The 72,089-nt window shown below is 35.8% G+C and overlaps 1 long non-coding RNA gene across 1 annotated transcript; it reads right to left on the reverse strand.

Moving 5' to 3' along the window:
- Positions 1-2,587: 2,587 nt before the first annotated feature.
- On the reverse strand, positions 2,588-44,551 carry LOC130146843 (uncharacterized). The gene is made up of 9 exons (XR_008821032.1): positions 44,462-44,551; positions 32,230-32,329; positions 23,990-24,028; positions 23,013-23,189; positions 21,918-22,001; positions 21,471-21,616; positions 5,936-7,511; positions 4,330-4,467; positions 2,588-2,964 (listed from the first exon to the last, which is right to left on the reverse strand). It is a non-coding gene; the product is annotated as an uncharacterized LOC130146843 (long non-coding RNA).
- Positions 44,552-72,089: the final 27,538 nt, after the last annotated feature.

Consider the following 72,089-nt stretch of genomic DNA (forward strand, 5'->3'; position numbering starts at 1 on the left):
CTCTCATCACTAAGAATCATTCTTACAAATATCCATAGTCTCTGACAGTACAGATTCAGGTTTTGAATTTTCACTGAGACAGAGATGTGTCAACAGAATCCATGTTTTCCTCAGAGACTGAAAAGAAAGAAATTACTGGGAAAAAAAAAACTAGTCATACAAAGACCATGCAGAAGCTTGAACTGCCAATGAACCCATCAGAAATAACAACACTGAGGTGATCTTCTCTTTATGTAAAATATACGCCACCTGGAAATTTCAAATTACAGACTGCACTGTCTTGAAGAAGTCTGGAAAGCTGCCATCGCACTTGACAATCACATACAAAAGCTCATTTTAAAGTCCAGAACAACCAGTCAGCTTCTTTTTCTAAAATTCAAAAAAAAAAAAAGAAAAAAAAACCCCACAATAAACGCAGCACTGAGAGAAGTGTTCTATCTTAGAGAAACCTGTATTCCACATTGTATATCTCTTTGTTGACCAAGAGCAAGGAATTAGCACGTCCTTTATAGATTCTTTAGGTCGAGACAAAAGTCCTACAAGCTCATGTGACAGGGCATATTTCTGCCCATACCTCAATTGCACAGGCAGTGCGTAAGCTCCAGATACCGGATGGATCCACACTGTATATATGTACATATATGTATGTATTTTCCACTAATTGACTTTCATCCTGATCAGCCAGAGAGGGAAACAGGATTAAGGCATTTGATGCTACCTGTATTTCTATGAGTGCTGTGTTTTCTGTCTGCATTGATCTGTGTGGCTGGCCACTTATATACGTGCATTGTGTGTATGCATACTTTGCTTGTAGTAAATATGTGTTCAGCTTGCTGCTGGCTGGGCCTGGGGAAAACAGCTGCAGCAGCTTCACCACTATTGAGTGAATCACCATATCCAAAGTTTCTTTGCCTACAAAACAAAAAAAACAAACCCCAAGAGGTTTACACAAAGCATACACTCATCAATCAGAATAAACTTCTTCAAGGGATTATTAACTATTTAAGTACATCTGAGGAGAGCTAATTAAAATCTCTAGAAATGAAAATCATTTTTGTAAGAAGTACAATAGTCCAAATCAATGTAGAACTGAGAAAAATCAACTGTGATCTGCTGTATAACTTTGTAAGAAAAAAAAAAGACTGTGGGATGCCACAATGAGGCAATCTCCATTCTGTTGTGTTGCATCTTTTTTCAAGGACTCCACAATTAGTTACAAAAAGGGAAAGAAACCTATATCTCAAATCCACAAGGAGTGTTTCCAGAATCTTGGTGTCAAGAGATTACATCTGCCATTGAGGCAATTTTGTTGCTGTCCTGCCGCTAAGTAAAAGAAGTGTGAAAGAAAAGATGTGAAAGAAAAAGCAAAACTAGAAATAGGCTCCTTGCTCATCCTATTTACTAACTTAGCTGGCTGAAACCAAGCCAGACCTCCAGCACTCTGATCCTCCTTCTAAAGCAAACTGCCCAAAATGAGTAAATTGAAAAGTCCAGCAGTAGGCATAGCATTAGAGATATGGGCATTTCTGACATATTTCTTCACATTCATCCATTTTGTCTGCAATACATAATAGCTATGACATTTATGATGAAAGGTTTTAAATGGGTATATGAGCAAGGATGAAAAAAAAGGAGGAGAAAGACTATATAAAAGCTAGGAATTATAGCTGTTATCTGCTTCTTGATGAGGAGACAAAAAAGCAAAAATATTTATATTCGTATTTGGACCTTCTCTGACAATCTGTCAGGTCCATCACGTTGAGCAAAAGAAGTTGGTAACATGCTTTGCAGCCCTAATTCCCTCAACAATCGAAATTATTTGCCTTGCTTTTTTCTCACAGAAGGGCAAAGGTCTGCAATTTTGTCCTGGCAGGGAGATGGGACACTGCTGAGAAATACATATAGACATAGACATGTGACTACACTTGCATTAATATTGTCACATACAGCTTGTCACCCTCTCAGCTCCATTGCAGAGATGTGGTCATTTTTTTCCCCACAAATATGTAGGAGACATTTGTCCTGTATACAGATCCCTACAGCCACTGTATCTTTGCTGCCCCATTTTTAACAAGGGTAGGTAAAAAGAATTAAAACCCAAAAACTAAGGACAGAATCAAAGTTTCCTGTTTTAAGACAAGAACAGAAAAGGTTCATTTGACTGACTATATCACAAGATATTAATTCCTTTACCAACAAATTCATATTTCATAGCCAAATTACAAAGTTCTGCAATACTAGAGGAAAACCATAAAAATGATCATTTAGATGGAGAAAATAATAATCCATGTTATACACCATTCAGATTCTTGTATTCTTACACATCATAATGTATCTTGAATTGTTGCATATATATTACATGTACATTCCATACAGCAACCAAATGTACAAAATATTTGAGAATTCTTGCATCACATTTTGAAAAGATTCTTTTCTAGCATTCTCCTCAGCTGCCACTACTCAGACCATACAAAAAAATGGCCAGAGGAATGAACACCACTTAGTAAGTGGCAGGATATTGAAAGGAAGAACAATCCATGACACTAAGATCTCATTTATAAGATAGACAGTTGACTCACTTGCTCTCTCAAGTGTATCATTTTTTATTTTTAGTCAATCTATCATATGCCTAACAATGGAAAACAAAGTTTTTGGTGCCACTTAAATATTTTGGATGACCATAATATGAAAAAGTTGCCTGACAAAAGCAAAACAGTGGGTGCTCCTCACATACCCAAGAGGTATTATCACTTCTTGTTAATACAGCAGCACATAGGAGAAACTTAAAATAAATGACTGCTATCAGTTCCAAATGAAAACATAAGTAGGCCATACTGTTGAAAGTACCGCCATTCACAGCTGTAGCTTGTACCATGATTCAGTCAAGCCATTTAATTTCTGCAAACGTGTATTGAGAGTCCATCCAGAAGAAAAGAAGTGCTTGTTCCAAGAAATGTTCCAAGTCTGTTTAAAAAAAACAAAGCAAAACTGAAAGGTTTCACGAGCTATAAAAAGGTTTAAGTTTTGAAGTGACACTTATACCAGCTGAAAACTAAAGTTAATGAATTTACACCTTTCACAACTGTCATTCTTTAGAGCAAGTGAAAATTTGGAGACATTATTATCTAGGCTATACTGCATACACATCATGTGTACACAAAACCAACTCAGGCTGAGAAATTGCCCTGAAGATGTGTGTGCACTCAGGTAAACTCCTTTTCCCTGTTTTCTCAGTAAAGCACTTACCCAGAGGCTGACAACCTTGGATGGTGCAGTCTATGCATACTACTACATGTACTGGAGTAAATTTTCACAAATTTAATAATCCTAGTCGCTGTAGATTTTATTTATGAAAATAGTATTTTTCCTAATTTTCTGGTTCCTGTTAGTATTGTTATCTAATTAAAAATTATTAGGTATTTTCAATAGTGTTTAGAACATTTATTCCATCTATCCAGTTGCCAGACTGTAACAAGTAGATTTTTTCATTTCTATGAAATAAAACAAAATTGCTATCTTGCACTGAGGCCTCTATGCCTTAACCAAGTGCATCATGGGCAGCAGTAGTGCAAATTATTGCTCATTATTTAGACAATCTGCCACTAGCTTATCGTGATATGGTAGAGGTCCTGCGGGGTGAGATTGACAAAGATTGCCAAGAGCACTGTATATAATTCCAGTGACACATCACTAGTCCATTACTTACAGCAAAGGCATTATCAACTCATTTCACAGAGGGAAAGTAAGCTATACCAACTATTCTGTAAAATAATCCCAGCTTCACAGTTTTAATTATATTTTTAATTTTATTTTGGTATACATAAATGGATCTAAAAACTCTGAAATAAAATCCCAGTCCTTAAACTAATAACTTTGTAGACCTATTTTTAAAAAATGATTGAATTTAAATAGAGAGAAACATGCCATTCTCATATACCGCCACATTTTCTGGTCTTCAAGAGTAAACAAAGTCTACATCCATGTCTATTAATTTTACTTAGTATAAACATGAGCTACACAATGGCATATGTTCCTTTATAATAATTCTAGGTGTTAGGTCATAAAAATCATATGATCTTTTTACAGTGAACTAATCAAGAAAAAAGCAGTGAGTGGTTTTACTTAGAATTTTTCTTCCACCATGTATAAATATACTTCAGTGTAATTAATGCAGTTTCCACAGTAAAAAATAAATACAATAAATGCTTATTTAGGGTTCATACACAGTATCATTTTCAAAATACTTTGCATGTTGCATTTGATAGTTTTGTTATGAGATCTTTTGTCACTCCGACTTTGTGGCTGAGCTGTATTAAAGGTTTTACGTACCTTCTTTTCAAGTTCTTTGAAATCAGATTTAAAAGTGACAAAGGCATCATGCCAGTGAGCTTCCTCAGCTGTAAGCACATTCTGATTGTCCACTGAAGGCTGCCTGTGCTGCTGAACAAATGTCTTTTGGTCTTCCAGCTGTGTATTTAAATCAACAGAAAAGACATAGATAAGAATAAGTAAAGATCTATACATGCTACAAAGAAGTTAACCTTTCTGTCATTCTGTATTGTTCCTTACCACTTAATACATATTTGCTTCTACCAAGGTGTCTTATTGTTCCATTAACTCACACATTTATGCACCAGAGAAATCTTTTTGTAGTGAGCTTTTTACTAAATCTTTACCAAGCATTTCTTGATGTATTACAAAAGTATATTAGACTTATTATCATCATTTTGCAGTATTCCTACCTATAGTGTGTCAAAAAAGCATTGCCAAAATATGTGTATCATCTACCATATTTTGATTTTCCATCACTGAAAGACAGACTTTCTAGAATGTGTTTTCCCATCAGGAAACAATTTTGAATTTTCTCTGAGAATATTTTTCACTTTAGTATTTCCAACTTCTATGTCTTCATATTTGTTCTTTCAAATTCCTTTCTACTATGTAGGAAAAGAAACTATTCTATGTGGCAATCTCCAGTCTGCAAAGGTCATTTATTATGAAGCTTACTGTATACGCCTAATTTTATATTGCATAATAAATCTTCAGCTACCCCTATATGTGACAACTCTGAAGGTTCAATCAGAGGTTGGATGTATCAATGTTTAATGTATCTCTTAATAAAAAATTAGCACAAGCCTTCAATGAAAATAAATGTTCTTGGTTTATGTGGTCTGCTTCACAGGGCTATTAAAATGATTTTTATTACTGTGTTAGTATTCATATAGGCATAATAACAAAGTTAACTATTAGGTTTAACACAGCAACACAGGCACTGAAACATGTTTGCCATCACAACGAAAATGTCCTCAGTCAAACACTGGCAAGCTAAAAAGTACACCCGTACACCAAAATTCATTTCAAAGAAGAAAGAAATGTCTATTTATACAAAACAATCACTCACTTTAATATAACTCAGAAAAAATGTCATATTTTATTCTATATTATGGTGAAAAATGTGTGGTCAGCATGTTTTAAATAAGATAGTGACCAAAAAAGGACAATTATATAACTTAAATGTTGTATTTGACAAATTACTAAACCTTTGCTGAATACACAAGTGTGTTTCATTTTTGTGGAACAGAATCTGTTGTAAGGGTCTCTGATTTAATAAGCAACATTCTATTTTCAAAATAAATGGAATCAAGAAAAGAAAAAACAAGTAATTTTAGAATTCCTAGAACAAAATCTTTATTTTTCTGTAGGTCAGTACACTAGTCAACATATATTGCTCAAGAAAGGATTTAAAGCCAAATATTTTAAAAGTACTCAGCTGCTTAAATTTGATTAAAAATATTTCTGCTCTTATTTGGATAATTAAAAATTGATTTATATTAATGTGAGTATTCTAACAGAATCTACTATGCAATGTTTACAAATTAACTTTCTTCTTTTGTACATAAATTCATGATAGTATTTTGATGAAGAGATTACTTACATTCAGCTATTTAAGACAACAAAATTTCTCATGGTTTCACTTGTGCTGCAGTGAATTTACTGTAAATTCCACCAGTCTGACAGATTCAATCAGTCCGTTTGTTGAAATGGCAGGTCGTATTTGAAGCACCAAATATTTCAAGAACCACTAAAGATATTAAAAGTGACAAAGAATGCAAAGAGCAAAAAGAAGCACATTCTGGTTGTAAAATAAAATTTCACAACCCCCAGCCCAGTCTGTGCATGTTGGAGTAAATATGTTCAGATGACATTATGATGAAATTCGCTAAATGAAAAAATCAACAAGATATTTTAAAGTTTACCATCAGCCTGATTAACCAAGCCTTTATATTTGCCGATCTTTTATGAACTCCAGAAATTATTCCTTGATTTAGTGTTAATCCAATAAATCAATTTATTCATTATTTTTTTGCAATAATTTATGTTTGCTATTTGGAATGTAAATTTTGCTCTCACTTTCAGAGAATGAGTAGTGTCTGTGGAACTCTTATCTGGGGCAGAATATGCACTGTGGACTGGTTGTAGCTATAATTGTATTTGTCTCAGGAGTCTGTCATGGGAAGATGCTGACATCCCAAGTAATCTAGCATAGCATCTAAACATCCATTTAGCTACTAGCTTCAAAAGGGTAATTTATCTTCAAAAATAATTGATGCACAATCTTAAGCATTAAGCAGTGTTTTTCATAATCAAGCTGTATGTAGCTAACATACACTTGAGAACCTATTTTGCGCATCCAAGTTTAAGAAATGCTGACATTTTTCAAATTAAATCTGAAAACAAATTCTAGCAAAATATTACATTATGGTTATCATTAACAAACAGTTCTGAAACTTAATCTTTAAACTGTATCACATTTTGTGGATTAAAAAGTACATTTCTCAGCTATGTTCACATTGTTCAAATTAAATAAGAATGCAGTGCTTCAATAAAATTTTCCCATGAAGAGAGTTTATTCTCAATGGAGTTGTCTAACAAAGGCTAATTTTACAGCTTTGATTGTTTTTTCTCTAAGACATTAAGCATTCTAAAAACCACAACTGAGCAAAAAGGAGATTGCAAATATTGTGACCATTTCTAAAAAAGAATTACAAGTCTGGTAAATGGCATGTCAATTAGTAATATTTTGCAACAGGCTTTACTGGAAAAATTATGTTAACTTATTCTAAATAAGCATTCAAAACGCCCTGTAAAATCTAGAACACAGATACTGACTTCTGATCAGTAGAAGTTCAAGGATGGTAGCAAGATCTATCTTGCTAAAAAGTTCCAAGGTAAGTATAGTTTTAAACTTAGCTGAAGCATAGGTACTGATTTATCTAAATTTATAGATGGGGGGGGAAGTAAATAATAAAAAACACTGGAATACTTAAATAATAAAAATCCATTTATTGATGCCTGGATATTGTCTCCATTACTTGAACTCAAGATCTCCAAATACAATAAAGGCAAGAGAAAGAGAAATGCTGCACTCAACCCAAAGTTCCTTTGATTCTATTAAAACTCCTGAGATACGAGTAAAATACTTTGTATTGTCCAGACATGACATTATCCTCCTGGTTTAAAAAAAAAAAAAAAAATAGAAAAAAACTCAAACCAAAAAAAAAACCAGTCAGAATAATCATATGAACTGTTGGTTTCACAAGCAGACAAAGTAATGAAGCTTAACTTACTATAAAGTTTTATCATTCGTTACGTACTTCATCTCTTTGACTCCACTGAGGTGGGAAGACTACAGCAAGGTCCAGCCTGCCACTGCCCTGTGTTGGTGGGTGAGCCAGACAGTGCCCACGACACAGACTATGCAACACTGCAGTTAGGGGTAGATGGATCTGATGGACTTCAGAACTTCTTTTGTCCCATCCCCACAGAGACAAGGCTCCTGCAGCTCCATGTCCCTACATCCAGGCAGTAGCAAGGTAGAGCATGTATTTCCAATAGGTGCGCACATGCACACACGATGCAAAGCATACATACATGGCCAACCACACGGATTGCACAGTGAGAAGGGCCCATACTGCTACCCACATCAACACAGCTTTTGTGTTAAGTATGAACAGCACAGACAGTCCTGCCTTCTCTCTCTTCTCCATCTGACCAACTGAAGTTCAATGTACAGACATCACACAGGATTGTCCCATAGGTGACCCCTAGAAACCTGGTCTCCTCCAGTTGCTCAGCCCCTAGGCTCTCAGCTCCCTACTTGTGGTTCCACTCTGGAGGCTGGCACTCCGACCTTTCTTCCTACTCAACAGCTAGTCTGACTTAAGCTTGACAGCTGTCTTGCATGCACACACACACATTACGGACTCTGCAGCATCAGGCTTTAGACACTCAGTGTCTTGTCCACTTAGCAGCAGCCAGACCCATGGGTCCCTCAGACCATGGTCTCTCTCACTCTCTCCGTAGTGGCTGGCACTCACACCTCTTATCCTATTCATCTGCTCGTCCAGTTTGCAGTTTGCTACTATTCCCATGTACAGGCTTATGACAGAGAGCACGCCCACATACAAGGTAGTTAGAAAGAGGATTTAATATAAATGCAGAATAAGCCGAGGTGATAAAGTACAGGGCTGTCAGAAAAGAAAAGGAAAAGCTGCTTTATCCTCTTTTCTCTCTACTGTCCCACAATTATTCCTACCCAGTCTACCTTGTTCCCTTCCTTTCCCCACTGTCATTCGTTCTCAACACATCCAATCATACAACCTACACAATCTCAAAACTCACTTTGTTGCCCTGGCGTCTCACAATAAAACCCGCATGTCTTAGCTGTGTGGCACTACAGGGGAGAGGATCTTTGCCGAGTCATATTGGTGGATGTCACATCAAGGACAACAGGTTAATTGTTCTCCTCTGGTGATCTAAGGAGCAGCTGGTTCAGTGTATTCCACCAGGTTACAAAGGCTTCTCTACCTTTCACATTGCTCCTCCGAGCACCACCAGGTCCCTGTGTCTAATGTGCTCAGCTTTCAGTCAGACAACCTCTCTTTCAAAGAGTCATATTCTGAGTTTCTACTATGTGGCTGCTAGTTTTCACAAAACTTATAAAATTAATTTTGAGATTTGTCCTTCAGTTTTGAATTTGAAACCACTAGAGGATGGATTAAAAGTGTGATCACATACACCTAATTTTCCAAGGAAATTAGGAACAAAATATTAGCTATCTTCCTTCTCCCTTTACTACTCCACTGTTTTCCTTACTGCTCATTAACTAATTAATTTCTCCCATGGCCAGTACACGGAAGGGTGATTGATTATTTTCTATCTAGTCAAGAAATTCCTTTCAACTCTATATCATTTACCTTTATTACCATCAGCCTTTGTCCTGCTGTTTGTATTTTCCACGTCTTCCCTTATTCTCTCTCAGTTTGTTACTTCAGTAGTACATATGCACTACAAACTGGATTCTTCACATTCAATCTCACGGAACACAAATCCAGAATTGCTACCTGAATTCTCTTTTGCAGCTCTAGCCTAGATTTTTGTCAAACTTAAACCTTGAAAATACACTGAAACTAGTCAGTGTCTACTTGCCTTTTTAAGAACAGTATTTCATCCCATCATTCTTAATTTGTTAGCTGTTCCTGCAAAGCTGGGAAACAGGTTCTGTTTTTCTTCTTCCATTTTCCCCAAGTGAAAACAGATCATGGCTTGTTGCTACCTAGTGGTGGTGATATATAAGGTAAACCAACCTTGTCAAGCCCCTTATTCTCAAACTGCTAAATGTCTAGAATACTTCTGTGGAAACATATTTCAAAACAGATCATTCAGGAGAAAGAATTCTAAAACAAAGACAAGTGTCTTGCAACTGAAGAGATTGGGATCTTTTGTGGGGCAAACAGTGATCTTGCTATCCTGAGTACCCAAAATAATTAGATCTTGACAACATTAAATTTCATGAGGACAAATGAAATAAAAGCTATGTCTGCAAAGTTTTAAGATCCTTGAGGTCTTTCTCTGACATGCATCTGCATCTTGTGCAACAGACTTCCCTTGGCTAAACATAAGCTGCCACAGATGTTCACCTGTGTTAGCTGCTCGCTTTTTTATGATCTCTACTGAAAAAATACAATCTACATTTGCAACGTCCTCAATCACATTAAAAAAACTATTGTGTTAAAAATAGAGGCAAGCAGTATTTTGATGAGTTTTAGAATATCTCAATTTCATTTTGTAAAATTTCTGAACAATGTTACGTATGAGATCCAAACTCAAGTCATATGCCGATTGCTTTAAATTTAATATGAAGAAATTAATATGACAAACATTTAGCATGATTCGATTTTTCTGGAACTCATCTAGTTAAAATAATGCTAAAAGACTGGGTTTTTTTCTAATGCACCATCTGTATTGACTAATAGTAAACACTTTAAAAGTTTGCTGCAATCATTGTGTTCAAAGTTACTCTGATCTCCATTAAATGTCTTATAACTACCATGATTTTTTTTACCTGTTTTGTCATTGCTGTTGGAAACAATTAATAAATATAGTATTACTGAGATACTGTAAATATAAATATTACTGAGATACCTTAAACTCAGAGTGGGTGTGAATAGTTCGGGGGGAGGACCTCTAACAGAAAGAAGGGGGAAAGTGTGGAAAAGAAAGCTGTGCCACTGATCTTTTAAGTCTGAATGTAATTTAAAAGAATTCAGAATCTCTCCACTGGGACTTTAAAAGCCCTTGACAAACTCTACAGATTTTTCACACAGACCATCACTGTCCTTACCAAAGTATTGAAGTACTAATTTTTTACTGTTTTTAAATGAGTAGAGAAAAAGCACTTAGAAGATGGTAGGTCATTGTGACAAATCGGAACATGGTATTAAAATAACTCCAAACAAAAAAATGATGCAATCATCACAAAAAAGTTACAATACTAGCATATCTTATTGAAAACATAAAAAGTTAAGGACATTTATAATAAATACATGCTGTCATTCATTAGTCAATTTAACTCATTAATTTTGTGAAAAGCGCTACCTAGAATCATAGGAAAACCTCAGTCGGGAGGGACCCTGAGCAGCCATCTGTTCAAACTTCCTGTTGAAAACAGGTCTCTAGATCAGGTTATCGAGGGCCTCCTTAAGCCAAGTCTTTAACATTTCTGATGAGGAATATTCCATCATTTTTCTGGGCCACCTATTCCAAATTTTACTTGTTCCTAAGGTGAATAAATATTCTTTTAGAACAGTTTGCATTTCCCTGGAAGTCATCTGTGCCCTTTGACTCTTGCCCTGTCACCATTCACCCTTGTGAAAAGAGAACCTCTGTCTTCTCTATACTCAACCTTTGAGGTATTGGAAAACTGTGATTAGGTTACAGTAGCCTTTCTGTTCCACAGACTGAAAAAAACCCAAATACTTCGATGTTTCTTTATATACCAAGTTCTCCAATACTGTAAACACCTTGGCAGGCCCCCCATGGAGTCCTCTCCAAATTTTTTATTTTTCTCTGGAATTGAAGGAAACCAAAACTGAACATAATTTTACAGGTATAGCCTAACAAGCAGCAAGCTCAGTGAATTAATCACTTCTGTTGATCCTGGCCAAAATCCTGCTCATGCAGCCCAGGACACATTTGCCTTCATTGCTGCAAGGCACACCACTGGTTCACGTTCAGCTTGCTCTCCACCAGGATTCCCACATGTGATTCTTGCTGGCCCAGTCTTTGAACCTGTTGAGGTCTCTGAATGGTGGCTTTTCCTCCTGGCATACCTACCTCTCCCCCCAGTTTGATGTCATTTGCAAACTTGGTGATGGTGTATTCAATGCATTTAATATATTCAACATTTGTTTAATGTATTATTTTTTAAAACATTATTGGGTTTTAGAACTTACTAAGTACAAATGTAAGAAAGTAAATTTTAAAGTTAAGGAAGTACTGATAAATACTTTAAATAAATAAATATGAACAAATAAATAAAAATCTGCTATGCATTGTGGGTTCCCCATTTTGCCCCCTCTATATATTGAAATTTGATTAACACATTCCCCTCCCAGACATTCATGTTTTCAGTATCATCTGAGAAGAGGGATTAATATAATTTCAGCATATTATTTCTCAAAATACTTCTAAATCCTTAAGCGAGATTATGGTATCTCATGGTGAAAAACACTTTCAATGCTCTTCTGTTCCATTCTTTCAATTCCTTTTCCAAAAGGACTTACATACTGTGAAGACATCCCAAAACAGCTTGCAGCTCTCACTGACCCCTCTCCCAAGCCTTCCTTCCCATTCATTACTTGCAAAACCCTGTGTTGCATAAGGTTTTCTTTGCTTAGTTTTAAGATTCTTGAGTTTCCTGTGTCACTTGTATTTCTAAGATGTTATCATGCTTCTCCCCTCTGTCAAGTTGACTATGTCAATTCAGGAACTCTGAAGAGTGTCAATATATTGTATGAGAACTGATTTCAGGATATAATTTCAACATAAGAGAATCCAAACCAAACATAAATAGACGGTATGGTATGGTACAATACGGTATGGTATGGATAGTCTATCACTCAACCCACATGGTGCTAAAATGTCTTTAAAAAAGACATTATTTTGTTATTCCGTTCCTTATTTTATCTTTAAAACATCTTATTTCTTCCTCCTTCAGATTTTTGGTAGCCTTAGTGCAATCTCATTGGTCTTAGCAGATGTCAATTCATTATAGAGAAGTAGTGCAAGTCAATTTTTTAGCAGATTTTTTATTCATAGAACAATCCAGTTTGGACATACCTGCAGTGATTCATAAACTGAATTGAAATGCATTGGTATCAGCAAGAAATGTGAAAGGTTCTGAAATCCAGTAGCTATTTATTTTGGTATAACTTCAGGACAAATTTCAAGAAAGAACTGAAGTCTTTGTCATGGTTTAACCCCAGCCAACAACTAAGTACCATGCAGCTGCTCACCCAGTCCCCCATCCCCAGTGGGATGGAGAGGAGAATCAGAAAAAGATAAAACCCACGGGTTGAGATAAGACAGTTTAATAATTGAAATAAAATAATAATAATAACAACATCAACAATAACAACTGTATTGAAGAGCGGGGGGAAAGAGAGAGAGGAATAAAACCCAAGGGAAAACAAACCCACAAGTGATGCACAACACAATTGCTCACCACCCGCTGACCGATGACCAGCCAGTCCCCCAGCAGTGACTGGCAGCTCTCAGACAGCTCCGGCCCATTTATACATTGAGCATGACGCTCTATGATATGGAATATCCCTTTGGTTAGTTCAGGTCAGCTGTCCTGGCCCTGGTCCCTCCCAGCTTCTTGTGCACCTCCTCACTGGCAGAGCATGGGAAACTTAGAAAGTCCTTGATTTCGAACAAGCACTACTTGGCAACAACTAAAACAGTGTGTTCTCAACACTATTCTCATGCTAAATATAAAACACAGCACTGCACCAGCTACTAAGAAAATTAACCCTACCCCAGCTGAAACCAGGACAGGTTTTTATTCAGTCGGATGTAAGGGAGGGATGATACTTTCTCCTTTTTTTGTTCAATGCTGGTAAAAGTACTTGCCTGTGCAGCAAGAGTGTTGGATGCAAATCTTCACTTGTTTCAGATGGGGGATTAGAAAGCTAGTGTGATGGTAGATTGGAAAACTAACATATTTTTCCCTTCCTCTTTCTACCATATAATAACAGTTCATTTCAAAAGCAGGCTGTGCAGCATGTGAGGTGCCCTAATCATGCTATCATGGCTGCTGCCTGCTCTAAGTGGGACTTTTGGGAGAAGTGAAGAAAGAGGAAGGAGAAATGCAGGAGACACAAAGGGTTTGCATCTTCCCTGAGAGGACATATATGTGGTTCATAGGAGAACTCTGGCAATTCTAAAAGCAACTGAAATCTTGTGGATTGAAACCCACCCTAGATGAAAAAAAAAATATATATATTCTGCAAAGAAACAGCAGGTGGGGTTTCATATACATTAAGCATTTTCCTTGTTGAAACAATTATCTCTTTCTAGTCAATTAGTATGGGAGGCAAAAAAAACCTAAACCCATAGTTCTAAATACTAGAATACTTATGATATCTTCTGTGTATTTAATTTAAAGCAAAGGTGGAGCATTTCTACTTCAAGTCTCTGTTCATGTTGAGTCACATCTCATCTCCTAGTTCCCAGTAATTGCTACAACCACTGCAATGTATGCACAGGAGGAAAAAATATAATCAGTATCTGTCTTCAATTTTGTGAAGCTATCCCTTTATTTTGTGTGTCTGAAAAATGAACAGAATTGTAAAACCTTACAGGAAAAACAAGTTTCCTTTCCTGATGCAGTGGGCTGACCCCAGCCAGCAGCTAGGCACCACACAGCCACTCGCTCACTCACACACCATCACTCCACTCCCCCAGCAGGACAGGGTAGAATAAAAAGAGCAAAAGCTAGAAAAGTTGTGGGTTGAGATTAAGACAGTTTAATAAGTGAAGGAAAGAGGAAGAAAAAAATAAAACAAGTCATCGCATATCAAAAGCACTCACTCACCACCTCCCTCAAGCAGACCAATGCCTATCCAGTCTCCAAGCAATAGCTACCTCTCCCAGACGCCTCTTTCCTCAGTTTTTTATTGATGAGCATGATGTTATATAGCATAGAATACTTTTACAGTCAGCTGAGGTCAGCTGACCTGCCTGTGTTCCCTCCCAGCCTCTTACCCTCCCCAAGCCCACTCCCCGGGGAGCCAGCATGAGAAACACAGAATGCCCTGATGCTGTGGAAAGCACTCACTATTCAGCAACAGCTAAAACATCACTGTGTTATCAGCACTATTTTGGTCACCAATATAAAACAAAGCAGCATACAAGCTGCTACGAAGACATCCCACCCAGACCCAGTAGCAGTATTTTTTCATTTTTGTCAAGCAGCTCAAAATGTTTTCTTTACATTTTGATTCAAATATTGCTTAAGATGCCCATCTTACCTTCTATTCAACTGATGACTGCACTGTCATTTTATCTGTAAAAGTATGTTAGGTGTAACTCAAGTACATCAGTGAAGAATAGTAATGAATACCCAAGGCAATACTTTTGTCTGGGGAAAGACTCAAAATTCAGATACTTACATGCACAGAGCTTCGGCATTTTTGCAGTATATTAATTTTCATGTAGTTGCACTGTGCGACATTCTTTGTAAGATGATATTTCGTCAGTACGTGATATCATCTGACAAAGTAAGAATTTTATATCTGATTCTTCTGAATGCTTGTAAAAAAGGAATCCAAACAGTTGCAGAAATGTGAGCTTCATGGCTATATGTACACCTTTTATACAGCAACATATAAAACATTAATACTCATTTTAAAAATTGATGCAACTGTCAATAAACTATCCTGATATGTAACAACATATTAGTACATTGAAAAACATATATTATAGAAAGCTTATACTGAAAAATTAAAGTAATTCTTCTTCTCTCCCATAACTTCTCCTTATTATGGAATAGTTGGGGTTGGGAACATATATGATGCTGAAATTATTAGTAAGTTAGCCCAGACTAATATTTGCTCAATTATGATTATGAAAAATAGTTTGTAAAAAATGTGTAACTATATAACATTTCTCTACTATACTATCAGTGCCATTACCTATGGTTTCAGAAGTCCTCTGGAACATTTTTTATATAAATGTTGATAAATCATACCATATTTTTAGTACAGGTCTTTCATAGTGATCACAGAAAAAAAAATTGCCAAACTAGTCCTTCATTCATTATAACTGCAAATAAATAAAAGTACTAATTCCAATGATCATATGGGAGAAATCAGATCTTTCAAAGTAAAAGAACTAAAAAACTGAAAAAAATATCCTAGATTTCTATAATCAAATGAAGACAAGGAAAGCTGAGATACTAGGGGTATGCTTTTAAGCATTCTAAAATAATGCATAAACTTAACCTCCCAGTGGAAGACACTGGGCAAGAATACAGGAAAAATTCTGAGGTCTGACTTAAATCACTATTAGGTACAAAACCTGTATATTGTAACAGAATTCTAGATAGATTTTAATGTAGTTCTGGAACATAGAGTCGTGTTATTATTTATCTGTTATGTAACAAGAAAAATTACCAGCGTTTCTTCAAGAAGTGTTTTTGTATAGCGTTATACCATTATAACCGGTTTTTTTGCCAAACTCATATTTTAGGTCACAAGATATATTGTACTTCGTCTAATGCTTTCTCATTTCCTCTTAAGAGTAGGGGTTTATAATTTTCTCTATGAAGTTACTTATAGCTGTTAAATCACCTTTTAGAAATTATTTGTTGTTTAGTTCTTTCCTCACTCTATTGTCTTGCATTTTTTTGATCATCCAATTGGGTTTTTCTTGTTTGATATGTCACACTTCAGTACTACCTGTCATACAGCCTCAATCTGCTCTTCATTATACTTGTGGATCAGCCTTTGGACCACTGACCACTTACTGATCAACTGGCTATGGACACATCTTTGTACCTTTCACTTCTGTATTCTTCCCTAAATACTGAAGATAGCTGAAGTTCTGGATCAATTTTATAGGAATTCAGTTTTAATCAAGAAAGTAGTTTACCATTTACCTTTTTGTTCTCTAGTTCTGATGCCTGGAAGGCCAAAGTAACTTTGTATCCCTTGGACAGTCATATCTTTGTTTCTGTTTTCCATTAAGAGAGTTCAAAGGACATGGACATTTCCAGGTAGGTATTGTCCAACTGCACAGCAAAAAACATGATGATTTGCTGTAAGAGAAATGTGCCAGAACACTAACCTTAGTAGCAGATTCATTGAAGGCTGCCAGTATTACTGAGACTGGCGGAGTGGCACCTTGGAACTGCATATTCAGTTCCACCAATTACTTTGCTAAGATAGGACGTTCAAAGGATGCATTTGCTAGAGCTGTCCTATGGTTCTGCTCTTCTAAGAAGATTTCAAGATCAATTTCCAAGTAACTTTCACTACAAAGGAAATGTACTGCTAAGAATAATCCACTGTGTGAACATGCCTGTGAAGAGGCTGCACTTGAAAGAGAAGGAAACTTTTCAGTTATTATAGCTCTTCAGTTCTGTTGTTTTCTTATAAATTCACTACCTACATTTCTCTCCCTCTCCTTTTCAAAACATATCTCTTAGATACTTCTGAATTGCTAAGAATAAAATCTGTGTCCTAGTCATTAATTTTAATTATTTTATATAGTTTGAAAAATTAGACAGAACCACTGGGTACTTCTAACTCAATGTGCCTGCAATGCAAATTCACAGAGTGTGAATATATAGATGGACAAGCATTCAAAGGATGCTACTCATGTAAAATTATGGTATAAGATAGTATTCAACAGTTAGTCAGTAGAAAAAAAAAATCACTGAAATACAAACTGAGCGTTCCAATGATGGTATGAAATCTTGTTCAGCTCTTCACAAAGTAGAGGTATTTAAGCTTTTCTCAGCTGGTTTCTTGCTGGAGAATTATAGGTAAACATTTGCAGCATATCTCTGGGCAAACCTCCCAGGCAAACTGTTCACTTCTCTGGGAAGAGATCATACATACCTATTAGGACTAAGATCCAACTATACCTGCATTATCTCATTTAAAAAAAAAAAAAAATGCTTGGAAAAGACATTAAATAAAAAAGAACAATGTAAAGAAAACAGCCATAGAGCAGTAGAGTTTGCAGTGTAGAAGCATATAAACTGATACCTTAGGCATCTCATATTAGAGACGAAGCAACGGTTCCAAAGGGAGATTAGGAAGATCATAAAGCCCTGTGTGTGTTGACCTAGGATGCAGTGTGATGCAGCTCTAAGAGTTTTGTCAGAATGAGGGAATTATATATTTGTTGTTCAGTATGTTTGTCTACGCCCACCACTGCCTGTAATGCTGACATACCCTTAAAGGACAACTATAGAATTCTGATGACCTTAGCTTATGTGACAAAACTGTGCTAGAAAAGGGATTTTAGCAGCAGTTCTCTATTTCTGACAGGCATACAAATATCTAGGCAGAAGTAATTATGTACTGTTCTATGAGAAACATACACTACATGTTGTGCTACACAGATAGGAACTTGTTAATCATTTAAGATGACTTATGGTCAGACCTATTCTCAGTTTATGAAAATAATATTACAAATTCCATTTCAACTTCTCTCAGCCTAATCTGTTGCAATTAGTGGAACTACTATTTTTTTGTGCAAAGGCAGAGATCAAAAAGTCCATCAGGATCAAGACAGACTACACCCATGCCAGTAAATTAAATGTGCCAAGAGCTACTCTTTGTCACTGAGGCCAATGATCATGGATCAGCCCAGCCAGCATCCACTATATTAAACAGGTCAACTGTCTACTGGAAATGAGCCTATACCTATACAACATACTCCTGAACCATTCCCAAGATTTATTTGGGGGAGCGCAGGCATCATAAGAATCCCTACAGCCAGCACGCCCTACTACTGTTACATTTATAAATAAAAGTGCAGCCTCTTCTGCTGGACCTAATAAAAAAGATCACAAATGTAGGTGTGATTCCTGACCTAACTAAGCTGTAATTCAATTTGAAGTTAATAGTAAGTTAATGCGATAAATAGGAAGAAGAGAGACCTGAACGCTGTAATTAAAATTGACAACATGAATATGCAAGCTGTAAAACTTGATGGTCACACACTGTGCAAAGGTCTGGATATTTGTCAGGAAGACAAGAGGGAGAGGAAAGGGTGATTCATCACTTTCTTCCACTGATGCAAAATTCGGTGATTACTGCCTGGTCAATTTATTTAAAGATCACCATAAGGTTGACTAGCAGGAAAAAGTTTACAAAAAAGATGAATCCAGGAAGAATACAGCATGCTTCAGGTTTGTAATGGAAGAAAGTATAAAGACAGCCAGTGAAGGAGCAGACAAATTGCAATTTCACTCTGACATCACTGGAAAAAAAAGAGGAATTTGAAATATGTGACATAAAAAGTGACATAGCAAATGACAAGTGTCAAAAATGAGAAAAAAACCATGAAGATTAAGGAACAATAAATTAATTTATTGGGATGTAAAACGAGAAGAATTAAAAATGGCACAGTCAAATGATGGAGCAGGAAAACAATCTTACCACTTCAGCTGGAAACATTTGCAAAATGACATTATGATAGCAAAGGAGAAAAGAAAAGAGGTAAGAGTCATGAGCATTTGGAGAGATTTCTTGGGTAACTGGGAAAAGAAGTTAAGTTTTACTTACTTACAGTGTGGATAACTTAAGGCTGTGAGTGGGTGGATAAGAGTTTGTGATGCCAAAGAAACAAGATGGGTGAGGTGAATGAACTCCTTCAAATCAATGGAAAGAGAAAAGGGAGAGAAAAATAACATAGCATAAAAGTGTCATTTCTGACCATCCGCTATATGAAGAATTCACAGTGTAAGATCTCCTACAGAAACAGAACTAAGTGGTAGATATGAGGCTTAAAAAATGAGTCAGGTAATTGGAAATGGCAGTGAGAAATACAAGAGAGAAAAGCAGGCAAAGACCTGGGCAAATGCTAATGTGGGAGGATAAAGAGAGAGAGGTGGGCTAAGAGGGGAAGGTATGAGGTACAAGAAGTGAATATAAATTAACTGGTTGAGAATGCAGATAAAATACTGAGAGACAAACAGGTGGTAGGTGAGTGGTAGAACTCATAAGCCACTTACCAATAACACAATAAATGATTCAGTAAACAAGTCAACAAAACAATTATGGAAGTGATCATATAGGAGAATAACAAGTTGCACGTGTTAACGCACGTGTCAATAAGGGGAACAAAAGAGAGACTGGGCTTGGTCAGTCAGTGAATATTCAAAGCAGCTGGACAGCAGCTGAGCGCCAGATGTTGGGGCTGCCACTACAGTCCTACTGTAGTGAAGTCAAGGACCTATATCAATTTACCACAATGCATTTTGTGTTCCATGTGTGACAGTCCATACCAAAGGCTTATGGACCACATTTGAAGGAAAACTAAGTGCTGCATTTGTAGACAATGTAGTCATCTCCAATATAGACTGGGAAAACATCAGGAAATATTTTAATAAAGCGATCACTGAATTACAAAGTGTAGGTTTAACCATAAATCCTCAGACAAATGCTATGGCATAAGGTAACTGAATATCACAGGCATGCACCAAGATAAAAACCTCAAATCTAAGAATCATAGCCATTTTAAAAACTGAAAATTAATCTTTAAAAAAATATAGTTACATATTATAATCTATGTACTTAAATTTTCTTAATTTTCTAAAAGATTAGAGAGAACTACATGAATAAAGACAGCAACCTAGTCCCAGGGGATGGTAAGACTGTACATATCCTTCCATTTAGTGTACCATTTTTTAAAAAACGCAGCTTTTACACTAATTTTGGTCACAGAAATGTATCCTGGACAACCAAATCCTGTAAAGCAGGTACATTACTCCCTAAAATCTATACTTAAGAATGAGCTAAATAAAACTGTTCAGGGACTCAAACATGAATATTCAGGGTCTTTTTTACTAAGCATACATGATGTTTTATTTTCCTTGGTATATTAAATAAACAGTCTTATCTATAGGATATTTTATTATTCTCTTTGTGTTAAAAATCTCTTTTAAAATAGAAACATTACAGAAGATTCATCAACATGATGTAACTGTTCTACTATTACATGCTAACATTTTTAAGCTTATTACTTTTCTCCAAAATTTGCAGCAGTATTACTAATTAACAGCTAAATTTTTTTCCTGTCTTTGGTTTCTAACTGCATGATTGTTTCTAAGCATGTCTACAGTGGACATCAATTTGTAACCAAATACTAACTGTATAATAATAACCACAGTTCTGCATAATAAAAATCCCTGCCTGAGACAAATTCACATTTTCCTTTGAACAAAATCTGTAAATATATTACTGAGATTATTTAATACATTTAGTAAATCTTTATCACGTAATGTATGTAAGACTAAAAACTTCTTTTTCAAATAGGGCTTAACTAAAATAGCAGCCAATGGACTTTTTTTTTTGAAAGAAAAGATGTAAATAATTTTGTATTAAAATTATCAGATTTCTGTGGAATTTTTCCTTGCATTTCTTTAAAATACTATTTGAACGACTGATCTGATTAGATAATTTCTAAAACTATTATGACTAAAATTTGGAGATGAATAAACAAGACTTACAACAAGTCATAACAGCAGTTTAAAAAAACAAATATTGTATACGTGTTATTCAGACATGAGGTAAAAACTATAGATTTAGATGAATAAACAATTTTCACTGGATCATTTTTCACATAATCCAAGAACATACAAACAGACTGTTTTCAAATAATTTACTAATTTAAAAACCTGCTACAAAACATAAAAGTAAACTCCTTTTCTAAGTAGTCTGAGTCAATAGTAGGACTAATTGAAAACCTATAAATTCAGTACAGTGCAGCATGTAGTCTCTAACTTGCTCTGCCTATACATCAATAGGTCATTCTCAGTTAATTAAGTGAAGGCATAATCAGCTTAATTTATGTAGTTCTTGGCAGTTAATGATATCTTAGTACAGTACCTGAACATTTGGCCTGCCCATATAACTAGCTGGATATACCAGGTTCATTCTGTACCTCTTCAACTTCAGCTCTCCATTTTTTATCTCATATTCCATTTCACACAGGTTAGTCTGGAGCCACTAAGTCTAATTTCTTGAGGCTAGAGCTGAAACAAAACCAGAACAAATTAACAGGTTAACAAAGCAATATGATTGGACTGCAGCCTGTGATAGTATTTTATGTAGAAAAATCAAAAAAGACGGTGATATTTCCAAATTAACTACTTGTATCATTTAAGTATATAATATTTTTAAATAGTGTAGTAACAACACACAAAGGAATAATAATAGAGAAAGAGATAGGACTGAAAAGCATATTATTATTTTTTTCTATAAATTATATAGTTTAAAAATGGCTATAAAAAGCCAGAATTTTACAGAGCACACTTACAACACATGGTGTAGTACCTCGAGAAAATGATTGTCCTTTTTCTGTTACAGAGAAAGTGTTTCCTTCTGCTGTCTCTGTAGCTCAGCTTCTCTTTTCTGAAGCTGCAAGTTTACACACAAAGACAAACCACAATGTCAACCAATTGGACCTCACTTAAGGAACCAAGGAGATCGATTTGTAAAGCATAGGATGAACAGGACCCCATTTCTGAAGTACGTTGCTCAAACTGCTCTTTCATTAAAAGATGCTCTCTCTTATTGATTTTGGCTTAAGTAATGAGAAAGCTTATCCAAAAATCTTTAGCATTTGGGCTCAAGTTAAGGAAATCAATAGAGTCATTTCCCATTTGAACTGCATATGTGAGTTTTATGTACGAGAGACAAGACAAAGCCCAAATCAGATAAATCAATAACATTGTCAATAGAACATGAAGCTGACAAATGGCATTTTTAAGCAATTAAAGAGAGCTGTAAACATACAGAAGCTAATCAATTACAGTGTTCTGCTATTAACAGTTTTTAATTTATACAAACACTATTAGGAATCCCAGGGAACAGAGCTAACAAAACATATTTCCTGCTACTCTTCAGGGATTATGACAGTAAAGCTTTTGTTGTCTCCATATGTAAATCTTCCGATGCTTCCAGGAAGAAAAGGAAATATTTAATTAATCACGGAATTCCTATACTACTATGTCTACATGTGTAATAAACACAGTGGCCACAGTCCCTGACTATGTTTTTTCACCCAATCTGGAGTACAAGGACAACTGAAGTATGCAAGTATCCAGTAGTACAAGGCATAGAATCATAGAAACATTGATTACAAGGGATGTCTAGTGGTCACCTAGTTGAACAACTCAATCAAAGTAGGACCACAACCAGTACTAGACTGGGTCAGCTTTGGCTTTGGCTTTGTCTAGACAAGTTTCAAAAAACCCCAAGGATGGAGGTTCCACCACCTAGCTTCATAAACTGTTCCGGTCAGCATGACCCTCCTGGTGAATCATTTTTTCTAACATCCACGCTGAAGCTGAAACTTGTGGCTTTTGTCTTTTATTATACCAAATACCACCACTAAGAAGAGTTACCTCCATCCTCTTTGTAGTTTACCTTCAAATTTCTGCTATCAAAGAAATGCTATCAAAGGTCTCTTTAGCCTTTCTTTCACCAGGCTAAGCCACCTCTCATTGAAGATCATGTGCTGCAGGTCTCCAACCATGTTATCTTCTTGATAGGCCTCTTTTGGATCCTTTTCAGTTTTTCAACACCCTTCCTAAACTGTAAGGCCTATATGAACAAAATACTCCAGTTACAGCCCCCTCAGTGTGAAGCACAAAGAAATAATAACTTTCCCTGGTATATTCTCCACACTCCTTCCAATGTAGTCCAGTTTGCCTTATTTGTGATGATGGCATTCCATTCACACTCAGCTTGCAACCCACTATAACCTCTCCTTTTAAGCAGAGCTGCTACTAAGTCAATTAGTTCCCAGGCTGTACTGATACACTTGGTTATTCTGTCTGAAGTGCGGGACTTTGCACTTCTCCCTTTAAGCTTTATTAGGTTTCTGTTGGTCTGGTCCCTAAGTTTCTCAACATTTTTCTGTCCAGCACATCACTTAACCTTCTTTTCCCAATTTAGCCTCATGTGCAAATTTGCTGAAGGTCCATTCTATCTCGTCATCCCAATCATTGATGAAAATAACTGAATAAGAAAGGCTGCAGTATTGACTATTGGTTGTCATCTGGAAGCTAGGCCATTAATTACTATCCTCCGAGTCCTAACGCCTGATCATTTTTCAATCCATCTACCAACCCATTCATCCAACTCATTATCTCAGTTTATAAATAAAAATACAGTTGAAAAAGTGTTAAAAGTCTTGCTGAAGTTGAATTACACTACAGGCTCTCTCTGGCCCATGTAAGCAACCATTCCAACAAAGAAGGCAATCAGATTAGTCAATCATGATGCCCATGCTGACTGTTCAGGTGCAACAAGTGCATGTGCATAACTCAACATGGGAAGCCCTTCCTCCTAACATAATTCTCAAAATCCAAAGGCACGTATTGTACTTGAAGATAACTTACCCAAAAAATAGTGAGTCTCATCAGCAATAAGAGCAGCATCTAAAAAAATGGGAGCTCTTGAAACAACCATATGTACAGTAACGTAAAGACTGCAGTTACATTTTGCTACTTGAAGACAGCCTTATTTTCCTTCTACTCACACAGGACACATTCATGTTCTACAATTGCTTACGCCCAGCATATAGATATTTAAGGTAAAAGCATTTCTATTCCTATTCATCTAAAGGAATGTACATCTGGAAACATCAAAGAGCTTTGAAAGAGAAAATCAGCCAGAAAACTTGTACTTTTTGACCCAAAATCTCAAAGATTATCTTTTACAGGTATGCAGCTTCTCTTTCTTCTATTTATAGTCCAAATGCACATTCACACTTTAGATAACTGCAATAAAATGCTTTATCAACTACGTAGCAGAGCAGTTTTGGAGCACTTAAAGCAATCAGCGAATGTAGAACCATATTGGCCCTCAGCAACCCAAAATAATATTGCACCTAGTGACAGTACAACAGAGAGCTATGAGAAAGATTTCCCAACAATGCCAGTAATATTGTCTGATGTCTAGTGGATTATGCCCTGATTTTATTAAGGGGATCCATTTCAGCAGTTTCATAGTAAAACTCAATTCAGGCCACTACCCTTCTGGACAGCCATTGAGTAGAAACGGCTAAATTTGGAAAATTAACAGCACAGGAAATTTCCTGATGGCTGTGAATATCAAAAATGTCCTTGACTTTGAACATATGAAAGGTAAATGCTTATTTCAGAGGTCTCAAGTTCAAGAAGGAAAACTGGAAGCTTGGTTTAACTGTTACAGACAAAAGGAGAGAAAATTTGGCTACGTTAGAAGAAAGATCATCCCTCTGAAAAACAGATGCAAGAAGAGTCATCCTTCATATAACTGAATTTGTCCTATGGCAAGAAGAAAGCAACTTTCATACCTAGAGGAATTTAATATTTTCAAAGGAGACATAATAATATATCTATCATTCTGATTTTAAGTCCCACCAGATCATAGGGTGTCTAAAAGCAGACAATTTTAAAACACTCCTCAAGAAATGTCTGAACTGCAGGATGAGAGGAAAGCAGAAGCCTGATCAATAGAAGAGTGGTAAATTAAAATGGACCTTGTGTGGACCTTAAAAGAGGTGAGCAAGAATGGATTCTTATCAGTTTAGGCAGATAATCCAACATTGTGGGAACCTAAAGAAAAAAAAAGAAAGACAGACAGATCTGCAAGGAACTTTTTTCTATTATTGTTAGCATTGAAGACTATGTTCTCATCTATCTTGTACAGGAGATACAGCCTTTAATTGTAGCTGTTGACCAAAAGGTCAGTTGAGCAACTGCATTTGGCTGAATGGAACCTTTCTACAAGCAAAGAGGCTGTAATGACTATTGACTCGCCAGTCACTTCAACAAACTTTATGATCTGTAGACACGTAACTTGACTCTGAACATTCAAGTTCACACCTAGGTGCCTGAAAAGAAGTTTACCCTTCTACAGAGGTGTGCATGTATAGAGTGAGTATTACTCTGTTAATCTCTTTATTGACCACTCATTTGGATAGGCATCAAGGGACACCTTTATGTCAGTGTTTGTGGGTAATTATTGTTAATATCTTCCTGAAAACTAAAGGAATAAAAGGAAGACTAAAATAAAAAACTTTGAAATTATAATGATCCCTGCTGAGAACAACTGAATATATGAAAAAGCTGTTTTGGAGACCAAGAGCTATAAAACAGCTATCAATATTTCAAAGGGATGGGGGTTTTTTCTGTATTCATTATTCTTTCACTTTCCTCTTTACTTTTTTTATATTATAATTTTTTTTTATTCTGTATTAGCTTTTAGTCTCAATATAAAAAAAAAAAAATTGGTTAGTTTTAACATCTTGACCATTAACTGGAAGATAAAAACTTTTAGATTTCTTACACCCAAAATGGTTTGCTAACTTCCTTCACTTCTAAGCATGTGGAGGAAAAGAAGGTTATCAGGAGTAGTCAATATGGATTCACCAAGGGGAAATTATGCGTGACCAACCTAAATAGATTTCTATGATGGAATGACTGGCTGGGTAGACAAGGGGAAGGCGGTGGATGTTGTCTACCCTGACTTCAGAAAGGCTTTTGACACTGTCTCCTATAACAACCTCATAGGTAATTAGGTGAGGGGACAGTGAGGTGGATTGACAACTGGCTGAACGGCAGAACTCACAGGGTTGTGATCAGTTGCATAGACTCTAGCTGTAGGCCTGTAGCTAGCCATGCTCCCCAGGGGTCAGTACCAGCTTCAGTCTTCTTCAACTTGTCCATCAATGACCTGGAAGAAGGGACCGAGTGCACCCTCAGCACATTTGCTGATGATACCAAAATGGGAGGAGTGGCTGACGCACCAGCAGGCTGCGCTGCCATTCAGCGAGACCTGGGCAGGCTGGAGGGCTGGGCAGAGAGGAACCTCATGAAGTTCAACAAAGGCAAGTGTAGGGTCCTCCATCTGAGGAGGAACAGCCCCATGCACCAGCACAGGCTGGGGCTGACCTGCTGGAAGGCAGCTCTGTGGAGAGGGACCTGGGAGTCCTGCTGGGCAGCAAGCTGCCCATGGGCCAGCAGTGTGTCCTGGTGGCCAAGAAGGCCAGTGGGATCCTGGGGTGCGTTAGGAACAATATGGCCTGCAGGTAAAGGGAGGTGATCCTCCCCCTCTGCTCTGCCCTGGTGGGGCCTGCATCTGGAGTCCTGTGTCCAGTTCTGGGAGTCCCCAGTTTAAGAGAGACAGGGAACTACTGGAGAGGGTCCAGTGGAGGGCTACAAAGATAATTAAGGAACTGGAGCATCTCCCTCATGAGGAAAGGCTGAGAGCTGGGCCTGTTTAGCCTGGAGAAGATAAGGCTGTGAGTGGATCTTATCAATGTCTACAGATATCTTAAGGGTGGGTGCCAAGAGGATGGGGCCAGGCTCTTCAGTGGTGCCCAGCGACAGGAAGGGGCAACGGGAACAAACTGTAATACAGCAAGTTCCGTCTGAATGTGAGGAAAAACTTCTTTACCTTGAGGGTGATAGAGCACTGGAACAGGCTGCACATAGAGGCTGTGGAGTCTCCTTCTCTGGAGACATTTAAAACCAACCTAGACGTGACCCTGTGCAACTTGCTCAGGTGAACCTGCTTTAGCAGGGGTTGGGCTAGATGGTCTCCAGAGGTCCCTTCTAAACCCAACCATTATTTGTGATTCTGTGATATTAAAATATGGTCACTGAAGAAGATTCTTATGAGGTGTATAGATTTAGTATAGGTTTAAATATTCCAAAGGTTTAGCAATATTGGACTCATTGATAACCTCCATCACTAATAGAAGTAAGGTATATAATGCAGTCTCCTTTCTTACAGAAAACAGAAAGATGTCTACAGTGGCATGACATCCTGAACATAATATCAATGTTTAATGCAAAAATTAAACCAGTTTTCTAATCTTTAGTGATGGGATGAAAATTTAACATCAACAGCTAAAGCTACAACAGAAAAAAACCAACTGCAAATGAAAAAATAATTTTGGCTACTCCTGAATTTTCTAACCCTAAGAGCAGAGCAGACCCTCTGCCACCCCGCAAATGAAAAGACCATGGTCTTAGTTGAGGATGAAAACATTTTACTGGCTAGGTTTTAAAGTTATTTTCTCATTATACACATTTCTCTAGTCTAAAATGAGTGTAATATGCCTGTATTCATGCTAGTCTCCGTAATCTGGAAAAATATCAAGCACTGAACTGATATTACATCACACACAATCAACAAGGAAATAGTATAGCCTGGGCTATGCTCACTTACTGAAGGCACATGACCTTCTTGCACATGAGAGTGAATAAAAAAGATGGCAAAAATGAGCCCTAAAGAGAAGTACATAAAATACATTGTCTGTTCATTCATCATTATATTCTGGGATTCCTCTAAAAAAACCCTCAAAATCTGAAATAATTTGGCTTAGCCTTTTTCCCCATCAGAACCTAAAAGTATAATTCACCATGGATGACACTGATTTTTTCTGGTTTTCTAACAGCTCTGAAATATGAAAAACTTAAACACTCTCAGCTATCCATGCAATTCCTGCTGCATGCATGACACAACCAAATTGAAAGACCAACTAAAAAGTCATATTTGTGAAAGTAACCTTTCTCAATACACTTTCATAAGGGAGATACTGTACAAGACCAGACAACAGTAAGTAAAATTACTAATGTCAAGAAACATTAATATTTTTTAAAATCAATGACTCATCAGCTTCCAGTTTTTCAGGGAGGGTGTTTTCTGGATCCAGTGTATGCCTTCTTTTAATCTGTCTTCACCACTTTACTAGCTATTTTCTACTACCTAAAAAAAAAAACCCCTGAGCATTGTAAACTACTTCAGTTAGCATAATTAAGTTCTTCCTTGAGTCTTCTCAGGAAAGAGATTGAGAACAAAATGAGGAGTTTACAGAAAACAGAACAAAATGAGGAGTTTAAAAAAATCATGTAGGTCCACGTCATTTACAAACCCAGTCAACACTAGGAGGAAACATTGGTCCTTCTTCTCAGAATCTCAGAAGTTTCACTTCTGTCACAGGTCTTGGTTTTCTTGAGCAGGTAATTAATCCTTTTATGCCTTTCTTCCTTATCAATACGCTCTTGACAAGATTTCTCTAAATGAGAAGGCTCTTCTGTAACAGTATCCATGAACACTTAGAAAGCACTCAGATGAAATAAGAAATGTATAGTCAGCTTTTTTAAAAATGTAGTGTACAGTATATCACTTCTGAGTCCTCACAGTAAGATTTCTGTAATGGTAGAATTTCACAGAAGTTCACATCAATACGGAATTTTCTATTCCCTTTCTACTATAGTCTACAGAATTTTAAAGATTAACTGTGATTAAGTTTGTTAGAAAACTTCTGGAAGGCAAAGAGATGAAGACAGGAATTCTTGCTCCATTTGAAATTACCAAAAGTCTCAGAGAAACCCTTAATTTAATTTTTTATTCTTATCTCAGAAGTTGACACAAGACTTCTGAGTTTTTTAAGTTTCTTAGTTGCCTTTGCTTAAAACAGAAAAAAATGTTATGCTGTATATTTCACAATATAAGTTAATTGGCTCAGAAAACCTGCATTCTCCAAAACACATTTCCAGTTTAAGTCTGATGCTATAACTGTTAGCGAAGAAATAACTCCAGGTATTGGGAGCTGAATCTTTATATGCTGCTGTTAAATGAAGCAGTTGTGCTTGAGAAGCCTCTGCCTGAATGCAATTCATTTTACAACATCATCTGGGGACAAAGTATAGTTTAAGATGTAAACTGAAATGGCATCTTCTGGTAACGCAGAAATATCCCTCAGCTGACTTGAAGAAAGAATTGAAGCTGAAAACTGGACCAGTATAAAATAATTGATCATTTTGGTTTTGGTAGGAGTAGTCTTACAAATGTTTCTTAGGCTGAAAGTCATCCTGTATACGGAAATGCAGTAAGCATGTCACTGGGGGTAGTTATATCTGAACTGCTTAAGGACACAATGCCAGCAATGCTATTCCAATGAACTTTTTCAAAGAAAGGAACATGGATCCGAAAGATGAGCTGTAAATCCAGGTGTGCCTTCCAAAATCTACACATTCTTGAATGAACAGCTGTGCAGATTGAAACAAATAGCACAGAGAAAGAAAACAGCTCAAGTATGAGAGACATGTATCTCAGTTCAGCCTCTACTGGAATACATTTTTATTTTCTGCATTTTGCTGATAATATAGGAGTGAACCCCAAAATACAAAGCAGCTTAACCCGCATGGGATTAAACTGGACTTAGTTTACATGTTGTTTTCAATATTTTTGACTGGATCTGTCCACAAAAAAATGGATCCCGATCCATTGCTGAATGACTCTAAACTTGAAAAAAACCTCTGTTTACAAATCAGGAAAAGATGTGAAATGGATCGATAACAGTACGCTACCAATATTAATACCATAACTCCTAAGGATAAATGAGCAAAAGTCAAAAGACAAAAACATGAGAACTTTTGGACTTTTGTATAAAAGTAAAAATTATATTTTTTGTAGTAGGCAAGGGCAAAGTCCACAAACATGGAAAAAAACACAAAGAAAGCGACTACATAAATAAATATGTCAATAAATAATACCTTTAAAAGTTCAGTTCTACTACATCCAGGGATTTTGATCTTTGCTTTGAATGAACTTTTCACTGACTGTTTTTCCTCATTTTTATGAACAAATACAAGGGGAGTTGTGAATATAAAGGTTAGCGCTAAGGGCAACCAAAGCATTTGGTGTAGAAATAATGTGATGAAAAGCAAGGTCACCTGGGGTGGAAAATAAGTACTAATAAAACAATAGATGGAAGACAAAGCTAGAAAAAGGGACTGGCACTCAGAATCAAAGACAGATAGGTAAACACAGAGATTTGGGGGCAATTTAGAATGTAAAAGATACACCTAAGGAAAACTGACATTAAGGTGAGACAGTATGGAAAACCTGGACAAAGAAGGGATACAAAGTAGATAGTGACAGCAGAAAAAGTATTTGAGTGGGGATATAATATATTGCAGCTATTCAAGGGTTATGTAAAGGTCCATTTTCTTTAGGTTACAGTTTGCTTCCTTCCTCCTTCTGTTCCAAACTCTTCTCTTCTTTATACCCACGCTTCACAGACAAGTCCCTTCCCTACTGTTATTTTACAACTTACTTCTCTTTCTAAATTTATGGCTTCAAATTGCTTCCAACTGAAATTTGCTTTTCCCTAAATTTTATAATCCAAACTAGGATTTTATCTTGGAGAGAAACTGTCTCAGCAAAGTCAACTGCACAGAGTTCTCTAAGTGGAATTTGGTACTTGTATGTAGGTTATTCATCACCTGATTCAGCTCCTGTAGCCAGGAACTGAAGTAGAAGTACCCTTTGCATCATATTACTGTTATTATGTCATATGACCATATTATGCAAACAGAGGAGAATTGAAAGGATACAGGCTCCTTCATCTACCTAGTAAGTCTGTGCCAGCAAAACAATACATTCACACTCGAGTTATCTTTGGAAATGCACAATCTACTTTTAAACAGACCTTGAGTTTGTATTTAGATTTAAGTACTTTTCTAGAGTTTTGTATTCTCAACTTAGGCAACTCTTCTCCCCTAAAGTATACAACTAATTTAGGTATTTAAATACTTTATTGCACAAACTACTTCTGTTTTATAGACAATCTTTTTCTATTAAAAATATTTAAGGAACTTAATCCTTTAGACATTTTAAATTGCATTGTTAATACTTCACATATAGGTCATCAGTGTATATGAATATACTATTAATTCATTAACATCTAAAATAAGGTTTTGTTTATACAGTAGAAAACCCTGAATCAGTGCTTCTCAATTATTTTCCTTATAGCCTTAGGAATTACAAAACACGTTATTTATAAAATTACTTTTTTCAGAATTCAACATTCATGTCTTTTTGAGTTTTAAATACAATTCTTTTAAAAACTTGGTTAGCTGCAACACTTAAACATGAGTTTGGCAGCAGTGTTGGTGTCACAGAGATTATATGCTTCAAGGAGGTCAATGAGATGACTGCAGAGCTCACTGTAGAATAGCCTTCACTAGCTAATCCGTAATGCAGTGCTGTCAAATTATGAACATGTACCTGCAGTTTTCCAAGAAAGAGAATTCAAAGCAAGAAACTTCATCTGGACCATTCTTTTTTCAAAGTGTCTTCCTCATAATGAAAATAATAATTACATTCACAATTAAAGACCCTTATGGTAAGTATTACATGCTATTATAGAATGCAACATCTATCCACTAAATATACTTTATAAGCTACATACAGATTTATCCAAAAATACTTATTCAGAAGTCCTTGCCAAATTTTTGGAAGCTATATGAAGTATTACTGTTACATGAACTGGCAGTGCCAATTCAGCAGATCTGTAGAAAAAAACCTGCAGTCAGAGAAAAACATATAGATCATGAAAAGACGGAAGGATTATGTGAGAGAAAATGCTTTTAGAAAATTAACACTTCCCAGAAGTTTTACTTAGTAGCTTATGAAAACATTTTGAATAGTTAAGGGTATTACTATATCCAAGTTTCATCTTCCCCTAAATATAGGTGAGGCCATCTTACTTTAAATATACCACTATTAAATGGTGTAACTATCCTCTTCCCATGTTCAGTGCTGCATACATAACTCAAGAGACTCAGATTTGCCATACCTGTAGCACTTGCCATAGGTTGCACGTGACCCTTAGCGTACAAAGATTCTTTTTCTCTTCCTTTTTTCTCTCCACATGGGTATGAATTCTAGTTATATAGCTGTAAGGAGAAGTAGTAAGGATTTATCTTCAGGTTAAAATGCTATTTTTGTTCACTTATGTTTTTACATTTGTTGCTTGCTTTGATTTGTGCTTAATACTCTCTCCTGCCGAACAAAGGCTGCTGCCTGTTGCCGTGTTTTGTTTCTTTTCCACCAGCATATAGAGTTTGTATGCACTTAAGTACAAGCCTTACTGAGAAAAATCCCTCCACATTGAGTTAGTAATTTATATGCTGCATATACCCATGGTACCTAGATGCTATTTACACTTTGAAAGTTGTTGCAGTTTAACCCCAGCTGGCAACTAAGCACCACACAGCCACTTGCTCCTTCCTCCCCAGTGGGATGGGGGAGAGAACTGGAACAGTGAGAAGAAAACTTCTAGGTCTTTTCCCACACACCTACTCACTTCTGTCTTCTGTTCTAGTAAGATCAGCAAACATCTTAAGAAAGTCTAATTATTGAAAAGAGAAAAAAATAAAGAGAAAAAAAGAAAATCCAATGAACCCTAACATTCTGGAATTAAAAGCAGGGAATAATAAGCTTCTGGTTTTATTTTTTTATTTTTTTTTTAAATGGGAAAATAGACACAAGGTCAGGTGATATATTGCATTTTCCTTTAGAGATCACTTATAATCATAGACATGCCAGGGATTTATTAAGACAACAGCTCTAAACTTTCCTCAAGTTGATATATATTTCAAGTATAAATTAAGAAGATCGAAACCATATTGAAATTTTGGTATATTACCACGCAATATGCTTGAATGTGTTGAGAAAAGCCACTCTTCTGCAACACTGTTTTATTAGATAGTTGTATTTATTATGTTAAAAGCTACAGTTAGAAGTATCTCCCTCTTTTATTCTCCATATTTTGAAAGGTACTTTTCCTGCAGATTCAACAATAGCAGCCTGTATCAAATTAATGTTGTTTATATGCTGTATGTGAGAGTTCAAGCACTGCTTTAAATGCATAGAGTTCTCCACAAAAACAAGATTAGCAGTTTCAGCCCTGCAATGTAACAGTATTATGAAATTATTATAGAAATCAATAACACTTTCATTTCCAGAACTAATCTGATGGTAGGATTTTGTTTATAAAGATATTAAACAAATGCATTATTCACATTTTGTAACGATTTGCAAGAAAAAGGACATTTTTTTAATTATCACATGGAAGTGGTGTAATAAATGAGTGTAATTTTTATTAACAGGAGTTAATTTACATAAAACAAATGCTCATTGAATTATTGAGTATGATAATATCTACATGCCTAGTCCTGTTTGTCATATTTTGTGCCTTTTGGCGACATCAGAATTATAACAACCTGATTGATGCACTAAATTTAATGCATAATATGACAACATACCGATAGGTATGGCTTATAATGTATAATTTAAACATGATTGCTATATATTTCACCCATATTTTCTTGGCTTTACAAAGATTTCTAATGCATCTAGAAATCTCGATTGTAATGCAGGTTGCCAGATATGAATGTCTGTTTGAATTAATGAACATTTTTATAAAAATACTCTGACTATGAATGTTTTAAAAACCTTGTCATAACATTCACCAAACTTACACATGACAGCTAGCATGTGTTACTGCATTTTCATCTTAAATATTTGATGACTGCTTCTTTAAATCCAAGATTCATAACCCAAAGGGTTTCATTTTCTTACAGCATATGTAATTCAAGAGACATTTATTAGTATAGCTCTCATTTTATGCATCAACAAAATATTTTTCAGAGAACCATTAGATGAACTCCCTGCTTTTCAGACTTTTTTCTAAACATTTTAATTATAATTGTATGTTTTCTTTGACAATATTTGTACACAGACTATTTGCAGTGCTCCCTGCTTCCCTATCTCCAGCCCCATTGGAACTGAATGAAGAATTCTGCAATATACAATAATGCAGAGTCAGAAAATACGAAAAGCATCAACTAGAATCTCATACACATTAGATTAAATATCTGGAAAACCTTGGTAAGCTTTTTTTAACCTCTGAACATACCTAGAGAAACATTACTGTATACAGTTACAATTCATAAAAATTTGTTAAACATAGATGTTCATCTAATGCTGTTAAAACTACTGTTACTGAAGCATAAAATGATTTCTGCATTCATTATTGTCCACATGTAAAAAAAAAAGCAATGAAAAAATATCCAATAATAGAATGTTTATAATTATTTAAAAAGCAGATAACAAACCATTGTTGGTGCAATATATTACTATGTTAGCACTGAAGGTTGTCCACTGACAGGTCACTCTCACTTGACCTTGTATGCACAGAAAGGTAGTTCACCATGGTAACCTTGGTCTTGTGGCTTTCCATACAGTAAATCATTTCAGCCCTCTTCATGTAATTCTTTTATTGGCTGTGCAATTGAAATGTCATGCTTCACGAACAGAGAAGCTAGTAATTTCTTATGGGTGATTAAACTACCTCTGTAATGTACGAGCATGGACAGAACTGTATGCAACAGACTTAAGCATACATTTACTTTTTTAAAATTCTTGATATTTTTCAGGTGCTTACAAGGAAGTTTGTTGTGAGAATAAAAACCAATTCTTTTTCACAACTGTATTCTAAACAAACACCAAACAGCATCCCTTTTAGAATACCTTAAGGTGCAACAGGAAAATAGCAGCCTAAAAAAATAAATATTTAGCATTGTTTTTAAAGTTAATACCTAATTTTCAATTGTACTGAAAAATTCCAAGAGTCAAGCTAGTTTATAAAGCCCAAGTTAGACTCAAAGCAGGAGCTGACATTCTTATTTTAATTATATTAATATATATAAAGGTGAGATTTTGCAGAAAATAATCAGAAAAAAAACCTGGAGGTGGGCAGACTCCTTCAGCTATTATTTTCATTATATTGTTTTACATTCATGGTAATCTTGATATAGAATTGAACAAATAAGGCTGATTCTTTTTTTGAAGAATTACTCCTTTGAATTCAAACTATAATCTAACAGCAGAAAACGAATGGGCTTTCTAAATTAGAAAGGTGCACTCAGAAGAACTTCATATCTTCTACGTTTTCTTTTATAAAATGGCACACTTTCCTATACAACTGTAATATAAAACATCTGATGTAACTGTATTTGCATGAAGTTCACACTAGGTTTTCTTTGTCTTTTCTGCTTTTTGCATCTGTCAGATTGATATGAGTCTGAAAGACATACATACATGTATGCAGTACACAAACTGATAGATCTTTCAGAAATATAGCAAACACACAGGTATCACCATTTTTACATTCTTTTCTAAAAAAAAAAAAAGAAGCCTTTTTTAAACAGTGAAAATATCTTATTCTTTTCATAACTTTAATTTACAGTAAACTGTGATAATCCTGACTTTTTAGTTTTAGTTTCCCAATTGTACCCATACCTGCACACAATGAAAAAATAACATTGTTCAGTGATTTTTTAAAAATTAAGGTAAATAACTGATGCCCAAAAATGCAGTGATGAATCAAGAAACCATTTGACTGCTGAGTTCTGAAATAAATCTAATAATTTAGCCACCTCAACCATTGGATCAAAAAAGAACGTGGAATAAGGTTATCAAGGAGAGGGTGGAAGGCTCTAACAGATGCTAGAAAATTCTTCCTTAGTGTTTTTATAATCACAGAAACCAGTTTCTGTTGAGCTTAAGAACCCAGATCTGCTATCAGGGGATCTATTTGTAAAGGTATAGAAGTCGTAATATAGTAGACTGACACCCCATTCAGCTGGATTAATGACCTCATGATGAGAATGGCAGCTGCTAGTCAGAAACCCGAAAACAGTCCCAGTTCAAACTGTGAATTTTCTTTTCTCTCTTGACTACTTTCTACAGGATATTTAATGCCTTTTTTGTGGCAAAGATACCAAAGCAGAGATAGTTGCATGCAGACTTAAGGAAAGGGTTTCACCTAAAGTGGTAGCACTATTAAGCAGTGGGACACCTCAAAAATATAAAAGAGCACACAGAAAACATACAAGATGCTTCTAATGCTTCTTTGCCTTTTAGTTACCAGCAGTACAAAATCAAGGTTGTGATTTCCTTTGCAAAATGTAGTATTGGAGGAAATCTGATCTCCTGTCTTTTTATATAGGTCTGGTATCTCATACAGTCTAAGCATTGACCCAAGTCCCATTTCATTTTAGAAAAAAATCTCAGATAAACTTATTTTTGAGGTGGGGAGAGAGCAAACACCTTCTCATATGAACACATGAAAAGTGCTACCTCCTGTTTGACTCAGCCAAAATAAAGAGAATGGATTTCATTTGGAGCCATTTTATCTTATGTCTCTTCTGCTCCATTGTGGAACATTGCTGAAATTCCCTTATGTCCGAGAAAAGTTCTAGCATTAACTACAAATCTTTAGCATGAGATTGCAAGCTTCACCATGATGGGCACAATGAAAAATCACAAAGAGGGAGACTGAAGTCTCATTCTTCTGCTGGACACTTTCTGTATTTTCCTTTGACTATCCTGTAAGTGAGACTGCATTTTTCATAGCTCTTAAACAGAAAAAGGATTTCTATTAGACCTCTTTCTTCTAAGTACCTTTAGAGAAAATCAATGTATTCTCATTGGTCCCACAGATTCCCTCTGAATTTAAAAATAACAGCTAAAACAGTGATAATATAGCAGTAACTCCATAAAATGGCAAACAGGGGAAAAAAAAAAAAGGCAAAATCTAAAGAAAATACTTGTAGCATCACAATTTTATAGGGTCTTACAAGGGGAAAAACAAAGAGGTGTGTTTACCTTCCTGGTAGGAATTAAACAAATCAAATATTTTAGATATAAACTATAAATTCAGAAGAAAAAAAAAAGAATAAGGATTCTATAATGACTAGAAGTACAGACATCAGGGCTCTACGTGGTTGCTAGATTAAAGAATTCTTTCATTAAAAAAAAATAAATCTAAACTTTCCACTATGGTTGAAAATCAAGGCTAGATTTGAATTTTTTCCACATTTGTATTCATGTCTCTATGCTACATCTAAGCTCTACTGACCATACAACTTAGGCCCTGCATTCACAAAGAGCTGTGCATGATCTTAACGTTAATTAGGAATATCCTCTCCATTTTACTGGTACACTAATAGAGAATTCTAGTCTGTTGTCTTTTTATTGTCTTATAAGAAACCCCTTCACTAACCCATGCTGTGACAGTCTCTCAGGATATCCACATAGCCTGTTATCTAACGCTTTGACCTAGAGTCAGACGCAAACTGCATTTTGATTCTTACAAGAATTATTATTTCTTTCACATCATATCAAGGAAACACAAACGTCCAGGAAATTTTCAATATTATACTTTTAGGGCCCACTTCTCTAAGGTTATAGTATCTTGATCTTTAAGAAAATGCCTTGTTTTTTCCCCTGTGAAAATGCTGTCTTAATGTCAGGAAGTTTGAACTGACTTTCCAGGGCAGCATGATTTCTGTATGAATGTGAGAAGGTGGACCAATTAACTTGGAAACAGTAGGGATCTAACTACAAGTTGTTAGTTAACCTCAAAGCTCAAAGGACAGCCTGGACAATTGTATCCAACGTTGCTTGTTCACAGCAGAAGCAAGACATACCCAGGAGGACTCACACTTCTTTCCACTCTTTACCTGCCACCATCCCTTAAGTAGTTAGTATTTGTAAAGCAGTTTAAAAACAACTTATTGGTGATACAGTTAGCATAAAATTAAAAAAACAAACAACAAACAACAAAAAACCCCCACACTTTTACATTTGTGCACTATGTTGGTTCAATTGGAGCAAATTTACAATTTTGGCTGAATTTTTCTCCTATAGTAGCGTCATAACATATCAGTTATGATAATAAACTTTAGGTTTCTCTGTAAGAAGAAAAGATTTAGAAATTGTATTTGCCAAGCTAGTGTTTTCCAGGTACCTTACTACCTCTTTACAGTAACTTTAAATGATAAAACATTACATTTTCTAGCCTTCAAATTTAATTTTTATCATTTAATAACCTATAAATGCTTTAGCAAACCACTCTGCCTCTCTAAATCATTCCTGTTTCCAAATAATATCCCACTACAAGAATTTAAATACCACCACTAGTTTCTGTACTGTATAGCACCTTAATCTTTTCAGCTATATGAAACCTGCCTGCCTACTATTGGAAACTGTCCTTGAATTCACTCAGCATATGAGTTCAACTTTATCAAATAGTTTTCCTCCATTTCTTGGTCTATGTATGTTGGTCCTTCCTTCCCAACATAAGATTTTTCCATTCCCTGTAACCCCTCTGTGTATTTGTCTGTTTCCACTTACAGGATTTAAGGGACATCTAAAGGGAATAGCCATGTTTCAGTCAGTGAACTGCTCCATTTTTCTTGGACTGCTCTCCTATACTTGATCCTTTACACATTCTTTAATCTCCCTTCAAACAATTATATCAAATCATTTTCTAGTATTTTTCTGGAACTCCCTTCACCAAGTGTTATGAAACAATCTGCTGTTTATTTGTACATGAATATGTTGGCATCTGACAGACAGAATACATAGCATGTAACTGAGAAAACATTTGTGAAAATGCCAAAATGTCATATGCACTAATACTGTGCCATACATGTACAGAAGTCAGTGAACATTATTGAAGGAGGAAACAACATTATTTTACTTAACACTGCAAGACACTTAAAAGCTGTAAGAATACACAGAGAAAGTCTGAGCCTTAAATCACATTTACATAGTTCTGCTATTCCTGAGATTCCTTATCCTCATCTATGTTACCTGAATTCAGAGTTTCTGGCATTTTTCCACTTTAGAATGCTTAACATTAGTTGAGGTATCAGGTTATATATTTAAAAAACAAACAAACAAACAAAAAAAACCCAAACCCAAACCACTTCAATTTTCTTTAAAAACGCATCCAATTCATTTTTATGTTACTCCTCTTTTTCTTCAGTCTCTCCTAGACATACTAATTTGTGAGGCACTTTTTAGATACAGGTTCCATTGTAGGGCTTTGAGTTTCCTGAAAAAGTTTGAGAGACACCTTGACTTTGAATTTTTCCTACATCAGAAAACATAAGTAGTGTTACAGTCAGCAGAGCCTCATTAGTCCCAGAAATCACAATAGCTGAGGTTTCAGGCAACTCAGAGTCTTCAGTTTGAGAAAGATCTATTATATGCAGTAAGTAACTGCCAAAGATACAGGCTGCTTTCATTGTGAATTGAAGGGTTAAAGAATGCAACATTTGGACTGCAGCCTGTTGTATCTTCAAGAGATGTCCTCCTGCGATTACTTGTTTTATAGAACATTTGATAAGTGGAGAATTAGTTGGCACTGCAAAGAGTAAAGATCTGAGGGAAAAAAAAAGTTGGCACTGCAAGATTGGATGATATCCAGCTGCACCCTGGAGTTCTCCTTTTAGAGACACTGCTGGGACCTATGGGAACCTTGCTCTGTAAAGGTTTATTGAGAATAGGTGCCTCTTCTTCATTGCCAGAGCTATGAAAGATGATTGCAGAGAACCAATCATGCCTGCGAATCCAGCCATTGTATACACCTGATGCTTCTTGGAAAAGAAGTTGGACAGGTAGCTAGTAATAGACTCAGAACTTACAGGGCCCTTCAGGTATCATATCACATGAAGACCTCCTGCTGTTTGAGACCATAAGAAACACAAAAGTATTTGCCTTCTCAATCCGTTTTCTTTGCTGTAAGAGAGATTCGTGCAGCACTCATAGGGATAGGAGAAATGTAAAGACAGCAAGCTATTCTTCTTTTCCTATCACTATAGCATAGTAAAGAAGAACATGGGTTTCTCCATGTCTTTGCTCTTGAGTGTAAGGCATGCAGCTCCGCAAATGTGGAAAATGCAAATTATTTTGGGACTATTTTGCTCACAGAACATGCTATCAATTCTAAGTAAAGAAAAGGAGATAGGCATCTTATTAACAACTTTTGGCTTTGGCAGAAGGAGATGATATATCCATACCTGTTTTCTGTGACATATAATAACTTGCCAGTTTTTAAATGTCAGGATCAAAACAAAGAAATTCAACTGCAGGCTATTTGACTTTTATTTTTTCTTCCTTCCCAATACTACTAAAAATAACTAATTCAGTTCTTTCAAAGAACAGTAAAATAACTACAACAGAAAGCTAACACACAAGATCCCTGGATTAATTTTCTGTCTTTCTTTAATTACCCTTCTATAAACAGCACACTTTAAAGTACAAGGTGAAGTTAGCTATGTCGTATGTACAAATACTGTGAAGCTGCTATTATTAGCAATTCCTAAAATAAAATCTTCCAAAAATGTTTCATCATCATACTCTGATCGCAACACTTAGCCAACTCCAAAGTGTTAAGCACCACTAGCTACTTCTCTCTAATAAGGAAGAACTCTTCTTGATCTACCTAAAATGAAATTAAGTTCTGTCTAGCAAATGTCATAGGTTCTCAAGCGAAGGAGAACTACTGTATAACCTCGTCAAAAGATCAATGTTGATTCAGATTCTGCTCCTTTGATCTAAATATGTCTCAAGATTAATTTCAATTGCAAAGGCGAAAGGCTTATCTACAATTTAAGGTTAATTTTATCATTTAATCATTTTCATATGTAATCTTGTTTATTATTAAGTGTGAGCAATATTCGTGCAATGTGCTCCTCTTTCTGCTTGGTTTACTACGGAGAAAACTAACAATGCAAAAAAATGACATAGGGAAAAACAAAACCAGCACAGGATCATAAAATTTTACAAATCACATGCTATCAAATGCCTCTTTTAAAATAACCCTAATACCCTTTAATCTTCATTATCACTATTTTTCTTTACAAGTACAGTAGTAGATGTAAGAAGCACATATGAAGTACTTTGACCACATCTACTCTATGTATCAATGGAGTATTTAAATGGAATGTGTCCCTCTGCATGACAACTTGCTTCTCCTTAGTACCCAGTTACTTTCTCTGAAATTAAACAATTAATAAGGCAGAAGCTGTATGAGTTATAAATTATTCACCTAAATGAACATTAATCAATTATAGACACAAGAATAAAAAAACAAAAAGAAGAAAAAAAAATGACACAGCTATATGCTTTTAATATTAAAACTACTCTAGCCAAAATGTCTTTAAACAGATATAACTGCATGATGGCAATGCAAGCAAAGCTACATTATGGCTATTTATGTTAAAATATATATTATTTGTCAAACAAAATAATGAACCCATGACCAGTTACCAGTAATATGGATGGCAAGGAAAATATTACGATTCTGTGCGGTGTGTATGAATAGGAAAGTGTATTACAATTCCCCTAAATTATTAGTTTTACCAATATTTAAGAATCTTATATCTTTTATTCATACAGAAGTTAAAATACAGACTTAAATTTTCCCAAGCTCTCTGGAAAATATTCAGTGTTCACACAAACACGTCAAATAGTTTTCCTCACACTTACTAGAAGAAAGTAAGACAATGGGCACAGTCAAATTTTGGCTTAGTCATGACATGCAAAGAGATATGTGAGAAGCATAGAACGATTCTTTTTTCTTGATTTAAGTTAGATTTATTCCAGATGTGGACATATGTAGCCAGAAGGAGGCCAGAACTCTTATTTTGCAGAAGTTGTTCTTTGTGAATAATGTGTGCAGTTAGTTATAGGAGCTTTGGAAAAGTTGCATATCTAAATTCTTCTGGAACTGAAGTACCAGAATGCCACCACAATATAGCAGATGTAATGATAAGGTCAAATAGGCAGGCAGAGATACCCTCTATCTAGCAGTGCAAGAATACCTACACCCTTATTATGCATCCAGTATCTCACAGATGTGCCATCATTCTTTAATTTTCTATCTCATTCTCCATACTTTATCTGTTATTTGTGTAAATTTGTAATTATATTAATGCAGAATTGCTGCATTAAAGCTACAATCTATAAAAGGTAAGCAAGCAAACTCCTGACAGTTTGCTTCATTAATCATTCATATTCAGGTCTACAATTTCCCATTTTGCCTATGTTGTTTTATGGATTAATCAAACTAATTTTAACTGCTTGAATCTGAGATGGTAACAAAACCCCCAAAACTTCTCAAGTGAAGACTAAACTCCATTCTGGGAGCATTCGGATAAAACCATAAGAGTTCCAGGAACTGTTTAAGCTGATGTAGGGATTCATATACATATGGTAGGAGGGGAATGGCACCTGTCTACAGCGAGCAGAGAAAATGATGCTCCCTAGTACAAGAGAGGCATGGACATACTGGAGTGATACCAACAAAGAGCCACAAAGAGGAATAAGGGACTGGAGCATCTCTCCTACGAGGAGAGGTTGAACACACCAACTACTCAGAGACCACCCAGTCCCTGACATTGTCAGGGAGAAGGCTCAGGGGGATCCTATTGATATGTATAAATATCTGATGGAGGGGAATAAAGAAAATGAAGAAAATGGAGCTAGCCTTTTTCTCAATCATGTCCATTGACATGGCAGCTCAAATGTATAATTACATGATATTAAAATTTGAAAAACCCTGCAAGTCAGCAACAGGATTTGAATTCACAGTTTAGTATCAAGTTCCTTGCAGTATGAACACTTACTACAAATATTAACAAAAATATATAGTTGGCATCAAGCTAATAATACATACTCTTGCAATTTATAGTAAAATCCACAGTTCTCTAGTATGGGAAATATTAATTTGAAATATACCTTCCAACTATAACATACTAGAATTATTGATATTGAATAACAAAAAACATGTTCAGATCAACTAAATATATGGAATAGAAGTAGCCAAAATCAATATAACTCTGTTTCAGTAAGCTTCAGCCAAACCAAATTTTTACTATTTCTTGAGGCTTGTTTTTACTCTTCCTTGTTTCAAAAAAAAAAAAGAAACCCTGAAACAATTCTAGATGGTAATTAAAGATGAATATGCCAAGCACTCACATCCATCAAAATTGCATCAACCTCATCCACAAAGTCAAGGATTTTTCCATATTTCAGTATTGTTGATGTGGCAGCATGAAACGATTTAGCTGCTCTTCTGCATGAGGAAAAATTTGAGATAGAAAAATTACCAGTAATGGTATTTCTTGTGTTCCCCCTCCAGCATCATGCACAACAGAATCTCTTAGAGACAGTTTTACTTTTACACCCACCACTAATCAGAACAGCAAAGATTCCTCAAAACCAGTGTTGTCAATCAAGACAAGTATAAAGACAATTTGTTCATTTCTTTCATAGTCCAAAAGTCTCCAAAGTCAATTAGTATCTAGAAATAAGCACAGAAATATCAAGAATTCAGCACAGCATGAAATATATATTTTTCAAGGCAGTATGTAGGAGAAAGGAAAAGAAAAAGGAAAAAGATAGGAAAGATAAGGATAGGTGAATGAACACTATATGTAAACAATGTTTCACTGATTTGTAATTCTTCTGTCTGCTGCTTGCTCACCAGAACTGACATATAAATGGACTGCATAGGAATAGGAATGCATATGAACATACACTGCAAAGTAGGGTGGAAGAAATTTCCAATGGAAGCAGTTTAGAAACCAAGATTCAGCTGGTAATAGCTACTAAGTACTGGTTAACTAGATTTCACAGTCCTCTTGATGTATTCTTCTTTCCACCTTTCAGACAGACTTAGAACACTCTATGTAAACCCACCAAAAAAATAATCTTGAGTATAATGCCTCAGATGTTTTCTATAACTGTGAAGTGCTAATAAAAAAAAAGAAAATATATTTTCTGAAAATGGTTGTATGGTTCCTATAAAAAAAAGTGGCATTACTTGCATTCGGACATGGCTCTTCTTCATGACAGGCAATAATAGCATATGATAGAAGCCTGAATAAATGATAAAAAGATATTAACTTCTATGCTTTGAAAAGCAAAGGAACCTACTGAAAGGAGTAAGAAAAAAAATGCTCCAAGAACCTGTTTAGAAAGGATGGAGCATATGGATTACCTAGTAATTTAACACTGTGGTAAATTATATTAAGAGATACTGAGAAAAAGAAGTAATAGTATTGGCTAGAAATATTTGCTTTGTACAGAAAGTGATGACAAAAAATTCCTATGATTTTGATATTTGGAATTTAGTACAGGAAATGTATAATGGAGAGCTCACCTACCTGCAGGAAGGAATAAGGAGGAGTCAAATACATCCAGACTACAAATCAAGAATAATCACAGTGTAGAAGAATCTTCTCTGATGAGTCCTGAAAGAGCAACATTAACCAACATGGTATTTATTGCATTTTGTTAATTTAACTTTTAAGTCTTGTAAAGTCTTGGCAGATTTTCTACTTTTGTTTTCCACCAGGAGGTCAGGAAGGCACCAGATTCGATATATATTGAGAGTATAGATTGCAAAGAACTGAAGTTCAGCTGTTACAGTTAAAAAAAAAAAAAAAAAAAAAAAGACAAGGAAATGACTGGACAAGACCTCATAATGGCCTTGACTGACATGCCTTTTTGCAACATGGTAAGTGGATTTTTTACTGCTTTTCTTCCATGAGGAATTCTTTGAAGGACAGAGAAGGCAGGAATAGAGGATTTTCACTTGCAACAATAATTAAATTAAACCTAATCAAACCATTTTATTATTTTCTGCTGAAGGCCAATATATTTAGCATCTTCTTCCATGCATACTAAATTACATTAGCTCTAGGCATTTTCAGAATGTTGATTTGTTAAAGATGTTCATATATATTCAGTGACATTCTTTGTAATATCCAGGTAAATATAACCAGCTGAGTCTTTTTTGGTTTTGAAAGGAAATAAAGCATTAAGATAATTTGATTTATTTAAAAGGTAAAAACTATAAATCTATACAGTGAGATGTCTTTTTCACATGAGTTAACTTTGTGTTAAGGTCATTCCTACTGTAGCAGTCACATTGTCCATTGCTGCAATTGTAACACCAGAGGCTCAACATCTGATTTCTTTATAAATCAGAATCTCCTCACAAAAAAAAAAAAAAAGAGAGAAAAAAAAAAAAAGAAAAATAGAAAGTAGTTTTAGCAGTAAGGTTCCACATCTAAAGTAAAAAATGAAAAATACTGACCAATAACCACAGTTTTAGAATGTAAACATATTGCATACACTTCAATTACATGGCAATCTACTGTAAAACTGTATTCAATTGAACAGATTGAAATATTTAAATATCTTGCATAAAACATATCAGTACTAGTAATGAAAAGAAATATTACCGAAATAATTTAATTATATGTTGGAAATATTTTGCATATAAACAAAGTAGATGGAGTACAACTGTTTCTACTGACTACATACAAAACCAAGTATAAACTACCCACAGTACAATGCTCCTCCATGAAGAAAGCATTACATTTGTATAAACATATTTATACATCAGTCAAATCTGTTTTATATATAAATATATATATATTTACTATATATATACATTTGTGCACACATATATATATATAAATAAATATACAAATAATATAATGAAGTTTTGAATCTCAAGTTTCACCCAGCATACTAAAAATGTAGTTTAATTTTACAACCATAAAGCATACCAACAACTGAAACTCCTGCTCAGTTTCTTTTGATCTGCTCTGCTGTGTCCAGGTTTTGAGAATCTCATCTATTGTTTCTGAGATTAACCAATACACTAATGAACTAAGGCCACTTCCCTCTGAGAAAAGTTTACCATCAGCACACTGTACAATGTAGGCCTGCTACATGTTCAAGTAATTTAGATCCCAAAATCACTTAGTAGCTATTGAAAATCTTATTTCTCTCCTTTTTTTTGTGTCGTGTGTGGTATCACTATCAACTTTTCTCAGTATTTTTAGAAACTAAGCTAGTTAATTTCAATTTTTTTCAGAGACAGTTAATATTTTAATGTATGTGATTTACAGCAATGTAGAGTATTAGTCATGCCTATGGAACAGTATGAAATAAGGGAATAAGAAATGAGATTTTATAAATTTGGAAGAGTATACCATCAATAACTTAGAGTGAAACTGAGGCACAATTTTCCTGAAGAGGTAGGTCTATTTTTGTACTGTTGCATAAATACACATGACAAAAACGCATTCTGCTTGATCTTTTGAGATATTTACATCTACGTGCTGGATTGTAACTCAGCCTAAACTGAGTGTATCGCTATTTTTGGATCTAGAATCTATAGACCAGGTATGGTATTTCTTGACAACTTCTTAAACCAACCTGCAACCCCAACACTCTAGAAATAGGGGTCTTGATGGGAATGTAAAAACATTAGCTAAATCAGTATGTAGCAACATGATCATAATAGAGATTTCTCATCAACTTCTCATTTATGTTATATTAACATCTGAAAAAGCTATTTAAACATTAAAATTAATACGTCATAAAACAATAGAAATACTTCATACAAAATTTTTATTTGAATCGCAGCTACTCACAATAGCTATGAATATCCCCATTCAAATTGCTTCCATGAATACTGTATAAAATGAGAATAAACTAAAAGTAAAATTAGAATACTCCTTTATAAATTACTATATGTCAAGCTAACAAATGGTAGACTTGTCATATTGAACAACTAAATGTCTAAATGATCATTCAGCACTCATAGTGTAGGGAAAAAACACTAGCTTTGTTGGCTATAAAGCAGTTGCTCGATTTTTCATACTGTCATTCTGCTCTATTAGCAAAGCCTAACACAATTAGGTATGAATATGCAGTAATAACATGCAAATTGTTCCCTCTCAATTGCCCCAAGGCAGCAGTCTCAGCCTTTCAAAGCTTGATTTCTTCTACATCATTACAGGCTTGGCATAATTCATCAGAATAAAAAAATACCTCAGCCTTATTGCATGTGGCCAGCTAGTAAAATCATCAGTAGTTGTTAACCATTCTCCCTCAATAGGTTTGTTAGCAACGCTGTCCCCAGCTCCCTGCCACTCCTGCACTTGTACATGTTTCCCTTGGGTAATGTTAGACACTACATTTGAGCCTGCCAGAACAATTAACCCTACTGTTAATTAGAATGAAATGTCAGGCGCACAGATGGTACAAGCTGGCACCCTGCCATCCCGCCAACTGCTGCTGAAAGCAGCTACCCCACTGCTGACAGCTGTTCAGCTATGTCCCAAACCAGCAGATGTCAAAACTTTCCAGCTGAGGAAAGCTAAAAAAAGCAGTGATGGGGGTTTCTAGTCCCAGCAGTAATGATCACTGTTTTACTGTTATTGTATCTATTACCTGTTGTCATACTGTACCCATCAAGTGCAGTCATCAAGCAGCAAGATGCAAATTAAAAACGATACCAAAAGTGAATAAATGTAAAACTACTTTCCAAGCTAATTCTGTACAACTGTAAAAAAAGAAGAAAAACATACCTATAGCATTTCTTTAGAATCCATATTTTATTTTCAATTCAGGGTTTATTTTACCTGAAGTTATATGATGATACATTGCATTAGAAAGTGATACTCTGGATATTTGTACACTAGAGTATGAAATCCTTTCTTGAAGAAAACTGTAAAATCTTAGCATGAGTGATTTTCACACTTTATTTTTCCTATGTCAATTTGATTGAATCTTTTCTTACTATTATGAGTTACAAAGCAACAAAGATAAAGCCCCAGAAGTCAGAATGTACCCAAATTTCTGAGTGTCTAGGCACACAGTACTTTGAATTACCAACTTAACCCTAAATACGTCAATGAAAGATCCCAGACTATTTTCTGATGTGAATCAGGATTCTAATTCCAGTAACTATGGTTTGGTTACTTAAATCTCTCTTTGATTTTAGAGAATACGCTTTGGGGTTTAATTTTTTAAGAACTTGAGAAACATAGTGGGAAGGCAGATACATTTCTGCACTGTGAAAAATTCTCTCATGTTCTTCATAGCTGCATAAAGATGGAATGAGGAATGATGGAATTCTTCAGGATTCCTTTAAAAGATTCTATCATGTAACTTTTAGCAATAAAAATACAAATCCAATGCTTTTTAAGAAATTTTAAAAATAGAATGTGTTTTATTCTTACATATTGTCTTATTCGAACTACCTGTTCATCGATATTATATTCTCACATAAAAAGATGACTATGGGGGGGCTGAATACAAAAGAAAGTATCATATGCTATTATAAACACAATTAGAATATATTTAGTTTAAAATTTATTAATAAGATTATACTAATATCTGTAAAATTTGTCCACAAATTAGAGAGCTTACACAAATAACTTTGCTTTCCCTAGAAATTTTTGGGAAATAAGTTCTTGCAAAGAAGATATATATGGTTAGAATTAATTAAAAATAGATGCAAAATTTATAAATAACAAAAGTCAGTTAAATTGAGTTAGATGTCTCCATTTATGTCATTTTTCATCTGAAAATACATTTCATATATTCATATATAAATTCATTCTCAAATATATTTTTCTGACACTGTCTTCTCTATCTGCAAGACAGGTATATGGTAACATTTGTGAAATTTACATTTAGCATAGGACTTTAGTGTTAAATTAATATCTTTGATTTAGATTTGTTTGTATTCATACATAGTCTCAGTTTACGTGGCATTCATAAGAAAGTAACTGATTGGATATTTTAATATTAGTTTGGTTCTGGTTTAGGTTAGAGTTTTTTCCTACAGGGAGGTAGTTAATATACTAATTTTAGGAGGGAGTAATCTTAAGAAACAGATGTTACTAATACATCACCAGACTGCTAATGGTTCATTGCACTTCTGGAGTCAGAAGTTGCATATAAACATCATGTGCATTAAAAAGAAAAAAAAAAATATTAGAAATATTCAGTGGAAAAGCATATGTAGAATTTAGTTGAAAAAAACCCGAATTATCAGGTTTCATTTTGCTACCTGCAGCAAAAGCACAGTTTGATAGAGACTACTTAAGCCATTTTCTTGGCTCATGAAAACCTATATATGCTAAAATTTCAGAGGATCTGAGGCACTGCATGTTGCAGTAGGCAGTCTTTCATATGAATACCTACACCAGCATCTTGCCAAATATGGCAGCTCCAGCTTTATAAACAATAACTGCCAGGGATAAATTACCCCAAAGCCATGCACAAGACACAACAGACACAATTGCCTTCAGTGACCATAATCTGAGGATTGTATCAGCCCAAATCACTTCAGCCTTGCCAAAGGATGCAACTGGATACAGGACACCTGATTCACTTCCCCTTTTCAGGCCAGGGAGCTTTACTGAGTTACTGCCTGTGCTTAACAGGTGAGATGTTTATTGGTGGCCTCAAGTATTATTTTGAGGGGTATATTGTATCTTTTGAGAATGTAAGAAGAGAGCTTGGGATAGGTATTCTTGCTTCTGCTTTGTCTAGATGTGAGAAGAATTTAATAGGAGACCTTGTTGATACAGTACACGTGGTGCTTGCAGGTAGCTGACACTGGCTACAAAGGCCCATTTGCTACTTGTTGAGCTACAGGTAACCTGGATGTGCAGGTGGCACTGTACAATCATATAGAGAGAGAGATATAGATATATCTTCATGTATTAGTTCTGATGCAGACAACAGGTCTGCTAGACACAAGAGCAGCCAGGCATATTGCAAAAAGTCCAGAATGAAGTTTGGCAGCTTCCCAATACAGATTTTGCTAGTGAAGTAGCGGTGATGCTCACATGACCTCAGTGTTGGCACCCACTCAGTTATGGGGCTGCCTGCAGCCCTGGGTTCTCTGCAGGGCTGCCATCCCACCACCACAGCCCTGCTGGAGTGCAGGACCAAGCTGACAGTCTGAGGTCCTGGGCTGTGCTGTCTGGGCAAGTGGTGCTCTGTGCCATGCACCCTGCACAGCCTGCACCAAGAGCCACACCAACAGCCACACCACCTATTGGCAAATACATAACAGCCATCTGCTACAAATGATGTAATTGTGAAGACCACGTGACAGGTTTCATAAATAGCTATAATGTCCATGGCCCCCTGTGCATTTAAAGACAACTTTGAGGACATAACCAGTAAAGGGAGGCAGCAGCAGATCTGCAACACAGCATTGCATATCTCTATAACCAGACTTACAGTGGATCTATCTCAGATTAACAGCTGACTGGGAGCCTGGTATTGTCACACTCCACAGAACAAGCACCTCTATCTTTTGTGAGCTTGTGAGAAAAATGCAACAGATTGCAGCAGAAGACTTTGAAGGGGGTAATGGCTACCAACTACAACTATTCCGGATATGCAGGACTTAATAGTCCCCTCACCAGGTAATAGCTTCCTTTACCCTAAATGCCCCCTCTACAAGGACAGTCATCTGATTCATGACTCCAAAACTCAGAGGAACCTGAGGCAAAGGACCATGAACTGAAGGTCTATAGGAGCAGTAGATCCTTAAAGGCACAATTTCTCCTTCAAACTGCACTCACCTGGAACCATTCATCTGGATAAGACGTGTCTCTCTGCCACCGTTTGCTAAGGAGAAGCACCAGTATCAGCAGAAAGAGCAGAAAGCCTTCACTGATAAAAAAATCTAGACAGTGTCTATACGTGTGCAAGGTGTATAGCTCCTTTTTAATGGCACACGCAAGAGGGTGGGCACTAGGCATGCCTGCTCTGCTACAGCTGTGTGTGGCTGAGCACCAGTACAGTTTGTTCCTTATGCACTGTGGGTGGCCCATTCTGGAGCGTGCTGGCATCAACACTGTCAGCATAGGGCAATCCACACCAACGAGACCTAAGCTGTTCTCTGGGCAAAGCATGAGTTGGCCGTGGGTGTAAAAAGTGTTTATTTTTGTTCACTTGGGTCTTTATTTCTTCAGCACCAGCAAATAATATTTCATATGCTACAAGGAAGTAGCCTGTTTTTTCAGAACTGACTGGAAGGACCACTACAGGCACCAGCTAGCTCCTAACTCCAGACTGGATCAGAACTAAAATCTGAGGAATTTCAAAAGGCCTATACAAAGGTGGCATAACAGTAGCCTAGATTAAATTTGCTCTTGTTACAAATTGTGTTATAGAACTGAAGGAATGTTTTCAAGTACATGAAGACATTCTTAGATAATAAATTAATTCTCGAGGAGTGCAATTCAGGCAACGTAACAGATAACCAGTGAAGATGTCTCAGTGCTTCATATACAGAAGAACGACACAGATACATGATGCTAATTAAAACGTCACGCTGCAGCTTTCTTTTTAATAACAATATGTTCCCAAACACAAAACTTTCTAAGACCCATGGCCAGGAAACACTAGAATTCCTTTTCAATTTACGAGGTAAGCTGGGCAAAGACCTAGTCACTGGATCAAAAGGCCCTTCCTAAAATCCAGAGTCTATCAGCATCAGGCCCACAGTCCTGGTTTGTCTGGCACAAGAGCTCTTAGGCCTGGTTGACAGTTATTTGGCAACACAGAAACTCACTTGCTAAGATGCTCCACAATCAACACTCCCTCTGAGTTGAGACAAAGCGTAAGAAACCTTTGTACCTGATAGCTTTGGTTTCCCTAACTCTGTGAGGAAAATCTGACTGGAGACCATGGCTCTTCCCTCCCGAAAGGAAAAAGTAAACAAATAAAAAACCTTGCTGCCCTTTCTCCAGGCATGTGGCTTTCCTTTGTTCTTATCACTGTCTCCTGGTGTGTCCTAACTGATGGTAGGTAATTCTAGGCTTCAAGAGCCAAGTTAGTTAGTTCCCAGATGAGTCAGGACCAGCAAGCTCTCCTGCTTTTCTCCTTTGATTAATAATGTCCCATCTAGCCCCCCCAAAATAAGGAGGGTGCAGCACTGACTCATTTTTGATACAGCTCTTACCCCTTTTTCCCATCCTTTTTATCTTTACCATGCAAATCCATAATTTCTCCAATAAGGAAGGTATTGTGCAAGGACAAAATATACCATGCATATAAAATTAAAAAGAAAGCTGAAATTATTATAACTAGATAAACACCCTCACAGAAGCTTCAAGATTTAAGTCAGTGAACTATGATTATGAGGAGAACTACTACTAAAAGAAAGAAGGAATTAAAGTAACACTGATTTTTTTCAAAAATCCTCAGAAACTTTTCTTCTTTTTATCACAGGGAAAAAAAAAAAAGTAATACCAAAGGGAAAAAAAATCAACAATAGTAACCTCTTTTCCACAGAATAACTTCTTCAAGGAAAATTCAAAGTTCAAAATCAGGCATTAAACATCACAATAGCAAGAGTAATGACACATAACACACACGCATTCTGGCTAACAGCCAGTCTAGTAAAGCTAAAGTCAAGGGTTAAATTTCTGTTGCCTCCTGTTGGGCCAAGATTCAGCTAAACTGTACATATTTCTTTTTATTCTCTGTTTCTCTCATACAAGAAGAAATACATGGTGGAGCACTTACCATACTAATGGAGAGACACCCCATTTTAAACAAGTTGCTTTCTCAAGTTTAGTAAATGAAGGATGAAAAATTGATTTAAAAACCCTAGCAGAAGTGTCTCCCCCCAACCTTGCTGCTAAGAAAGGTACTTGAACTCATGCCACCTCACAAACAACTGTCAGATGTTTCAAACCCACACAGCTCCTCAGGGCATTCAGTACATTTATACGAATCAAGGACATTGGTTATGTGCTTTGGATCAGAGGGCTGATAATATGCATACTGAATGCATCTCCGACATAAAGGATCTCATTTATGTTCTCAGGGTATACTGCTTCAAGCACAAAATGAAGTATTTTCTCTGGGATTCAAGCTGCATATACTAAGTATAGTCTGTTGTTGCATGTTGCATACAGTTGTTCACTGTATCTGAGAACTATACATATCTCTTACCATAATGAAGCTTCCGATCAACACACTCTCCCATATTTAGATTACTACACATAATTTTCAAGTTTCTGTTCCGATCTCATCCAAAGACTAAACTTTTTAATATCGTGGGCAATGACAATTGGTTAAGCATTTCCTGTTAATAATTACTGGGTTTACTGAATCTGACAATTAGTGAATTACTAGTGAAAAACACTCAATAAATTATTCCGAAGCCTTAAGTCTCAAATAAACCACTAAAAGCAACCACTAAAACGGTAAACCATTTTAACAGATTTTATTCTCACTGTTCAGTACATGAGTATATATTCTGAACATGAGTTCTTCTCTTCTGTATATAAGCTGAAGAAAAAAAATTAAATTTCAATGGCTACTATCAATTTAAGTCTACATTAATGCTGTAGATTTTCTTCAAGTACTTGTTTAAATTAGAGTTGACACCTATTTCAAATCATGCCTTTCTGAAATTCTTATTAATAAGTCACCACTATTTTAAAATATTCATCATCAAAATTAGGTCAGATGATTAAGGGATTATTCCTACAAAGCCTGAAATTTAGAGTGTCTGAACACCCACATTTTCAGTGCCTTAAGTGGAAGAGGTACTTCCTCAAAAGCCACACAATCGCATGGATTAAGTTTAGGCCTGGGAGCTGTAAGATTCTGAGCTCTGTTTCCTCATATTTATGTACTTACATTACCAATTTTTTGTACTTAGCCTTAGTACTATTTAGTTAGAAATTAGGTGTGTATCATTTATTCTGCTTTACTGATTGGGACACTGACAACTTTGTAATGTAAAATTATATCCTCAAGGTGTGAGAAATAACGTACCGAATTCTCCTCTGCCATTCTGTATTGTCTTCAACACCACACCGTACCTGTTAAGTGTGTGGTAGGAGAGGTGGAAAAAAAGGATGGAGATCCCACTAATTCTGAATGTCTCTGTTCCAGCAAAATTTAACCAAAACCAAAACAAAAACCCACCACCCAAAAAGACAGCCAGCAGCTTATGTGCTTTCTTAGTGACAAAATAAACATATAATTACTACAAAATAAATAGTGGAAGACTGACAAAATAAAGCTCTGCTCTGTCCACTGCTTATCAATAAATAGACATACTACCATCTATTTTGAAAATACCAGGTGCTCCACAAAGAACCTATGAGGTATCTAGGGGGACCTTTTATAAACATGGACATTAATAATATATATTTTACACTTAAAACTTTGACTTACAAACATTTTTTATTGAAAATAAGAACGTGGCATATTTCTCCCCATCACCTAATATTTTTTCTAATCTGTTCTTGGAGCCAAAAGGATTTCCACCCATTTTTTGCTGCTTATACTAACAAGATAGCAAATTCTGCAATACTATTCCCCTTCATTTCCCAGTAGCCATTTCCTTCTTCTCCAAAAGGTCATTACAGAATTACAGGATGTGTTCCTGTCTCCCTTAGGGTTTATAAACACAATTCCTCATAAACATAAAAGTGAATGGATACCATGGTTGAACAACACATTGCAATAACAGTACATTACTAAATTTGAAAGGGTGACCTATTTGGTATATTCACAGATTACTATAAAAATAAAAGTGCTGTAAAAAATTTAAAATTTACAAAATGTTCTAACATACATAAACACATATGCACACAGAGAGCAATCAATTGCATGTACATCCAGACACATACACAGAATATTGTATTTATAGATTAATGCACTTACAATATTTATACTGAATAATTTCTGAAGAATGATTTAATCAACCAGGAAGGTTTAAAGGTGCCACATAACTACACATGTAAGTATGCCCTTACTGCTGACCTTACAATGCACTTAGTATCTTGTACTTCACTAATGCTGTTTCTACCACTACAAGCAATTTATTCTACCTCACGTTCATCAAGTGCTCATAAATCAGCATTAGGCCACTTTTTTACTGAGTTACTGATTTTTAGCCAGCAGACAGCAGCAGCATTTGGATTCAAAGTCTAATATTGGCACACATATTGATTTTAATTAGTCTAATTAGTTCATTACACTAAAAATCAAACAGACCATTTATTACATTCCCAACTAATGACATATGATCAAGGATTTAATATGATAATGAGCAAGATCAATTATCACTCATAAAGGTAGTCATTAACAAGTGTAAACACTGCCTAACTGAATACCATTACAAATTATGAAGTCATAGCTAGGTCATTTGCATAAGCATACTAATTTCACTTCATGATATTCCTTCCATTTAATACTCTGAATACCTTTCATAAAGCTCCTTTTTTCATGAGACTTGATTCATAGACATAAACTGAATTCTTACTGTCAGTAATGGAATTGTTCACTACTTAAACTCTGTGCTGTTAAATCAAGGTTCAGGCAAACCAGACAATGTCTGTGGACCCTCTCAGAAAGTATTATGGAATATTACAAGAAGGAAATGAGGTTTCCAGGTGTACCAACATGGATCCAGGAGTATTTCTCTACTGGAGAAAATTCAAGAACTACTTTCATTGTGGTCTGGGATATTTCACATGCAAAATTGAGCTAGTGATAGAAGTCAGCCCTGCCACGGTTGTTTAGCAGTATAAAGAGAAGGAAGCAACATCCACCAGCGTATTTTCACTTTACTGTAGAAAAAGCAGATTTTAAAATAAAATTTACAGCTGTAAGTAGTAAAATATTCTACTATCCTTAAAGTCTCAATACTTAATTCTAACCCTAATTCTACCTGAATTTTTCCAAGGTCCCTGTCGCCATCATTATCTATTGTTTATCTTACAATAGCATCCAAGATGTCAATCCAAATCATAGCAATTATAGATTCTATTATAGCACAATCATATCTATGTGGTGCACAACAATCATGAATGTAAAGGATAATCCCTCCATCTGCCAAAATTATTTTCCCCCTATTCTAGCTCATAATGGTTACTTTGGAATACTCTTCATATGCACTTCTCTATACCAGAATACATTAGGGACCTACATATCCTATGTATGTATCACATGTAGCTCAGTATATATGAAATGCATAAGAATTTTTTTCATTTGCTGTATTTTTTATAAGAAGCTGGAAGTAGTCTTCATTTTCATGAAGCTCTTTGAAGATTTCTAATGGTAGAAGCTGTAACTAACACATAACAGCCCAGTTAGCAGAAGTTTAAATTCAATGGATGCAGGAAAAATGGAATTTACTATTACTACTCAGATTAGAACTTCACTCAAGAAGCAAAAGCTTTTCAGTATAAAATTACATTTTTATTTCATAAAAATATCTTGCTGATTGTAAAGTCTGCTTGTTCTAGAGGCAGTATATACTGATACATTTAACAGCATCTAATCTGTATCAGTGATAAGTGACTTCTACAGATACTGTGTTCATCAATAACTGAAATCTGTGTCCTCAGATTCTTTGATTAAGTTTGTTACAAGGCTTCAATCTTCGATGGCATCATCAAAAAGTACTCAACACTTCACAGAAATAAACCCAGTAGCATCAAATTTCATTTTTGCCCTAAAATATACTAATAACGCAAAAAACATAGGTGCAAGCTCCTTCTATTGAATTCCAAAATAAATAAAAACTCAGTAATAATTCTTACATTAAGTGCATCCCTGTTCCTAATAATTTAGAAAATGTGTAAAACAAAGTCAACCTAGCTCTATACCTTTCTGGCCGTAAAGATCGGAACAGCTTTTCAAGACACTGGGAGGCCAAAGCTGCACCTCCCACTACCCAGCTCCATTAAGTCTGAGACTGCGATAGATAACTGATTTACAGCTGAATCATTGTTTCATGACTTCAGGCTTTATGTGCTTATATGCATTAGCACTTAAAATTTTGTATACTTCAGTGCTTAGTACTTCACTGGATATATTCTGGATTCTATTGTTTAAAGAATTATGTCATTGATATTGTTCAATACATGATTTGTTAATATAATTTTTGTTCCACCATGCAGTACATCCACTGTCTCTTCACTTTCACTTTTTTCCTTTTTTCTCACTTCCACTCATTTGATCTTCCTTTCCACTTCCTTACTCTGAACTTTGCCATTGTTTCCCCTCTATTTCTTACATATGTGTGTCCTACCCACCACAACTCTTCCAAAGTCTGAGATTCCTGGTATCAAATATAAATGGAAGATGACATTGAATTTAAGTATAAGTTCAAATCTGCACTGGAAAACAAAATGGATGTAGCCATAAAAGCTGAACTCATCACTATTATTATTCTATACAGGATTTAAAGGAATTATTTGGAGCCAAGATTATAATCTTTTTTTAAAAAGAAAAAAAATTAGCTACCACCACCCACCACAGGAAGGACAGTTTTTTACCATGGACACTATGATAGGTGTACCGTCTGGTTCTCTCTGATCTAAAGAACAAATATCACTATGGATGTCAGACTGACTACAGAGCAAAGCAAAGGAGGCAATTAAAAAAAAGCAATTAAAAAAAAAAAGCAAAAATAGTACTTAAGCAAAGAAAACAGAAATAAATTCTAACAATAAATTCTAAAAGTAAAAGCACAAAAAAAAAAAAAAAAAAAACAAGTGAAGGGGAAGAAAAAACAAAAACCTCAGAGATCTTACCAATCTATCTTAACTAGCTGGAGGAATCAAATCTTCTAATGATAATTTTTTCATTCCAAAACATCAGAGAAAAAAAATCTGGCAGGGAGATTGTAAGACCAGCTGACAACCTTGATACAGCAGAAGCACTCAAAGTCATAACAAATAAGCCAAAGGAGGCCTCTGCACCGGCATTTGTTGTAGAAGCAGCTAAGGAGATGACTGTATCAGAACCATTTGGGGGCAGAAGAGGCTGCAACAGAGGGTCTGTCTCAAATTGAGCTGCAAACGAGGTGACAGTACAAACAGGCAGAATGGACTTTAAACCAGTCACCAGGATCAGGACTGTATTCATCCACATACTCTAGTACAACTCGGGAATGAACAATCTGAATTATTAAAGGTAGTATGTAAAGTTTTATTTTTCTTTGGTACAGGAATACAGGAAAACAAAAGCAATGACTATCCTCATAAAAGGTACCAGGGAAATTTCAGCAAACCCAGATCTCTAAGCCAGATGTCATACTAGACACATTAGCAAAGGCTATAATCAAGATCAAAATTGTGGACTTCTGGATACATATTAATTACTTGAGTGTTTTTTTCTCCTTTCCAAGGACCTCTTATGATCCCTTTTGGAGCAGAACGTTGAATTAAACAGACTCCATCCATTGATATGGTAGTTATTTATAGCACATCCATATATTCTGGTCCTACTGCTTTTCATCATAAAACAATATCTAACCTTACAAAATGCAAATGAAGGGTAAACAAGGTACAAAACAGCTTCCAGACAGCCAGAGAGAAATTCAAAGTCCATCTGGAAAAGAACCAACTCAGAAGAGATGTGGCAAAGACCTATAAAGTCACAAGTATTTTGAAGAAAGAGCAAGGAATATTTTATATATTCTACTAACAAGAAAAATAAAAATATTCAAAGGAAATCATCAAAATTACTAAAAACAAGAAAATACTATTCTTTTTACCATAATGATTAAAGTGTGGTAGTAATTACCAATGCATACAGGTTTAAAGGTTTAAAAAGTAGCTCAATAAGAAAAACAGAGAATAAAAGTTTAAAGGCTACAAAACACAGTAATATTACTTGTAACTAAGATGAACATTGCTAGGAGCTTGGAGAATATTACCCAAAAAGAAATCACATTATGCTTGCTTTATTATAATATTTCCAGCCCTTCAGAACTGGCCACTCTTTGAGAGTTTGGGTGTGATCCAGTGAAAAATTCAAATAACTACAGGCTAACAGCTACAAGGTCTACAGAACGAAGGTATTTGGCCTTTCAACACAGGCCTCAAAGATTTAAAAGTTGTTTTAAATATACAGGCTACCATGCTCTTAAAATATAAGGCTATCAGGATGCTACTCTCATTAAGATTTCATAATTTTTCCCAAACCAGTCATCTAACTTGATTCCCAAGTTGAAAATACATGCAATGGTTTTAATTTCCACTTCCTATATAAATGTTACAGATTTTATTTCTAAGAAATCTAATGATACTGGTCTAAGAGACTTAACAGAGCACAGATAAATTGGAAAAAATGTAAGTAGTTTAGATAAGTCCTCTGACCAAAAGCTATTGCCTTTTGGTAAACTGTGCAAAAGCAGGACTCTACATAAAATAGTACAACTAAGACATCACAGTGTACACCTAAATGAGAGAAACATTAAGTTCTGCTAACACAGAACGATGAGGGTACCCGGCAGAATGGGAGTTTGAAATACCTTTTCAGTGTCTTTCGTCTCATAATTTAGGTTGGGAGTGACACTTTCAGGTCATCTAGCTCAGCCCCACACTTAAAACAGGGCTAACTTCAAAGTTAGATGACACTACTGTATTTGTCAGACATTCCACTAGAAAGCAGAAATCTTACTCTCAAACTGTAACATAACAAATTCTAGTATAAACAACAGGAGAAAGAGTTCTGAGCAAGTATTTTGTGGTTTGGTGTTTTTGCTGGGTTTTTTTAGAGCCATTGTCACTTGGTCTTATCACTGGAAGGAGATGACTGAATTGGAGGAAAGAAAAACACAAAATCTGAACCATAAAAGAATATTGAATAGCACCCAAAAGCCTTTTAGTGTTTGGCAGAGAAATTGGGGCAGAGAATTGTATGTAGATGTTTTTAAGGTTTACCACTGATCTATAGCACTCCTGCGCCTTTTATTGATGCTGATGACACTCCACTGCAAAGCTGGCATGTTCCTTGCTTTAACTGTTATATGGTCCCCGGACAGTTAAGACTGTAAACCAGAAGTGCCCCGAAGGTTGGAGTGCAAGGGTCAATGTACTTAGGTTAGTACATTCAACGCTGGTCTTGGGCGCTAGGGTAATCGGCATACAAGCCACGTATTCCAAGATAAAAGCATCAAACCTTGCACTTCGGCAGAATGTTCTTTAGAGGACATACTTAGATGTAGCATCCAAATATTACTTCAGATTATATATAGTATGGATATTTACATTGATGTAGTAACTTGATGACCATTGGCAGCAAAGAGTTCTATCAAGTCCTTAATAAAGTCTTAACAAATCCTTCTTGTTGCCTTGTCTTACCATTTTTAATTCAGGAAATATCTCTATAGGAAATAACTTACTAAGGAATTGCATTTCTAATAGGAGATTGAAATTACAAATAGTGTTTAGTGACTTTAGTGACTGATGCTACAAGGAATTTCTAATACTAACATTCTTTCTTTAAAGCTATAGTTAAAGAAGTACATGATTTTTATGCATATTATCCTGACACTGCCTGTCTTAAAAACAGCTTGTCTTCAAAGAGTTGGCAAAATAGGCAGCTAAGGTCAGTCAGATCACTTGCTGTTTCAGCAAATTGCTTAGAAGCTCCAAATTCTTGGGAGATTTTACTCCACTGATTATGAGGGAAACAAAGTAAGTGTTGCAACTTTAAAAGGAATACCTCTTAGATAGTCTGATGGTTGCTTTCAACAAAGGAGGGTAGGTCTATGACTCATAATGGATGGCCAAAGGCAATGTTTTTTGATTCCACTGACCTTTCAACACTCTAAGGACAGAAAGTATAAATCTAATGATTAAGTCATAGGTTGCTAGACCAGACACTAGAAGACTGCTTTTTATAGGAAATAAAATGAAAGACAGCAAATTAATAATATAATAAGGAAATTCACACAACAGTTATAATTTTAATGAGCCCTTCTGTGAAATTTAAATATTTGTAATAGCAAATGAAGATTGTTTTAAACTCTCTTACAATACAACTTCTCTCACAGGAGCTCATATAATGACAGAAATCACACGTTACAGACTAAGTGGTAAAAATAAATGTTTCTGTTCTAATAATTTGCCACACATTTCTATAAATACATGGTTGATTACATCTATACACTTCATCACACTTACATCCTGCAGGTCAATCAGTAGTACCATTACTCAGTAACGTGTATTTTGTTCAGTGCCTAACTCAAAGCATGTATGAAATAACCCTTCTTGTGTTAACATTTTTAATATAGCACATTTTTAAATGAAACAAAAATGTGAATTAACTGGATTATGGATTTTATTTCCCCAGTCAGTTGTGATACTTCTTGTAGTACTTTACCCAACAGATCTTCAACTCTATCCTGATTTCTGGCAGACCTTCAATCAGAAGAGCAATGCTGACCTGAAAGAGCTTGTCCTACTACACTGGACAACACATAGGTCAGCTAGGGAAAGGACTATAAAGCCTGTTAAAAAGAGCAAGTAATTGAACTTAAACTTCCTTATGTTTTAAGTACCTTAATATACAAAGAATAATCTTTATTTATTTCCTAGTTGTCCTGGTTTCTGTTGGGATAGAGTTAATTTTCTTCTTAGTAGCTAATACAGTGCTGCGGTTTGCATTTATTATGAGAATAGTGTTGATAAAGACTTACATATTAGTTGTTGCTTAGTGCTTACTGCAAATCAAGGACTTTTCAGTTCCCCATGCTCTGCCAGTGAGGAGGTGCACAAGAAGCTGGCAGGGACCAGGGCCAGGACAACTGACCTGAACTAGCCAAAGGGATATTCCATATCATAGAACATCATGCTCAGTATATAAATGGGGGAGCTGTATGGGAGCTGCCAGTCACTGCTGGGGGACTGGCTGGTCATCGGTCAGCGGGGTGGTGAGCAATTGTGTTGTGCATCACTTGTGGGTTTGTTTTCCCTTGGGTCTTATTCCTCTCTCTGTCTCCTCTTCATTACAATTATTAATGGTGGTGGTGGTGGTAGTTTTTTTACTTTATTTTAATTATGAAACTGTTTTTATCTCAGCCCACAGGTTTTATCTTTTCCCAATTCTCCTTCCCATCCTGCTGGGGGTGCAGGGTAGGGAAAGAGGAGTAAGCAAGAGGCTGTGTGGTATTTAGTTGCTGGCTGGGGTTAAACCACGACACTAGTTCATTTCTGTGGTTATGTTCACTGGCATGCTTTGAACAACAAAAACATAACTGGTTTTACAGCAGCAAAGCAGCCCCAAACAACTAAATACTAAACAGCCAGACAATTTAGCCAATAACAACTTTCTGAAGACCCTTTCTAAGCATTTCACTCTTATTTTAACATTTTTCCACATCATTTCAAAAAGAAAAAAAAAACCAACAAACTTCTAATGTTAAAGGTCTTCTCCTCTGCCTTTATCAATACTTCCCCACCATCCTGGCTGCCAACTGTTGTAAGGCAGTAAAAAACAAAGGTGCTAATAAGACTGAGAAAGACCACAGGCAGAAAAGAAACCCAAGAGAAAAGAAAACCATGAACTTGTATGGTTGGATTTAACATCAGAGTTCTTGAAGATTTTTTTGTCAATATATCCAGCCTTGAAAACTGCAGGGACACAGGAGAGGTAATCAGTGAAGCCGCTCTCATGGGCTCAAAGCCTGTAGCAAGAATCAGTCATGTTGGAAGGTTTATGGAGACAGTACCAGTTTTTCAGCATGTCAGTGGTTTCAACAATAACAAATCAAACACTGCTGCTCTCTTCTACCATGACAACACTGAGGCGACATTTTGAAAGCCACTAAAAATATAAATTAAAAAATAAATTTTGGGTTTAATAAATATGAGACAAATATGGATAAGGAATACTTTGAAAAGAAACTGTTCTGAATCATACCAGCGTACCATAGCATGAGCTGCTTTTATGTCAGTCACCTTCTCTGAACAGCTCCACTAGTCAGCTAACAGTTCAGCGAATCCAGGCTGAGCTACAGCTCATAACTCTCATCCAGCTTGCAGTCAAATGATCTAAATAGCTACCTGCTTTGTTTATGCCATCTGGAAAAAAATGACAGTGACAGACTTGAAACTCTAAATCTTTCTAAATACCTTCTCTAGTACTATCAATCCTTCACTGCAATATAGGATTATAATATTATAAATGTATGTTGGAAAAAGCTAATTATGGAACCATAGAAATATCGTGGTTTGGGATATTTTCCACTAGACCAGGTTGCTCAGAGCCCCATCCAGTCTGGCCTTGAACACTTCCAGGCATGGGGCATCCACAGCTTCTCCGGGCAACCTGTTCCTGTGTCTCACCACCCTAGCAGTAAAGAATTTCTTCCTAATATCTACTCTAAATCTACTCTCTTTCAGTTCAAAATCATTACCCCTCATCCTATCACTACACTCCTTGATAAAGAGTCCCTTTCCATCTTTCCTGTAGGCCCCCTTCAAGTACCGGGAGGTCACTATAGGGTGTCTCTGGAGCCTCCTTTTCCCTAGTCTGAATAACTCCAACCCTCTCAGCCTGCCCTCATATGGGAGATGCTGCAGCTCCCTGAACATCTTCATGGCCCATCCCTGGAACTGCTCGAGCAGGTCTGTGTCTTTCTTATGCTGGGAGCCCCAGAGCTGAACACAGTAGTCCAGGTGGGGTCTCATGACCTAACCTTGGACCTTCAGGATATCTATGTGAGCGTCACAGTAATGGTGCACAAATAATTTCTGAATTTCATTGTCTTACTCAGAAGTTTCTGTAGCATATGTATATACAAGAATAAAACCCATAGCAATCTCAACCATCATCTAGTTCCTTCTTCATCTGCAATTCAGATGGTAAAATGCTGAGCTCTGATAAAACGAAGCAGGCTGTTGAAAATACCTGTATAAAACAACTGGGGAAAAAATTAACTTATTGAAAGGTAAGTAACCCTACTGACTTGTTTGTTTGTTTAACTATCTATATGAGATTTGAAAATAGACCTTCTACATAAACACAATATAGAGTTCTACAAGGGTGAGTTTTGCTGCTTGGAAAGAAATAAGGCTTTGGTAAAAACACACAGTTGTATACCAATCAGAACGAAAACATATGGCCATTTTGACATAAACAGAGGCTGCAAATTCTTTGTTAGCATATCCAAATAAAATACTGTGAATGTCAAGTCAAGACGATGCATTTATTTTAATGGAGGTTCCGTCATACTGAAAGGAAAAAAAAAAAAGTTTATGTTTCAGCAAGCTGGGTTTTTCTAACAAGAAAACAAATATAAGCCAGGCCTTCGTAAAACAGATAAATAATATGCAGCAAATAAAATGCCTTGATTTGGTGAAAAGCAAGTCAAGAGTACTGCTTTTGTTTTAAAAGTAATAATGGAAGAATAAACAACAGCAAGAAGACTGCCCCAGTGCATAGATTTTTCAGGTTCTCAGAAGCAAAACACTTCCTCTCTCCTGCATGCGTTTTCATGTCAGGAAGTTTCCTATTCTGCTATGGGTTGTTCCAAACTCAGTATCTGTGAATATCAGGCAACAGCTTTTAAACAAATTTGGGATGAACTGGAGGCTTTCATACTTAAGTATATCTTAAGTCTACGATCTCTATCAAGAGATAATGCACTAACAAATTGTTCCAAGTGGTGATGCACCAGTCCTAAACAGCTTATCTGCAACTCATAAACAACTGGGCTTCAAACACGTATGTTTGTATATACACAGCCATTATTTCCCCCATCAGGATAGGGACTATTTTCCAGGCAGAAACAATGGAAAAGTCCTGAATGGCATCAATGTTGTTCTTTGTTCCAGGACATTTAAACTGTGTCTGGGATCCACTATGGACCAGCAAGCTTTAAACACTGTCTCCCACAATATTCTTGTATCCAACACAAGATGTTAGTCTGGATGCACAGACAACTAGACAGTTAAAAAACTGGTGGGATAGTCAGGTTCAAAGTGTAGTGGTTAGTATATCAAACTCTACCTGGAGGCCAGCAACAAGTGGAGTACCACAGCAGCCTGTATTGGGACCTCTCCTTTTTAACAACCCAATCAATGACCCAGAGGAGGCAACAGAGTGTGTTCTCATCGAGTCTGCAAATGACCCCAGACTGGAGGGGGTCTGGTAGACATGCTTGTGGGTGGGGATGCTAGTCAGAGGACAGGCTAGAGGAATGGCCAAACACAAACTGTAATATATTAAAAAAGGACAAAGGCCAAGCCCTGCAGCTGGGAAAGAAGAACCTCTTGCACAATTACAAGCTGGGGATGGAGTGGCTGGAGAGCAGCTCTGCTGGAAAAGACCTGTCCTGGCAAACACTGAGCTGAAATAAACCAGCAAAGTATCCCGGCATCAAAGGCAGCCAGCACCATCCTAGGCCATATGCAGCACAGCCAGTAGGTCAGGGAAGTGATTATTCCCCTTCAGCCCTTTATCCCAAGGCATTGCTACCGGCACCTAGAGTAGCACACCCTATTTTGCCACCTCCTCCACTACAAGAAAGCCATTGATAAAAAGAGCTATGCCCAGTGGAGGGCCACCAAGATGGTCAGAGCACAGACCCTATGACACAGTATAAACATGTAAATTGAAAAAACCAAGGTTGTGACTGGAAATAGGAGGACTTTTTTTTTCACCCTAAGGGCCAGTTAGGCCCTGGAACAGGTGGCTCAGGTTATGCAGACTCCATCCTTGGAGTTTTTCAAGCCCAGCCTGGATAAAATCTAACTTACAGCCTACCCTGCTTTGAGCAGGGAGATGGCCACTTGAAGACCCTTCCAACCTGAACCATTACATGATTCTATGATATTCTCCAAGTTTGAAACTGGCCTGCATGATCAATCTCAAGATCTAAAGATTTAAGGCATAAGAAGCACTAGAAGAGCATTTCTATGTAAATATGATTGTGATTCATTCATTCAAGTGGGAAGAAATCTTTTCACTAGAATTTTTATTAAAAAACACCTTGCACTATGGTTTTGGGTTGTCTACTGACTGGAACAATGCTTGAAATGGCCTAATGTATAATCCATCAAATAACATCACAAATGTGCAAGCCATCCTAGGCCCCGAGAGACTAGTTAGACTTTTGTAAGCATTCAGCTGTGTACCTCAGACATTTTGATTAAGATGCTAAAAGATACAAGAAGAAAAGTGCTCTGAGTCTTTCAATCACAAGGATGTTAAAAAATGTCTGTCAGTGTTGGAGACTTGCCTTTGATGACAATATTTCATCATCATCTTGTGTATTAATACTTCACAGAACAGAAATACTCAAAACAGAAATGCTTATTCACGGCATCTGCCTTTCCGTAAAATACAGACATTTCCTTAAAAGATTGCTTTTTTTCATGTGATTTTTTTTAATGGCAGAAAGACAACGAACACTGTGTCTTTGAAAATACCCAGGCAAATGGTCTTAACAGACTCCTTTTGTTCTTCTCTGAGTTTGGGGTTTATTTGTTTTTTATTCCTTCTTCTCCCTGCCCCCCCCCCCCAAGACATCTTTTCAATAAACTGTGACTTCATTTTACAGGATGAAACTAGCTTCTGGAAAAGAAGCAAAAAGTTATTTGTACTTTTCCAGCTATATGCCTGGTTTTCAGTTACATTCAGTCCACTAGTTGAAATCCATGCTAAATGGCATTCTGGGAAATGTAAATCCTGACAGAAACAGAAAGTATATATATAAATAAAATGTCTAAATTATTTTTATTAACCTTAGCCTGTACTTCAGTCTTCTACCTTCATAGCAATTACTTGAATTAATTTACCTTAATAACTCAAAGTACCATTTAGTGCCTTGACATATTCTTTTGTCTCCAACAAGTTAGAAAGAAAAGTTTGATTAGAACATGTCAAAACATTACTTAATGAAATAGTACAGCAAGGTATGATTTATTGTGCTGGTTTTGGCTAGGGTAGAGTTAATTTTCTTCATAGTTGCTAGTGCATGGCTATGTTTCGGATTCATGCTGGAAACAATGCAGATAATGCCAGGCTGGTTTAGTTACTGCTGATCAGCACTTACACAGAGCCAACGGCTTTTCTGTCTCTCACCCCTCTCTACCAGCAGCAGGCTGGGGGTGCCCCAGAGTTGGGAGGGGACACAGCCCAAACAGCTGTCCCCAACTGACCAAAGGGGTATCCCATACCACGTGATGTCCTGCTCGGCACATGAAGCTGGGGGAAGGAGGAAGCGGGAGGGGGGCGTTCAGAGTGACAGCATTTGTCTTCCCAAATAAACATTAGGTGTGATGGAGCCCGGCTTTCCTGGAGGTGGCTGAACACAGGCCTGCCCATGCAAAGTGGTGAATGAATTCGTTGATCTGCTTTGCTTGTGCATGCAGCTTTTGCTTTACCTGTTAAACTGTCTTTACCTCAATCCACAAATTTTCTCACTTTTACTCCTCTGGTTCCCTCTGCCGTCCCACCGCAGCTGCTGTGTGGTGCTTGGTTGCCAGCTGGGGTGAAACCATGACATTTACAAAATTGCATCTATTATAAATTAGCTCTGCATCTGTACAATGTAGATGGATTTGTGGACCTAGGGCGACATCAAGGTAAACGAAACTAGACATCTTTGTACCAGAGAGATAACTGCACAGAACATAAACTTGTGGCGAAACAAAACAAAACTCTCAAGAACAAAAAGAAGACTGGAGGAAAAAAAACCAAAAAGATTCTACTTATTCTTTTGCTAAACAGAAGTCCAAACACGAAAGGAATTTATCAGAAGAAAAAGTCAGGCTGTTGAAGCAGTGGAACAGAGGCCTCAAAACATATTTAATCTAACCTGATAACATCACTTAAATCCAGACAACCTTTTGTCCTCGTTAACCTACTCATGCAGTTCTCCATGGAAAAAGTAGTCAACCACTCTCAGCAGCAACCCAACAGCACTACCACATGCATGTATGTATGCACTTACACAAGGTTTCTTTATCTTTAATCTTTCTTTATCTTTCAGATGTGAAATAAGAACATTTTCCTGAATTCTGGCTTTCTTAACCGGTTATGCTAGTTTTCCTGGGTTCTCAGAAGAACTTTAACTGAAAAACAGTTAGAAATGCATTATTCATGTTTTACTATGGTAGATGGCTACTCTTAGAATGATCAGTTTTATTTTTAATGAATTCCTGGGGGGTGTTGGTTTTGGGGGTTTTTGTTTGTTTTGTGTTTTTTTTTTTAAGATCTTAATGAATGTTCAGGTGCCTATTCAGTTTTAGATTTTTACACCATAGCTCCAATCAATTTAGTGAAAAACTGCTGTCTAAAATTGATTACAATATTACAGAGAAGCTACATTTAAATATATATATTTAGGGAAAAAACAAAACACCAAGAAAACCCTGACAATTACTGTTTAGTCTTGACCTGCACTGACACCCAAAAAGCCTAACATACATTCCTCCATCTTAAATAAGCAACATATTTCTTTGTTTTGGATTCTTTTTCAGACATTTGTCCATTCATATTTTTTTTTCTCTCTTGCCCAAAATGTGTGCTAGAAGAATTTTTGCAAGTGCCTGAAACATCATTCCCATTCTTCCTTTCTCTCTCTCTCAAGCACACAGCCTGCCATTACAGTGAAAACCTACTTGCTCTATCATGTGCTGTGTAATAATTTAAAGTGTTTTTGATCCCTCTCTAAATTATTTTATAGAGACTTAAGAATTAGACATTCATATTGGCGCTACATAGAAAAAGAGCCCTAAACAATTATTCTGCTTCTGTCAGTGATCAGTATAACATATGTCAGTGCAAAATAGAAAAGAACATGAAGTAAATATTTGGGGAAAAACATGCCTGTAGAAAAACTTTCTGTAACCAAAAAAACTGCCACATGACACCTGGAACACATCACAAATGAATACAGGAACTTCAAAGGATAGATGAACCACCACAACATAAAATTATTATTTTCCTATAATTCATGTTCTTTTCCCCTTGAAAATAAATACGTTAATAAAACACATTTTTAAGACATACATTTTTATATAAAATCATTCTTCAATAATAGATATATTCAAGTTGGAGCTTTAGAACAGCTGTATTTGAAGGAAAACATTAAATTATGAAACTTCTGCACATGTTAATGATATATGCTATCCAAGGAATTCAAAGTACTTTAAAATATTGCTTTGAAGTTGCAATCCGAATGTAAAGTTTAAAAGTCAGAATTTACTTCTGAAATATTTACACTGATATTTTCAGTGAAATTATTTAAATAATTCCTCAATATGTGTTTATTTTAAATTCATTTATTTTTCTTAAAATCATTACAAGTAAGCACACATTAACACTTAGAGGAAAATATTACAGACAACAGTACTGTAAAGTTCATTAGTTTAAAAAACATCTACTATATCAATCTAGATTTTGCTTACTCTTTAAACATGTATTAGTTTTATGTGCAGGTCAAATATTTCGAAACTACGCAACATATATTTTATAGAAAAAATTCAAGCTATTGGTAAAAACAAGTGAAATTAATGTTATACTTGGAAATGAATCTTCCCCCACCCTGAAACAGAGTTGATTCTATTAAAAGTGATAAATGAAATGGAAATTAAAATTTTAATGAGGTGCTTGTTAATCCATTTGTTCACATCTAATTTGAACTTGGTTAAATTGCTAGTTATTATGAATACTATAGATATGATTCCTTCTAAATCTCAAGGGCAAACAAAATGTTAGAGGACTGCTTGTCCCAAGATAGGTCCACAGTGTATTATCCAAGCTTCTGAAATTAAGCACTGGAGCTATTTCCTGTGATACATTTCATTTAAGAAAATTAATGACATTTTAAAGCAGTTGGTTAAGTCCTTTGACATGGTAATTGTCCATACCAGAACAATAGAAGAAATACAACCGAAAGGAGACTGCCTACCTGCCACTGATCATTTCCAAGACTGGAGGGTTTATTTGTACCTATTGCAATTCCCAAGGCCTTTATCAAGCACTACCATTTCTCTTAGTAGGATTTGGGGCTATTTTATCTTATTTATTTCTATTTGATGTGTGTACAAGAATTTGGTACAGACAAATATCAATGATTTTTTTCTTGTTGGCTTTAACAAGCAGTAAAAAGACATAACCTTCTGCAGAAGACAGCACTGGAACTACAATATAAATAATACAGCTCTGGATGTAATTTTTACACAAAAAACAAAATGCAGAGTAATTGCAGTAATGAATAACACACAATTTTATAATAATTCAATAAAAATATGTATATTAAAAGGAAAATATGTAGGACATGAACAAACAAATGCCACAATCAAGGTTGCATGGACAAGTCCCAAAATAGGTCCCTTGGACTTATGTATTAAATACCTCCTCCATTTAAATGGTCACATCTGATATTTCAAATAGTTTAATATGTTTATTTTTAACCCACAACCTTAAACTCATTTAAAACAAGTAGCACTTTGTAATATTTCATTCAACATCGCAACTTTGCATTTTTGTTATTGTCAGGACGTTAACAATAACTGAACTTTTACAACATTTCATAACTTTAGTGAAAGTCAGCTGAGTTCAAGTCACAGAGTTTGGGAGTTTTGCTTTATATATCATAAACTATCTTTTTTCATTGGACTGTATTTTAATTTTACTAAAATTATGTGCTACACTTCTGAGAATGTCATCATATAATATACTATATCCATAATATGGTTCAATAAATTGCTATCTTAAAAACTGCTATGTCTTCTTGACATTAGAGTCCATTTTTAAGCCTTTTCCAACATTTCTTTTTTTCTGAAGAGTTTATATCCAGCTAAGTTCATGGACAGTCTATGTAGTTTGTTCTGGTGACCAAATAATATTTAACCTAAAAAGGCTTTTTCCTTTCTTGGCACTTTCACCAGTATATGTTATCAGAAAATAAAATTTTAGGAACCACCTACTTCTTTATACAAAAATAATTCACCAAATTATTAAAAGCAAAATTCACCAAAAAACAACCCTTAGTGAATTCTACTGATGTACTGACAGTCTGATAATTGATCTTTCAGCATAACTTGTCTTCCTTTACTAAATCTTTAGCCACCTTATATTCCTTTCTGTTCACTTCATATTTTCCCATCTGTATCCTCTAAAGCTTATCCAGAATTATCTTGCATGTATCTGTTGTATCACAATCTAGGAAAAGGAAAAGACATAGAGGAAGGATCCTTCCAGGTGAAATCTAGAAGCAAGGTTTGGCACATATTGCCCTCATTTTACTACCTCTTCTGAGCAAGAGGATTTGATTTTTCCTCTTTCTGGTACGGTTTGTATTTAATGCCCAATCTAAAATAATCTAAATAAAATACATTAAGAATAGGTTTTGAAATGGCAAGAAAAGATACAGGTTTGATAGTCAGCAAAACTCAGTTAAATAAATGCAGTTTAATTTGGGGGTACTCAGGTAAGAAAGAAAAACACATGGAAAACCCAGTAGCTATTGAATATTACTGATAATACTTTATGTGAACCTGTTTCACTCTGTACTGAAACAAACTTGGAGCACTTACAAATTCATTTATCCTATCTCAGTGGAGGAGGGTGTAATGAACAGCTGCAGGGTAATGAATCTATAAAAGCACAACACACATTTTGTAAGTAAGCCTCTGTTTACACATTTAGTTACATTACTTTGTCCATCTCTCAGGTACTCTCTTCTCTTATAAAAGTTGTTTCTTGTGGCATCCAAAAAACGTGAATGTGTAGCTACTCTTACAGTAAATCTGGATACTTCTCATAAGGAGACTTCCCTCAAACTGACTTAGGATCATATTATTTTTTTCTGTGTTCCAGTTTTCTTGTAACCAAATACTAATTTAGAGATTGAAAGAAGAAGAAGAAGGGATACAAAAGCAAGGAAGAACAGAGCACTGGAGTGCACTGTCCTGTTCCACAATCCCCTGCCTCTGTCATATGAAAAAACATTTCTGGAAATATTTATATGTTGAATACGTGACTTAGTCTAACTTTGTTTACCTGTTTTGTATAATTCAATTCCCTATATTAGAGAAAAAATGTTAAAAAGATTAACAGATTTCTCATGGAACCTATTGACACAAAGCCACTTCTCTATCATACTGCCCTGAATACAAAAGAATGTATTATTTTCTTTTCCAGAAAACATTTTTAAAAATCCAACTGAAATCCAACACA

The sequence above is a fragment of the Falco biarmicus genome, chromosome 3 (genome assembly GCF_023638135.1).
Source record: "Falco biarmicus isolate bFalBia1 chromosome 3, bFalBia1.pri, whole genome shotgun sequence".
NCBI lineage: Eukaryota > Metazoa > Chordata > Aves > Falconiformes > Falconidae > Falco > Falco biarmicus.